This window comes from Piliocolobus tephrosceles, chromosome 21 (genome assembly GCF_002776525.5).
Source record: "Piliocolobus tephrosceles isolate RC106 chromosome 21, ASM277652v3, whole genome shotgun sequence".
Lineage (NCBI taxonomy): Eukaryota > Metazoa > Chordata > Mammalia > Primates > Cercopithecidae > Piliocolobus > Piliocolobus tephrosceles.
This window is the reverse complement of record NC_045454.1, coordinates 9,787,759-9,848,386: the sequence shown is the minus strand read 5'-3', so window position 1 is coordinate 9,848,386 and position 60,628 is coordinate 9,787,759. Positions and strand designations below refer to the sequence as shown.

The 60,628-nt window shown below is 51.5% G+C and overlaps 4 protein-coding genes across 21 annotated transcripts in view; 2 read left to right on the top strand and 2 right to left on the bottom strand.

Moving 5' to 3' along the window:
• ZNF114 (zinc finger protein 114) overlaps positions 1-13,120 on the top strand; it is an 18,996-nt gene extending 5,876 nt beyond the window's left edge. For 3 of the 4 annotated variants that reach the window (XM_031934918.1, XM_023182694.2, XM_031934919.1), the window contains exons 4-6: positions 4,366-4,443; positions 7,279-7,405; positions 11,532-13,120. In XM_031934918.1, the coding sequence (XP_031790778.1) occupies positions 4,435-4,443; positions 7,279-7,405; positions 11,532-12,649 (1,254 nt within the window). In that variant the 5' untranslated portion in view covers positions 4,366-4,434 and the 3' untranslated portion in view covers positions 12,650-13,120. Of the gene's footprint in view, positions 1-4,365; positions 4,444-6,461; positions 6,600-7,278; positions 7,406-11,531 lie in introns of all 4 variants that reach the window. The other variant, XM_023182693.1, reaches the window with a different exon arrangement.
• An 8,860-nt stretch (positions 13,121-21,980) lies between these two features.
• Positions 21,981-46,037, bottom strand: CCDC114 (coiled-coil domain containing 114). 10 transcript variants are annotated; one of them, XM_026457326.2, is made up of 16 exons: positions 45,947-46,037; positions 44,713-44,752; positions 44,240-44,332; positions 42,657-42,756; positions 42,322-42,511; positions 37,057-37,179; positions 36,616-36,729; positions 30,535-30,602; positions 29,669-29,856; positions 29,406-29,540; positions 28,768-28,850; positions 28,445-28,613; positions 23,725-23,888; positions 23,548-23,645; positions 23,135-23,213; positions 21,981-23,063 (listed from the first exon to the last, which is right to left on the bottom strand). In XM_026457326.2, the coding sequence occupies exons 3-16, from the start codon at positions 44,307-44,309 to the stop codon at positions 22,503-22,505; spliced, it is 2,142 nt and encodes a 713-aa protein (XP_026313111.1). In that variant the 5' UTR covers positions 44,310-44,332; positions 44,713-44,752; positions 45,947-46,037; the 3' UTR covers positions 21,981-22,502. The 10 variants fall into 10 exon arrangements, with proteins under 10 accessions (XP_026313111.1, XP_023038261.1, XP_023038262.1 ...); XM_023182493.3 differs by having other exon boundaries at positions 44,696-44,752; positions 45,947-46,036; XM_023182494.3 differs by having other exon boundaries at positions 21,990-23,063; positions 28,445-28,556; positions 44,696-44,752; positions 45,947-46,036.
• Positions 46,038-49,365: 3,328 nt separating this feature from the next.
• EMP3 (epithelial membrane protein 3) lies at positions 49,366-54,586 on the top strand. Of its 2 annotated transcripts, none has more exons than XM_023182497.2 (5): positions 49,366-49,725; positions 50,839-50,931; positions 51,523-51,625; positions 53,385-53,525; positions 54,332-54,586. In XM_023182497.2, the coding sequence occupies exons 2-5, from the start codon at positions 50,854-50,856 to the stop codon at positions 54,499-54,501; spliced, it is 492 nt and encodes a 163-aa protein (XP_023038265.1). In that variant the 5' UTR covers positions 49,366-49,725; positions 50,839-50,853; the 3' UTR covers positions 54,502-54,586. The 2 variants fall into 2 exon arrangements, with proteins under 2 accessions (XP_023038265.1, XP_023038264.1); XM_023182496.2 differs by having other exon boundaries at positions 49,367-49,610.
• Positions 54,587-56,376: 1,790 nt separating this feature from the next.
• TMEM143 (transmembrane protein 143) overlaps positions 56,377-60,628 on the bottom strand; it is a 25,443-nt gene continuing 21,191 nt past the window's right edge. For 3 of the 5 annotated variants that reach the window (XM_023182513.3, XM_023182516.3, XM_023182512.2), the window contains 2 exons: positions 58,028-58,217; positions 56,377-57,452 (listed from right to left, as the gene is read on the bottom strand). In XM_023182513.3, coding sequence (XP_023038281.1) covers positions 57,238-57,452; positions 58,028-58,217 — 405 coding nt within the window. In that variant the 3' untranslated portion in view covers positions 56,377-57,237. Of the gene's footprint in view, positions 57,945-58,027; positions 58,218-60,628 lie in introns of all 5 variants that reach the window. The other 2 variants (XR_002724553.1, XM_023182514.1) reach the window with 2 other exon arrangements.

Below are 60,628 nucleotides of genomic sequence, written 5' to 3'. Positions count from 1 at the left end.
AGAGAGGAAGGGAGGGAGGGAGATAGAAACATCCTAGGTAGGTCGGGCGTAGTGGCTCTAATCCCAGCACTTTGGGAGGCTGAGACAGGAGGATCACCTGAGGACAGGAGTTTGAGACCAGCCTGGCCAACATGGTGAAGCCCTGTCTCTACTAAAAATAAATACAAAAAAAAAAAAATAGCCAGGCATGGTGGTGGGCACCTGTAGTCCCAGCTACTCAGGAGGCTGAGGCAGAAGAATCCCTTGAACCCAGGAGGCAGAGGTTGCAGTGAGCTGAGATGTACCACTGCACTCCAGCCTGGGTGACAGAGCGAGACCTCGTCTCGAAAAACATATAATAACAAAGAAAAATTTAAACAAAATAAAAATGGAAGATACATCGTAGGTGGTGTGTTCATCACATCAGTGTAACTATAATGGCTGTTTGTCCCTGTACAAGTCAAGCTAACATCGGTGGGCAGTTTCTGGAGGTGAGAGAGCCTCTTACCTCTTTTTTTTTTTTTTTTTTGCTCTTGTTGCCCAGGCTGGAGTGCAGTGGCGCGATCTCAGCTCACCGCAACCTCTATCTCCCGGGTTCAAGCGATTCTCCTGCCTCAGCCTCCCGAGTAGCTGGGATTATAGGCGTGTGCCACCACTCCCGGCTAATTTTGTATTTTTAGTAGAGATGAGGTTTCTCCATGTTGGTCAGGCTGGTCTCGAACTCCCTACCCCAGGTGATCCGCCCACCTCAGCCTTCCAAATACTGGGATTACAGGCCTGAGCCACCGCACCCACAGAGCCTTACCTCTTAAAGTTGCATCCCTTTATGCCCAGCAAGTCTTGAGTGACGCCTTCGTACCCTGCTAATGACTGCCTCCCCTTTCTGTGTCCACCAAGTTGTCTTATTTCCTGAATCAGTTGTTTTATTAGGGTTGCAAAAGGATTTTTGTTTTTTGTTTTTATTTTGTTTTGTTTTTTTTGAGATAGGACCTCATTCTGTCACCCAAGCTGCAGTGCAGTAGTGCAATTATAGTTCACTGCAGCATCAGCCTCCTGAGCTCAAATGATCTTCCCACGGCAACCTCCTGAGTAGCTGAGACTAGAGGCGCACGCCAGCGTGCCCACTTAATTTGTAATTTTTTTGTAGAGACGGGGCCTTGCTACGTTGCCCAGGGCAGTATCAAAATCCTGGGCTTCAGTGATCCTCCTGCCTCAGCCTCCCAACATGCTGGGATTACAGGTGTGAACCACCAAACCCAGCCCAAATTGGTGATTTTATTTAAAACATTCAATTGTCCCATCTAAACATGTAGCTGGGTCTGGGCGCGTGGCTCACGCCTGTAATCCCAGCACTTTGGGAGGTCGAGGCAGGCGGATCATCTGAGGTCAGGAGTTTGAGATAAGGCTGACCAACATAGTGAAACCCCATCTCTACTAAAAACACAAAACTTAGCTGGGCATGGTAGCCCGAGCCTGTAGTCCCAGCTACTGGGAGGCTGAGGCAGAAGAATTGCTTGAACCCGAGAGGTGGAAGTTGCAGTGAGCTGAGATCGTGCCACTGCACTCCAGCCTGGGTGACAGAATGAGACCCTGTCTCAAAAAAAAAATTAAAAAATATATATATGCATATATATTAGCTGGGTGTAGTGGCAGGCGCTTGCGGTCCCAGCTACTTGGGAAGTTGAGGCAGCAGAATCACTTGCACTCGGGAGGCTGCTGTGAGCCGAGATCTCCCCACTGCACTCCACCCTGGATAACAGAATGAGACCTTGTCTCAAAAATAAATAAAAAATAAATATGTAGCTGGAATTCTGTACAGTTTTGTCATCAGTAAGGCTATTCCATTTCTTTTCTTATTGGAAAGGCAAAGTAAAGGCTTAATTTTTCCTCTTTATTAACCAAGGCTTGTGGTTTTCTTCCCCCTCTGGCTTTCTCTTTCTGGGTATCATTATGAACACAGGTATTTTTAGTGTTCAGTGTGTTTCCATCCATTGCAATGATTCACTTTGTAGTTCAAATCGGGCCGCTGGGAGACCTTTCCGGCCGCTGTGCATCCTCCTAACGCGGTCTCGAGCAGCTCCCCTGCCATCTGGCACCACAAGGCTCACACTGGAAATTTCCTGTTCCCGGACCAGCCATGTCTCCAAGGGTGTTCATCGCTTCCTGCTTGTTAATTCTACTAAGCATTTTCTATGAATAGACTGACCAGGGAGACATTGTGTGTGTGTGTGTGTGTGTGTGTGTGTGTGTGTGTGTGTGTGTGTGTTCATGATGATATAAAGCCTTTTCATCTTATATTTGAAACTTTTTCCTCTTACACTAAAAATCTGACTTCCCAGTAACATGAACACTTTTCATCTTATATTTGAAACTTTTTTTTTTTTTTTTTTGAGACAGAGTCTCGCTCTGTCACCCAGGCTGGGGTGTGCAGTGGTGCAATCTCAGCTCACTGCAACCTCCACCCCCCAGGTTCAACTGATTCTCCTACCTCAGTCTCCCAAGTAGCTAGGATTACAAGCACCTGACAACACGCCCAGCTAATTTTTGTATTTTTAGTAGAGATGGGGTTTCACCATGTTGGCCAGGATGGTCTCGAACTCCTGACCTCAAGTGATCCACCTGCCTCGGCCTCCCGGAGTCTTGGGTTACAGACGTGAGCCACCGCACCCGGCCCAATTCACCTTCTTAAAGGTGCAATTCAATGGTTTTTAGTATATTCACAGACGTGTACGTCCCGCAAATTTAGAACATTTCCATCACCCCCAAAAGAAGCCCTGTATCCTTCAGTGGTCGTCTCCCAGTCCCTCATCTCCCCCAGCCCTGGACAACCTCTGATCTACTTTCTGTCTGTGTAGATTAGCCTATGCTGGACATTTCGTTTTCAATGGAGTCATACACCGTGGTCTTCTGTGTCTGGCTTCGTTCACTTGGCATCCTGTTTTCAGAGCTCACCCGTGTTGTAATGTGTGTCAGTGCCTCAGTCCGTTTTATGGCTGGATAATATTCCATGGTGCGGATAGACCACGTTTGCTTTCTTTGTTCATCCATTGATCAATACTAGGTTGTTTCTACTTTGGACTATAATGAATACTGCTATGGGCCAGGTATGGTGCTCACACCCCTAATTCCAGCACTTTGGGAGGCTGAGGTGGGCAAATCACTGGAGGTCAGGAGTTCGAGACCCGCCTGGCCAACATGGTGAAATCCCATCTCTACTAAAAGTATAAAAAATTAGCCAGGTGTGATGGCAGGGGCCTGTAATGGCAGCTAATCAGGAGGCTGAGGCAGGAGAATTGCTTGAACCAGGGAGGCGGAGGCTGCAGTGAGCTGAGATCATGCCACTGCACTCCAGCCTCGGCAACAGAGGGAGACTCTGTCTCAAAAAAAAAAAAAATGCAATTAGATCAGCGGCTGCCAGGAGCTGTGTGAAGGGGAGAATGGGAAGTGACTGCTAAGGGGGATGGGGTTTTATTTTGTGGTGGCGAAAATTATTTGGAACTAGGCAGAGGTGACATTTGTACAACATTGCAAATGTACTAAATGCCACTGCATTGTTCACTTAAAATGGTTAACTTCATGACATGCAAATTTCACCTCAATAAAAAAAAAAATTGCTGCTTGAGGCCAGGAATTTGAGACCAGCCTGGGCAACATAGTGAGACTCCATTCCTATGAAAATAAATATGAAAAATCAGGGGGCATGGGGGCTCATGCCTGTACCTTCAGCTACTCAGGAGGCTGAGGCAGGAGGATCACTGGAGCCCAGAAGTTTGAGGTTGTAGTGAGCCGTGATTGCACTACCGCACTCCAGCCTGGGCAACAGGACAAGACTCTGTCTTTAAAACATTAAATTAAAATATAGGTGTGTGTGTGGGTGTGTGTGGGTGTGCGTGGGTGGGTGTGTGTGGGTGTGTGTGGGTGTGTGTGGGTGTGCGTGGGTGGGTGGGTGTGTGTGGGTGTGTGTGGGTGTGTGTGGGTGTGTGTGGGTGTGTGTGGGTGGGTGTGTGTGGGTGTGTGTGGGTGTGCGTGGGTGGGTGGGTGTGTGTGGGTGTGTGTGGGTGTGTGTGGGTGTGTGGGTGTGTGTGGGTGTGCGTGGGTGGGTGTGTGTGGGTGTGTGTGGGTGTGTGTGGGTGTGTGTGGGTGTGTGTGGGTGGGTGGGAGGGGTTTGGGAAGTGTGGGTGTGTGGGGGGTGTGTGGGGGGTGTGTGTGGGGTGTGTGTGTGTGTGGGTGTGTGGGTGTGAGGGGTTTAGGGAGTGTGGGTGTGTGGGGGGGGGGTGTGTGTGCACGCATGCATTTATATGCTGAGATTAATGTCAGGCAGGGTCCACATACGAGTGTGGGGAAGGCAGGGTGCCTGGATTCTCACAGCTCCATTCTTCTCCCAAGCTCTACCTCGCCTGCCTCCTTGAAGGAAACACGGGGAAGCCAGGACTGGCCGTCGCGTTGGTGACAAATATGTCCCAGGTGAGTTGGCAGCTCACCCTCTCCCAGGAGAGTGAATGTGCCTCTGCCTGTGGCTGGGAGTTAGGTAAAGCGCATGCAGCCGGGCAGGGCCCATCGCCAGCCGTGCTGTCCCAGGTCTCTGCACCTCTGCTTGGAGAGAGACGCTGCCCTGGGATTCTCATGGCACCACCCCCACCCCAGTACCGACCAGTCCTTCCCACGCCTCATCCTGGCTGCCTGTGGGCTTCACGTCCTGCTGCAAAGCACACTAAGAAAGGAGATGAAAGTGTCTTTGGTGGGGCGCAGTGGCTCAAGCCTGTAATCCCAGGACTTTGGGAGGCTGAGACAGGAGGATCATTTGAGGCCACGAGTTTGATACCAGCCTGGGCAACATAGCAAGACCCTCGTCTCTATAAATATATTTTAAAAATGCCTGGCATGGTGGTGCATGGCTGTCGTCCCAGCTACTTAAGAAGCTGAAGTGAGAGAATCGCTTGAGCCCAGGAGGGTGAGGCTACAGTGAGGGCTGATCACTCCAGCCTGGGGGACAGAGTAAGACTCTGTCTCTAAAAATAATAATAAAGTAAAATAAAAAGAAAGTGTCTTTGTCTTAAGGAACTCAGGGTCTTGCAGGGGACACTAGGCATTTATGCAGCGGGCAGTGCTCTCCTGGTGGCAGCATCCCCCGCAACTGTCGTGACCTGCAGATAACAAGGAGTGGACTGAGCCGTGCCCCACTCCAAATTTTTTTTTTTTTTTTTTTGGGGACGGAGTCTTGCTCAGTTGCCCAGGCTGAAGTGCAATGGTGTGATCTCGGCTCACTGCAACCTCCGCCTTCCAGGTTCAAGTGATTCTCCTGCCTCAGCCTCCCGAGTAGCTGGGATTACAGGTGCCTGCCATCACGCCCGGATAATTTTTATATTTTTAGTTGAGATGGGGTTTCTCCATGTTGGCCAGGCTGGTTTTGAACTCCTGACCTCAGGTGATCCGCCCGCCTCGACCTCCCAAAGTGCTGGGATCACAGACATGAGCCACCGCACCTGGCCAGGGTTTAAGGATTTTTAAGCCCCCGCTCTGTGATTGTTTGTTATGACAGCCTGAACAGGCTAATGCATCAGAAAGACACACAGTTGGTCAACTGGTGGAGACTGAAGTCCGGTCGCGGGACTCAGGTACTCTTTTTCCTGAGACAGGGCCACAAACGATGGTGTGTGCCGGTTGTCCCAGCCACTTGGGAGGCTGAAGTGGGAGGATCGCTTGAGCCCAGCAGTTAGGGGCTGCCGTGAGCTGTGTTTGCACCACTGCACTCCAGCCTGTGTGACAGCTCAAGACCCTGTCTCAGAAGAAAGAGCACCTGAGTCATACGACCAGATGTCAATCTCTACCAATCGAGTGTATGCTCTTCCTGTTGCATTAGGCTCTTCAGGCTGCTGTAACTAACACAGATGGGGTGGCTTAAGCAACAGACATTGATTTTCTCACAGTTCTGCAGGCTGGAAGTCCAAGATCAAAATGGCGGCAGGGTTGGTTCCTTCTGGAGGCTCCAAGAAAGAATTTGTTCCATGTTCTTTTTTTTTGAAACAGAGTCTTGCTCTGTCGCCCAAACTGGAGTGCAGTGGCCAGATCTCAGCTCACTGCAAGCTCCGCCTTTTGGGTTCACGCCATTCTCCTGCCTCAGCCTCCAAAGTAGCTGGGACTACAGTCGCCCACCACCTCACCCGGCTAGTTTTTTTGTATTTTTTAGTAGAGACGGGGTTTCACCGTGTTAGCCAGGATGGTCTCGATCTCCTGACCTTGTGATCCGCCCGTCTCGGCCTCCCAAAGTGCTGGGATTACAGGCTTGAGCCACCACGCCCAGCCTGTTCCACGTTCTTACCTAGCTGCTGGTAGTCACTGGCATCCTTGGCATTCCCTGGCTTGTGGACTCATCACTCCGGTCTCTGCCTCCCTCACCAAATGGCATTCTTCCCTCTGTGTCCCTCCCTCTGTCCACATTTCCCCTTCTTTTATATATATTTTGTTTGTTTGTTTTGAGACAGGGTCTTGCTCTGTTGCCCAGCCTGGACTGCAGTGGCAGGATCATAGCTCATTGCAACCTCCACCTCCCAGGCTCAGGCAGTCCTCCCTCCTCAGCCTCCTGGGTAGCTGGGACTACAGGCGCCCACCCACACTCATGGGTAATTGTTTTTATTTTTTGTAGAGACGGGTTATCACTTTGTTGCCCAGGCTGGATTTGAACTCCTGGCCTCAAGCAATCGTCCTGCCTCAACCTCCCAAAGTGCTGGGATTACAGGCGTAAGCCACCGCACCTGGCCAGATTTCCTCTTCTTATAAGGACACCAGTCATTGGATTAGGGCCCACCCAACCCCAGTACAATGTCACCTTTTTTTTTTTTTTTTTTTTTTTTTTTTTTTTTTTGAGACAGAGTCTCACTTTGTAGCCCAGGCTGGAGTGCAGTGGCATGATCTCGGCTCACTGCAACCTCCACCTCCTGGGTTCAAGCAGTTCTCTGCCTCAGCCCCCCGAGTAGCTGGGACTACAGGCACCTGCCACCATGCCCGGCTAACTTTTTGTATTTTTAGTAGAGATGGGGTTTCACCATGTTGAACTCCTGACCTTGTGATCCACCCACCTCAACCTCCCAAAGTGCTGGGATTACAGGTGTGAGCCACTGTGCCCGGCCACAGACTCATCTTAATTCATTGACACCTGCAAAGACTCTAGTTCTCAAATCAGGTCACCTTTGCAGGTACCAAGGGTTAAGACCTCAGCGTACCTTTTTTGTGGAGAACGGGGTCACAGTTCAAACCGATAACAGGACACCCCACTAAGCCAAACCGCATGTGCTGTTTTAGGACTCGGTGACCTTCGCAGATGTGGCTGTGAACTTCACCAAAGAGGAGTGGACCCTGCTGGACTCAGCTCAGAGGAGTCTCTACAGAGACGTGATGCTGGAAAACTCTAGGAACCTGGCATTCATAGGTAAGGAGGCCACCTTCCTGCACTTAGTGATGGGACCAGTGCTGGTTTGGAACCGTGTTCTGGGAAGTGCATTGGAAAATGGGAACTGGGTTAAATTCCAGAGACAGAACTGTTGCCCCCCAAGTAGTAGATGTAGGGTTCACCGTGAAACTGAAATCAGTTTGCTATTTTATTTTATTTTATTTTATTTTATTTTATTTTATTTTATTTATTTTATTTTTTGAGACAGGGTCTCACTCTATCTCCCAGGCTGGAGTGCAGTGGCATCATCTCAGCTCACTGCAACTTCTGCCTCCTAGGTTCATGCAATTCTCTTGCCTTAGCCTCCCTAGTAGCTGGAAATACAGGTGCACACCACCAACCTGGCTAATTTTTGTTTGTATTTTTAGTAGTGACAGATTTCACCACATTGGCTAGGCTGGTCTTGAACTCCTGACCTCAAGTGATCCTCCCACCTTGGCCTCCCGAAGTGCTGGGATTACAGGTGTGAGCCACCACACCCAGCCTTTATTTTTCTTTTCATGAAGATGGGGTCTCACCCTGTCACCCAGGCTGGAGTGACATGGCACCATCACGGCTCACTGCAACCTCCGCCTCCTGGGCTCAAGCAATTCTCCTGCTTCAGCCTCCTGAGTATCTGGGATTACAGGCGTGCTCTACCACGCCCAACTAATGCATTACATTTTTATTCTCTTGGTGATCGAACAGACTTTGGGGGATCCTTATGTAGGTGAACATGGTACACAGGAAAAGGGTCATTCTGAGCCCTTTTGGCAGCGTTTTAGTGCATTGATGAGAAAAGTAGAGGGACCACTGTTGCTCTTCTGTTCACACATTGTCAGCTTCGGAACCCCAGCAAACCAAAGCTTGTGTCCATTTCACAGAACGTCTTGGCATAGTTCCTTGACACCACGTGCTTGCCCAGTGAACAGGATCTCAGCTAGGCAAACCCAGTCTGCCCTCTCATTTGGAGGAAGAAGTGGTCTGAAAACAGTGCAGGGCAGTTTTGTCCAGGCATTCATGCATCTCAGTGCCAGGTAGATGTGAACATTACAGGACCAACAGGTTTGTAAGCCAGCAGCATGGTAACAGAGCCACAGGCTCACGCCACTGAGACAGCAAGGTTTGCAACAGAGAAAGTTTCATGATTATCTGGTGCTGACCGAGGAGATGGGAGGAGACGCTCAAATTCTTCTCCCTGAGGGGTTCTGGGGTTCTCGTTTTTTTGTTTTTTGAGACTGTGTTTCACTCTTGTTGCCCAGGCTGGAGTGCAATGGTGCGATCTCCGCTCACTGCAACCTCTGCCTCCTGGGTTCAAGCAATTGTCCTGCCTCAGCCTCCCGAGTAGCTGGGACTACAGGCACACACCACCATACCCGGCTAATTTTTGTATTTTTAGTAGAGACGGGGTTTCATCATGTTGGCAAGGCTGGTCTCGAACTCCTGACCTCAAGAGATCCGCCCACCTTGGCCTCCCAAAGTGTTGGCATTACAGGCGTGAGCCACTGCTCTCATTTTCAAGGGGATCAGGAAAGGCGAGGGACTGGAGAATTGGAGATGTTGATTGGTCAGAGGAAGGGGCATGAAATCGTCGGGATGAGGAAAGTACATTCTTTGGTGCGTCAGTTTCTCACAGCATTCCTCAGACCAGTTGGCGTAGTCATTTCATCAGAATGCAGGACCTGAAGGAATATCTCAAAGCGAAAACTTAATGCTTTGTAATTTTCAAGTTGTTATCTACAGAGCAGCTAAGGAGACCTATAGGCCAGGCACAGTGGTTCACACCTGTAATTCTAGCACTTTGGGAGGCGCAGGCAGGAGGAGGATTACTTGAGGCCAGGAGGTCGAGACCAGCCCAGCCAACATGACAAAACCCTGTTCTTTTTTGTCTTAAAAAAGTGTTTTTGCCGGGCGCGGTGGCTCAAGCCTGTAATCCCAGCACTTTGGGAGGCCGAGACGGGCGGATCACAAGGTCAGGAGATCGAGACCATCCTGGCTAACACGGTGAAACCCCGTCTCTACTAAAAAATACAAAAAAACTAGCCGGGCGAGGTGGCGGGCGCCTGTAATCCCAGCCACTTGGGAGGCTGAGGCAGGAGAATGGTGTGAACCCGGGAGGCAGAGCTTGCAGTGAGCTGAGATCCGGCCACTGCACTCCAGCCTGGGCGACAGAGCGAGACTCCGTCTCAAAAAAAAAAGTTTTTAATTTAAAAAGAAAAAAAAAAAAAAAAGAAAAAACAGGTACCCTCTTGCCCAGGCTGGAGTGCAGTGGTACAATCTCAGCTTACTGCAATCTCTGCCTCCTGGGTTCAAGCAATTCTCCTGCCTCAGCCTCCTGAGTAGCTGGGAATACAGGCACACACCACCATGCCCGGCTCATTTTTGTATTTTTAGTAGAGACGGAGCTTCAACACGTTGGTCGGGCTGATCTCAAACTCCTAACCTCCAGTGATCCACCCACCTCAGCCTCTCAAAGTGCTGGGATTACAGGCATGAGCCACTGCGCCTGGCTGAGCTTATGTTTTTTGACTTTTATCCATCCTCTCATACATTCATTTTTCCCAGAGAAAGGCCTGTTCCTTTTCTCCTTAAAATTGCACATGGAGGCCAGGCACGGTGGCTCAAGCCTGTAATCCCAACACTTTGGGAGGCCGAGACGGGCGGATCACGAAGTCAGGAGATCAAGACCATCCTGGCTAACACGGTGAAACCCCGTCTCTACTAAAAAATACAAAAAACTAGCCAGGAGTGGTGGTGGGCGCCTGTAGTCCCAGCTACTCGGGAGACTGAGGCAGGAGAATGGCATAAACCCGGGAGGCGGAGCTTGCAGTGAGCTGAGATCCGGCCACTGCACTCCAGCCTGGGTGACAGAGTGAGACTCCATCTCCAAAAAAAAAAATTGCACATGGAGCCAGTTACTCGGGAGACTGAGGCAAGAGGATCACTTGACCCCAAGAGCTCAAGGCTGCAGTGTGTTATGATTAAGCCTATGAATAGCCACTGCGCCCAGTGCCTGGGGAACCCACTGAGACCCTCAACTCAAAAAAATAAAAATTTCACATGGACTCTCTGTCCAATTCTCTTCCACTTAGAATTCCTGATCATTTCCTTGATCTCTGCAGAACCATTCCTCAGTAACATGATGCTCTCCGTGCTGAACCCCTGACCTTACCATCATCACATTCCTGACACTGTGGAATCCCTGAGGTCTTTCTCTGCTTCCTTCCTCTTGCTTTCTTCCCCTTCACATTTTTATCATATACAGTGAGGGAACATTTAGAAAGAAATCCACACAGAGGCTGGGTGCGTTGACTCACGCCTGTAATCCCAACACTTTGGGAGGCTGAGGCAGGTGGATCACATGAGGCCAGGAATTCAAGACCAGCCTGGTCAACATGGCAAAACCCCATCTCAACTGAAAATACAAAAACTAGCCAGGCGTGCTGGCACGCACCTGTAATCTCAGATACTCAGGAGGCTGAGGCCAGAGAATTGCTTGAACCTGGGAGGCAGAAGTTGTAATGAGCAAAGATCATGCCACTGCACTCCAGCCTGGACCACACAACAAGACTCTGTTGAAAGAAAAGAGAGAAAGACAGAAAGAGAGAATGAGAGAGAGAGAGAGAGACAGAGAGAGAGAGGAAGGAAGGAAGGAAGGAAGGAAGGAAGAAAGAAGGAAGGAAGGAGAAGGAAGAAAGAAGGAAGGAAGGAAGAGAAAGAAAGAAAAGGAAGGAAGGAAGGAAGGAAGAAAGAAAGAGAAAGAAAGAAAGAAAGAAAGAAAGAAAGAAAGAAAGAAAGAAAGAAAGAAAAGAAAGGAAGAAAAGAAGACAGAAAAAAGAAGTAAGGACAGGAAGGAAGGAAGGAATGAAGGAAGGGGAAGGAAGGAAGCAGAAGGAGGAAGGAAGGAAGGAAAGAAAGGAAAGGGAAGGAAGAAAGGAAGCAGAGGAAGGAAGAAGGAAAGAAGGAAGGAAGGAAGGGAGGGAGGGAAGAAAGGAAGGAAGGAAAGAAGGAAGGAAGAAAGGAAGGAAGGAAGGGAAATCCACATGGACATTGCCTATGTCATCATCATCTCTAACCCACCTTTACTTTCAAGAAAGAATTTAAATTTTGTGCCACTGTATTTCAGACTGGGCGACTCCGTGCGAAACCAAAGATGCAACCCCTCAGCCGGATATTCTTCCTAAAAGAACATTTCCTGAAGCCAACAGTGTGTGTCTCACAAGCATCAGTTCCCAGCTCTCCACCTTAAGAGAAGACTGGAGATGCCCCAAAAGAGAGGGACCACACAGGCAGGGGACGAATAATGTGAAGCCACCTGCAGTTGCCCCTGAGAAAGATGAATCTCCTGTCAGCGCCTGTGAAGATCATGAAATGAGGAACCACTCTAAACCTACCTGCAGGCATGTGCCTTCACAGGGAGATTCCACAAGACAAGGTATCCTAACATGTGACTCAAGTATTTTCAAGTATAATCCTTTCTTAAACAATAGTCAAAAAACACATGAAAACAACGGACACGATGAAGTCTTGAGGCAGAACATTCAGTGGGTTCCGTGTGGGAGAAAAACAGAGCTGAAATCAAGCACATGGACTGGCAGTCAGAACACTGTGCATCATATACGTGATGAAATTGAGACGGGAGCAAACAGGCACCAACAGAATCCATTTGGAAAAGCTCTCCATGAAGACGGATCCCTTAGGGCACACAACACTCATGTTCGCGAGAAAATGTATGATTTGACTCAGTGCAAGAACACTTCCAGAAATAACTCAATTCATGCCATGCAGATGCAGTCGTATACTGCAGAGACAAATGAGAAGGATTGTCAAACTGGAGCAACCTCTGCCAATGCTCCAAATTCCGGTTCACACAAGAGTCATTGCACTGGAGAGAAAACCCATAAATGTCCCGAATGTGGCAGAGCCTTTTTTTATCAGTCATTCCTTATGAGACATATGAAAATTCACACCGGAGAGAAACCATATGAATGTGGGAAATGTGGAAAAGCCTTTAGATATTCCATACACCTTAATAAGCATTTAAGAAAGCACATCGTGCAGAAGAAGCCCTATGAATGTGAAGAATGTGGGAAAGTCATCAGGGAGTCCTCAAAATATACACATATAAGGAGCCACACTGGAGAGAAACCCTATAAATGTAAGACATGTGGAAAAGACTTCACAAAGTCGTCAGGACTTAAAAAACATCTGAAGACTCACAATGATGAGAAGTGCTATGAATGAAAGGAAGGTGGGAAAATCTTCATTAATTTTCTAACGGTACTGAACATGTGAGGAGGACATATTGGAAGGGAGCTCAAGCAGCTAGCATGCATGAGAACATCTTCCCTGAACTCTCCTATCTTACAGAAATGTGAAAAAAAAAAAAAAACAAAACCCTGCACAGGTAAAGTCTAGGGAAAGCCTTTCCTCTTCATTCATCTTGAGTAGACATTTGTTCTCACCCTGGAGAGAAACTGTGAATCTAAAAGGAATATGACAAAACCTTCAGTGTGGTCTCAAATTCATGGTTCATACAAGAACTCACACTGCAGAGACTCCTTACGGAAGTAAAAAATGTAGGAAAGACCTGCTGGGTGCGGTGGCTCACACCTGTAATCCCAGCACTTTGGGAGGCCGAGGCGGGTGGATCATGAGGTCAGGAGATCAAGACCATCCTGACTAATATGGTGAAACCCCGTCTCTACTAAAAATGCAAAAAATTAGCCAGGCGTGCTGGCGGGAGCCTGTAGTCCCAGCTACGCCGAAGGCTGAGGCAGGAGAATGGTGTGAACCTGGGAGGCAGAGCTTGCAGTGAGCTGAGATTGCACCACTGCACTCCAGCCTGAGCGACAGAGCGAGACTCCATCTCAAAAAAAAAAATGTGGGAAAGTCCTCTTTAAACACTTACCACTCATGTTACCTGTGAATCCACATCCTGGAGGGAGGCTACAATTGGAATAAAAATAAGAAAGCTTTCAAGGCCGGATGCGGTGACTCACACCTGTAATCCTAGCACTTTGGGAGGCCAAGGTGGGAGGATTGCTTGAGTCCAGGAGTTTGAGACCAGCCTGGGCAACATGGAGAAACCCCATCTCAACAACAACAACAACAAAATGCAAAAATTAACCAGGCGTGGTAGCACATGCCTGTAGTCCCAGCTACCTGGGGAGCTGAGGCAGGAGGATCGTTTGCGCCTGGGAGCCTGAGGCAGCAGTGAGCTGTGTTTGCACCACTGCACTCCGGCCTGGGTGACAAAGTGAAGGAAAGTAGGAAGGAAGGAAGGAAGGAAAGAAGGGAGGGAGGGAGGGAGAAAAGAAGAAAAAAAGGAAAGGGGAAGGGAAAGGAAAGGCGAAAGGCAAGGCGAGGCAGCTTTCGGGTCCAGCTCTTCACTTAGGCACAATGAGTGCACAGTAGGACTGAAACACTATAAATGTTAATGATTTTCCAGTTTTTCCTTTCTAAAAAAAAAATGCTACAAGATGAAGGATATCCCTCTTTGCACCCTCCCAGCTCTGCCACATAAATGTTGATATATAGCAGGTTCATTACAACTCACTCACATACACATGGTCTCATTTTCAATGTGAAGCCTTCTTTGAGCCTCATTCAGTTTCGACTTGGGATTCATATGCTCCATGAGACCATTTTTGTCTTATCGGTCACTGTGCAACTGCATTATGGTCAGAGTATGTAGTCTTTTTGATACCAACTTGGGGTACTTGTTATGACTTTGTCAGTCTGATGTGTCCTATTCGGTCAGTTTCCCTGCCATCTCCATTCTTCTCATCTTCTTTACTAAGGACACATAGATTCACTTTCCACAATGAGCACTGTTTAATGTCTTCTTTTTATTTTTACTTTATTTATTTATGTATTTATTTTGAGACAGAGTCTTGCTCTGTCATCCAGGCTGGAGAGCAGTGGTGCGATCTCGGCTCACTGCAACCTCCGCCTCCCAGGCTCAAGTGATTCTCCTGCCTTACCCTCCCGAGTAGCTGGGATTACAGACATCCACCACCACACCCAGCTAATTTTTGTATTTTTAGTAGAGATGAGATTTCACCATGTTGGCCAGGCTGGTCGCAAACTCCTGACCTCAAGTGACCTGCCTGCCTTGGCCTCCCAAAGTGCCAGGATTACAGGCATGAGCCACTGTGCCCGGCCTCTTTTTAATTTTTTAAAAGTTGGGAAATGACCAGGCATGGTGGCTTACGCCTGTAACCCCAGCAGTTCGGGAGGCCAAGGTGGGCAGAACGCCTGAGGTCAGGAGTTCAAGACCAGCCTGACCAACATGGAGAAACCCTGTCACTACTAAAAATATATAATTAGGTAAGGTGGCTCATGCCTATAATCCCAACTACTCAGGAGGCTGAGGCAGGAGAATTGCTTGAATCCGGGAGGCGGAGGTTGCGGTGAGCGGAAATTGTGCCATTGCACGCCAGCCTGGGCAACAAGAGTGAAACTCCACCTCAAAAGACAAATAAAAATAAATAAAAATTGGGAAATAAGACTACCTGAAAATGTATGAAAATGTACACATACATTTTTTTTTTTTTTTTCCCGAGATGGAGTTTTGCTCTTGTTGCCTGGGTTGGAGTGCAGTGGTGCAATCTCGGCTCACTACAACCTCTGCCTCCAGGGTTCAAGTGATTCTCCTACCTCAGCCTCCTGAGTAGCTGGGATTACAGGCACATGACACCACGACATTTCAAAGTTAATAAAGTGATTACCCTTATACCCACAATCCAAGCCCATAAACAGCTCATCATTAAACGCCAGGCAATTCACGTCTGTGCCTCATGGAGGATATCTCCAGCCCCCAGAGGAAACCACCGTGGTTCATTTTGTTATCATTCGCCCCCCTCCCTCATCTTTACATTTGCACCTATGCAGAAATCCCCAAATACCCTGTTTTCTAGTTTTGATGATGTTTATGCTACATATGATGGCATGGCATAGAATATTTCTTTGTGCCTTCTTTCAGGAAAAGAATGGCTAAGCAGGTAGGGTGCAGGTGGCATTCATTCTTTCTTAGTTATATTCATTCCAGAGACCTTGGTTCTGTATCTCACTTTAGAGATTATAAACACGGCTGCTAATACCAATTTTGCAAAGCCCTCCCAATGAGCATTTTACAAAAGTCATTGTTGGCTGAGCGCGGTGGCTCACGCCTATAATCCCAGCACTTTGGGAGGCCGAGGAGGGTAAATCACTTGAGGTCAGGAGTTCAAGACCAGCCTGGCCAACGTGGTGAAACCCTGTCTCTACTAAAAATACAAAAATTAGTCAGGCATGGTGGCACGCACCTGTAGTCCCAGCTACTCGGGAGGCTGAGGCAGGAGAATTACTTGAGCCCAGGAGGTGGAGGTTGCAGTGAGCTGAGATGGCACCACTGCACTCCAGTCTGGGCGACAGAGCAAGACTCTGTCTCAAAACAAAAACAAAAACAAAAACAAAAACAAAAAAAAAAACGGGAGAGAGAAAAGAGAAATGCCACTGGTAAGAACAGAGGTCCTCCTAGGCGCCCATTCTGCATGACCCAGCACTGCTAAGTTCAGCTTTCAGTGTTTGGGGAGGGCCTGCAGGTCGGGGACCCCCACTGTGACTGAGCGGGCTCAAGCTTGGCACTTTCTCCCGGACCCCTGCTGCCTGCAATTCCCAGGAATCTGCCGCTTTATCATAGAATCTGGATGACTCGTGGCCCTCCCCATCCTGGAAGGAATGAAGAGGAGGAGGGGAGGCTGCTTCGCCAGGGCAGCCCCAGACCTTGCCAAGGGGCCTGGGTGCACTCCCACCCCCAGGGAGCGCTGTCCGGAGGAGAAGGACCATGGCTGAAATCAGAATGCCTGGATTCAGCTGGGGGTGGAGGGGCCGGCGCGGGAGGCGGGGAAATGTCTGTAGGTGAGGGAACACGCCTCCCGCCTCCAGTCGCTGAGGCTGAACTTAGCCGACTTTCGGGGTTCCCCACCCCTACCCCTAACTGGTCCTCAGTTGTCACAGATGTAAATTGAGAATTTTCAACAATCGGTTTAGCAAACATACGCCAGGCCCCCTTCTGAGCGCTTTGCGTCTATTAACTCACGCAAAGCCTGCAACCCTATGAAGTGGCTGCTGTTATCACTATCACTACAGTGGGGGAAACCAAGGCAGAGCGAGGCCAAGCACGAAGCCCAAGATCCCACAGCCAGCAGGTGGCCGGGAGGGGCTCGACCCCGTGCTGTCAGGCACGAGAGACTCGGCTCTTCAGCCCCAGGCCGGAGCCTCCCTGCACTGACGGGGTCGCGAATGGGGGCAGGAGGGTTCGTGTGTGTCCTTACCCCTGGGACGCCAGCTCCGGGGACGGGGACCTCGCCGGCGTGGGAGGCATTTAATGAGCGCCGTGGACCGAAGCCAGGACGGTCTTAGGAGAGCCACTTCCCTTCTTGGCCGCCTGAAACGCCCTGCAGGGTTCTGCTTCTGGAACTGCATTCGAGGTCAGAGCTTCTAGTACGAGTAAAGCGGATCCTCGGGAAGAGACCCGAACAGAAGGAAATCACTGTCTTGGAAGATGTAAGTCCGGGATGGGACAAAACCCACTCCGGGCGGGGGGCGCGCGCCACCTGGCGGCGGATCCTGCTAAGGCGGCGCCGCCGGGAGACCAGAAATGTTCGATTTTGGCAGTGGGGCGAGGTGGTTGGAATTGACGAATGGGCAGTTGTCTGAAAATCATTGTGTGAAACTAAGGACTGTCTACCAGTGGCTTCCAAAATTCTGACACACAGTAAGAAATCATTTTGCATCAGCATTTTTTTTTTTTTTTTTTTTTTTTGAGACAAGGTCTTGCTCTGTTGCCGGGGTTGGAATGCAGTGGCACCATCTGGGCTCACAGAAACCTCCGCTTCCAGGATTCAAGCAATTCTCCTGCCTCAGCCTCCTGAGTAGCTGAGATTACAGGCGCCCGCCACCGCGCCTGGCTAATTTTTTATTTTTAGTAGAGATGGGGTTTTACCATGTTAGCCAGGCTGGTCTCGATTTCCCGGCCTCAAGTGATCCGCCTGCCTCGGTCTCCCAAAGTGCTGGGGTTGCAGGCATGAGCCACCGCGCTCGGTCGTATCAGCATACTGTTACAAAAGAATATCACCCTCTATAGTCAACAATAATGGATTGTATACTTCAAAATAGCTAGAACACTTTGCATGTTCTCACCACAAAGATATAACAAGCGTCTGGGATGATGGATTTGCTAATAACCTTGATTTGATCACTACACAATTTATATATGTATCGAAACATCACACTGCATCCCATAAATATATACAATTAAAAACAAAATTTAGGCCGGCCACAGTGGCTCACGCCTGTAATCCCAGCACTTTGGGAGGCCGAGGCGGGTAGATCACAAGGTCAGGAGTTCCAGAACAGCCTGGCCAAGATGGTGAACCCCATCTCTACTAAATATACAAAAAAAAAAAGCCGGGTGTGGTGGTGGGCACCTGTAATCCAAGCTACTAAGGAGGCTGAGGCAGAGAATTGCTTTAACCCGGGAGGCAGAGGTTACAGTGAGCTGAGATCACACCACTGCACTCCAGCCCGAGTAACAGGGTGAGACTCCATCTAAAAAAAAAAAAAAAGGTTTTAAAAATACCACCCTGTATTACACGATGCTTTATATTCCACTCTATTTCTTCTTCTTTTTCTTTTTTTTTAAGACAGAGTGTCGCTGTCACCCAGGCATGATTGATCTTGGCTCACTGCAACCTCTCTCCCCCAGGTTCAAGCGATCCCCCTGCCTCAGCCTCCTGAGTAGCTGGGATTACAGTCATGCACCACCACGCCCAGCTAATTTTTGTATTTTTAGTAAAGATGGGGTTTCATCATGTTGGCCAGTCTGGTCTTGAACTCCTGACCTCAGGTGATCCACCCGCCTCGGCCCCCCAAGGTGCTGCGATTACAGGCGTGAGCCACCTTTCCTGGCTCACTCCTAATTTTAAATGCTGGTCAGTTTCCCTTAAAATGGTTTCCTAACTCTCTAAGGATCTGGGATACGGTTTTCCACTGTTCTAGACTATCCCCATGTGTTTTCACTTGCCAGAGATGATGATGAAGAGCAGGTTCACACCCGCACTGCCTCCCAGTGGGCCTTCCCCACCACACAAAGCTGCCTCTGGGATTCGCTGCTAGCTCTGATTTCAGGATGTCACAGCTCAGAGTGCCAAAGACACTGGCCCAAGACCACACAGCCCAGATGTGGCAGTACCCATTTCTGCCTCACTCCCGGAGGAGGAAAATGATTAAATATCCCTAATTTCACTGCTATTGAGTACAATTTAATTCAGTCCTTCCTCCACTTTTGCTGATAAGATTGAGCTGCACTCACCTGCTATTTCTTAGACTATACCACGTAAATTAAAGGCATTCCAGAGGTCAAACTTTAAAACATCTTTTTCACTTTGGGAGGCCAAGGCAGGAGGATCACTTGAGGCCAGGAGTTCAAGACCAGCCTGGCCAACATGGGGAAACCTCCATCTCTACGAAAAATACAAAAATTAGCCAGGCGTGGTGGCACACAGCTGTAGTCCCAGCTGCTCAGGAGGCTGAGGCATGAGAATCACTTGAACCTGGGAGGTGGAGGCTGGAGCAAGCCGAGATTGCACCATTGCACTCCAGCCTGGGCAACGAAGCAAGACCCTGTCCCAAAAAACCAAAAACTAAAAAATCTAGGTTGAATTCTCAGGCGTCTCTGAAGTGGCCTTCGATGTATTCTGAGCTGGGTGCTGCAGGGTTGACCATCTATAAGTGGCGAGCCCAGCCCCGGTCCAGGGGAAGATAGAGGAGGTGAACCTGCTCGGTGTGGGACTAGGATCCTTGAGATGACAGACAGCTGTGGTTAGCCTGAGTCCATCAAACTGTGGTGGTCTATGAGGCCGTTTTGCATGGGGAGCAAATCAGAAGCCTCGGTCTGCTGTGTTTGCTCTGCTGTCTTTGGAAGAGGAGGAAATCGCTCCGAAATGGTAGTTAGGGCTGGTGGTCACGGACTCAGCTCCACACCAAGATGAGATTTCCTGGGCCCCCAGGGAGGAAGAACAGCAGCTGCACTGCCAGGAGCCACGCCTCAGAGGAGCTGCCTTTCCACCTCCCTCCTGAAATGCCATTTTCAACTTTCTCCTTTACTCTCCCATCCCCAGAACCTAGTACGATATATGGCACACAGTACATGCTCAATAAATATTTATCAAATGAATGAGGAAAGCTGTGTGGATGTCCCATCCTGTGCAGCTGTAAGGGGAGAAATCGAGTCTTTTTTTTTTTTTTTTTTTTTTTTTTAACTTTCCTACACCAGTTTTACTTAAAACACAAAAATAAGTATTTCTCTTTCTGTAAGGAAAACTGGCTCAAATATTGCTGAACCAGGCCAGACTCAGTGGCTCACGCCTGTATTCCCAGCACTTTGAGAGGCTGAGATGGGAGCATCACTTGAGGTCAGGGGTTCGAGACCAGCCTGGCCAACATGGTAAAACCCTGTCTTAAATACAAAAAAAAAAAAATTAGCCAGGCATAGTGGCAGGCACCTGTAATCCCAGCTACTTGGGAGGCTTAGGCAGGAGAATTGTTTGAACCTGGGAGGTGGAGGTTACAGTGAACCGAGATTACGCCACTGCCCTCCAGCCTGGGTGACAGAGTGAGACGCAAAAATGAATGAATGAATGAATAAATAAATAGAAAACACTACGCTCCTTTCATCTTTATCGCTGTTCTACTAATAGTCACATATATTTCTGAGCTTTTACTACATGCCAGGTACTGCTCTAAGGCTGTGTATCAGTTCATTTTATTCTCACACAAAACAGTATGTACTATTATCAAGACATTTTATTTTTATTTATTGATTTATTTATTTTTTGAGATGGAGTTTTATTCTTGTCGCCTAGGCTGGAGTGCAATATCACGGTCTCGGCTCCCTGCAACCTCTGCCTCCCGGGTTCAAGTGATTCTCCTGCCTCAGCCTCCCAAGTAGTTGAGGTTACAGGCATGCACCACCACACCCGGCTAATTTTTATATTTTCAGTAGAGACAGGGTTTCACCATGTTGGCCAGGCTGATCTCGAACTCCTGACCTCAGATGATCTGCCCACCTCGGCCTCCCAAAGTGCTGGGATTCCAGGCGTGAGCCACTGCGCCCAGCCACTGTTCTAAGGCTGTGTGTATAAATTCATCGTATTCTCACACAAAAAAGGATGTACTATTATCAAGCCATTTTAAGGGGAGGCTCAGGGTGCTACATTCCTGGATTAGGAAGGCAGATGATGGATTATCTGTTTGGATTTGAACTTTTTTTTTTTTTGAGACAGTCTCACTCTATTACCCAGGCTGGAGTGCATGCAGTACTGTGATCTCGGCTCACTGCAACCTCCGCTTCCCAGATTCAAGCAATTCTCATGCCTCAGCCTCTGGAGTAGTTGGGAAGACAGGTGCACATCACCATGCTCTGCTAATTTTTGTATTTTCAGTCAAGGCAGGGTTTCGCATGCTCACCAGGCTGGTCTTGAACTCCTGGGCTCGAGTGATCCACCCGCCTCAGCCTCCCAAAGTGCTGGGATTACAGGCGTGAGCCACCGCGCCCAGCCTGATTTTTTAAAAAGTTTTTATATAGCTTTGACACCAACGGATTAAATTTTGACGGGGAATTTGGCATGACTCAACTACAGGAAAGCGTTATCGTGGTGTTCTAAGCCCTCTCACTCCTGCACCCACCCCCGCTGCAGGAAAGGGTCAAGGTCAGCTTTTTTTCTGTGCCCCTGCAACTGGAGTTAGGGCTGTCCATAAATAATCCTTCCTTTCTCTCCTTCCAGACACATGAAAAGACTACGCTTCCCGGTGCCCCTTTGAAGTTCGGGGTGACCAGGTGACCCACTCTGGCTGAGTGTAAGCTAAGAAGACAGGTGTCATATCAGGTCCAAGCCTCGCAAGTCACTGCCTGCTGTGCCATCGTCTCTTCTTCCCGTGCCAAAGGACTGGCAGCATTCCAGATGATGGCTGTGCCATGGGCCTGGGGTACACGGGTGATATGGAGGACAGCACTTGGCTGGCCCACAAAGGAGAGAAACCTCTGCTGCCTGAGGACCACGGAGAATCTGCAGCTGTGACTGCCCTGACCAACACGGCTCCAGGAGAGGTCTCAGAAAAATGGATGAATAGGCCCGGCGTGGTGGCTCAAGCCTGTAATCCCAGCATTTTGGGAGGCTGAGGTGGGCAGATCACCTGAGGTCAGGAGTTCAAGACCAGCCTGCCCAACATGGTGAAACCCCATCTCTACTAAAAATACAAAAATTAGCCAGGCGTGGTGGTGGGCACCTGTAATCCCAGCTACTTAGGAGGCTGAGGCAGGAGAATGGCGTGAACCTGGGAGGCAGAGGTTGCAGTGAGCTGAGATCGTGACACTGCACTCCAGCCTGGGCAACAAGAGGGAAACTTCATCTCTATAAATAAATAAGAATGCTGAATGAGTGAGTGAGTGAATGAACGAATGGCAGGGAATCAGGACAGGGTCACAGATGACCCCCAGGCCGGAGGTAGAGGAAGCAGCCATGCCTGTAGCCGGCTCTCCACACATAGGCTTTATTTCCACAGTCCCATTTTCCCATGCTGAACCTGGCATCTTCGCCCTGACTTTTCCCATGCCTGTCAGCACTAGAGGGCTCTTGGGGAGTGAGGAGCTGCAGAGAGAGGGACACAGGATGTATGGAGAGCCTGGGAGATGGAGACGAGGAGAGTGAGCCAGCAACAGAAGGTGGGGAATCAACAGGGGGTCAGGGCTCAGCAGACACGGAAGGGGCAGATATGGAGACAAGAAGGACGGACACTGACTGGGAAGCCGAGAGAACAGGAGATCGGGAGGCAGAGGGAAAAGCAGGGTCAGGAGCGGAGAGAAAGGAACTAGGAGACAGAGGTGAGGTGGTGATGAAAGGCAGATGAAAACAGTTAAGAGCAGCAAAAAGACAGAGGCCTGGGACTGGGAGAAAAAGACAGGGACCCACAAGGCAAACAGGGAAGTAGAGACACAAAAAAAGACCCCTACAGAGAGCCAGGGCAGGCTGGGGGCTGCGTGCCCCTCGTGTCAGCCCTGGGAGTCTTTGCTGGTGGAGGAGCCGGGGCCAGTGCTGGAGGCAGGGCCGGTGCTGGAGACGTGGTCTCTGCTGGACCCGGGGCCTCCGCTGGACCTGGGGCCTCCGCTGGAATCAGACGCTGTGCCTCCGCTCTCCACGCCACCCTCTGTGTTTTCTCCACCCCTGCTGGACCCCGCGTATCCAGTGGAGCCCAGGTAGCTGCTGGTGCTGACAGGTCTGAAGGTCATGTGGCCCCCACTCGAGGTACTGGTGGAGCCGAAGGTCATGTGGCCAGTGTTGGGGTCACCGTGCGTGACGTGGCTGGGCAAATGCCCCGGGCTGGATTTGAGGGGGCCAAAAGTGACGCGGCCAAGAGAGCCACGGTCTCTGCTAGTCTTGTGGCTCAAGATGGACCCGGGGATGGCACGGGGTTGCCTGGTGGGCACCAGGACGGTACTGGAGCCGGCCCTCTGGGTGCTGGCCAGGTCCGCGCTCAGGGTGCCGTCCAGCTTCGCGGCGGCATCGGCCAGGTCCTTCTGGCGCTGCGCCTCTGCTTGCTCCTGGAGCTCCACCTGCAGGGAAGGTGAGCTGGGCCGGGACGCACACTGAGGCCTGGCCCCACCCCCGAGAGCCCCAATCTCACCAGCTTCTCCACTTGGCTCAGCAGCTCCTCCCTGCTCATGGGGTAGTCATCGCTGGCCTCAAACCCTGGGGGGTCTTCTCTGGGGAGGGGAAGGAAAACCGGAAAAGACTAGACTCTCAGCCCTCAAAAAGGCCAGTGGCCCTTCCTGCGAAACCCCGGGAACCTCAGTCATTCTCCCACCAGCCCTGAGTGCCCTCCCCTTCTGGGGTACCCAGGGCCCCATCTTCCCACACAAAGGTGCCAAGCCCCTACTCCTTCTGGCTGCCTCGAAGCACACACCTCATATTCTAAACCCCCAGGGCCACATCCACCAGCCAGTCCCCAAAAGCCCCCCAAAACCCTCTATCCTGTGTGTTCCCTCTGCCCCCATGGAAGCCCCGTCCCCTCTGCGTCCCTCCTGCCCTGCGCCTCACAGATTGTCAGGGGGCTGAAGTGGGGCCATCTTCTTCGGAAGGTCCTCCAGGTTCCGGCCCAGCGCCAGGAGGGCAGCGTCGGCCAGGGAGGTGAGGCTCTGGAGAGTGTGGAAGCCTGTAGTCGGCTGGGCCACCCCTGAGACCTGCCTCCCGTCCCGGCTCCCTGCCGCCTCCCACCTGGGCATCCAGGAAGGCCTGCACTGTCAGGAGCTCCACCAGCCGCTTCTCGATGAGGCTCAGGAAGAGACCCACGTCCCGGTCTGCCATGCCGGTCTTGACCCCAAGGAGGTCATCGATCATGCTGCCGTCGCAACGGGCCTTGGTGAAGAGGAGCTGGATATCTGCGTCATGGAGGGCCAGCTGTCAGGGATCTGGCACCGCCAGCTGGGTGCTAGCCCTCTCCCCACTCAGGTCCTCACTGCCCCATTCTACAGAGACTGCAATCAAGGCTCAGAGACCAAAAGGGAGTCACCTGAGCTCAGCCAGCCAGGCAGGGGGAGGGCACTGCTGTGCAATCCCTCTCTCCCTGGCTTGTCCTTCAAAGTCAGCCTCAAGTATCACTGCCTCCAGGAAGCCTTCCCAGTGACCCCAGCAGAGCTGGCTTGGTGAGTGTGAGACCCAGGTGGTGGCGAGGGGCCTGCACTTGGCTTGACACGCTGCTGCTCTTCCTATCTTGAAAGTCTCGGCAATTTTTATTTATTTATTTATTTTTTATTTTTTATTTTTTTTGAGACGGAGTCTCGCTCTGTCTCCCGGGCTGGAGTGCAGTGGCCGGATCTCAGCTCACTGCAAGCTCCGCCTCCCGGGTTTACGCCATTCTCCTGCCTCAGCCTCCCGAGTAGCTGGGACTACAGGCGCCCGCCACCTCGCCCGGCTAGATTTTTGTATTTTTTTTTTAGTAGAGACGGGGTTTCACCATGTTAGCCAGGATGGTCTCGATCTCCTGACCTCGTGATCCGCCCGTCTCGGCCTCCCAAAGTGCTGGGATTACAGGCTTGAGCCACTGCGCCCGGCCCTAGTCTCGGCAATTTTTAAATAAGACTTCTGCACTGGGCCCCACAAATTACGGTCTTGCACCGCAGACCAAGTTAGGGCCTCCTCTCGCCCCCAGAGCCTGGGCGTCCTCCATCCTAGCCCCTGAGTGATGCCCAGTGCTCAGGTCAGTCCCCTCCAGGGCCTCTCCCCACTGTGCCCACATCACCTAGCACAGGGCTGGGCTCAGCCGTCACGACAGCGGGAAGGAGGACCTGCCCATATTTGAGCTCCTACGGTGTGCCCCGAGGGGGCTCTCCAGCTTGCCCCCCACCACCCCCCACCTTTCTCTCCATCTGTCATCCCTTCTAATTCTCATGACAACCCTGCAAAGAAGCCACTGCCATCCCCATTCCCAGAGGGGCCCAGAAGGAGGAAGCCACACACCAAGGTTCATAATTGGTGGAGCTGAGATTCAAACCCAGGACAGGCTGGGCGCGGGGGCTCACACCTGTCATCCCAGCATTTTGGGAAGCCAAGGCAGGCAGATCATTTGAGGTCAGGAGTTTGAGACCAGCCTGGCCACCATGGTGAAACCCTGTTTCTACTAAAAATACAAAAAAACTAGCCGGGCGTGGTAGTGCATGCCTGTAATCCCAGTCACTGGAGAGGCTGAGGCAGGAGAATCGCTTGAACCCGAGAGACGGACATTGCAGTGAGCCGAGATCACACCACTGCACTCCAGCCTGGCTGACAGAGTGAGATTCCGTCTTAAATAAATAAATAAATAAATAAATAAATAAATAAATAAATAAATAAATGCTAACAATAAATGTAAAAAAAAGAAAAACAAAAAACAAAAAACAGGACAGCCTGACTCCTGAGTGTTCTGCATGGCTACTTCCTGAAAAATAAGAAAGATGAGGCCAGGTGTGGTGGCTCACGCCTATAATCCCAGCACTTTGGGAGACCGAGGCAGGTGGATCACCTGAAGTCAGGAGTTTGAGACCAGCCTGGCCAACATGGCAAATCCTGCTCTCCACTAAAAATACAAAAATTAGCTGGGCATGGTGGTGTGTGCCTGTAATCCCAGCTACTAGGAGGCTAAGGCAGGAGAATCACTTGAACCCAGCAGGGGGAGGCTGCAGTGAGTGGAGATCGTGCCACTGCACTCCAACCTGGGGGACAGAGCAAGACTATCTCTCAAATTAAATAATAATAATAATAATGATAATAATAGAAATAAAAGAGAACGATGGGAGGCTGCACAGGTGGATGCAACTGATACCCACGGAAAGGATAAAAAAAAAAGAAACTCGGCCAGGTATGGTGGCTCATGCCTGTAATCCCAGCACTTTGGGAGTCCAAGACAGGAGGATCACTTGAGTCCAGGAGTTCAAGACTAGCCTGGACAACATAGTAAGATTCCCATCTCTAAAAAAAAAAAAAAAGGGAGGGGCCAGGCGCAGTGGCTCATACATGTAATCCCAGCACTTTGGAAGGCCAAGGCAGGTGGATCACCTGAGGTCAGGAGTTTGAGACCAGCCTGGCCAACATGGCGAAACCCCGTCTCTACTAAAAATACCAAAATTAGCTGGGTGTGGTGGCGGGTACCTATAATCCCAGCTACTCGGGAGGCTGAGGCAGAATTGCTTGAGCCTGGGTGGCAGAGGTTGCAGTGAGCCAAGATTGCGCCACTGCACTCCAGCCTGGGCAAAAGAGCAAAATTCCTCTCAAAAAAATAAATAAATGAAAAAAATCTAAAAATGTTTTTAAAAAGGAAACTCTAGACCCCTTCCTCATACCATACATGCAAATCAATTTGGCATAAGTCACAGACTTCAATGTGGGAGCTCAAACAATGAAACTTCTAGGAGAAAACACAGCACAATGCCTTTGTAAACTCAGGACAGGCGAAAATTTCTTAGGCAGGCCATAAAGTCACTAACTACAAAAAGAAAATTTCATAAATTAGATCTCAAAACTAAGAAACTTCAGTTCATCACCGAAAAAGTGAAAAGACAAGCTACAGTATAAGAGAAAATATTTACCAAAAGTCTAGTGTCTAGAATATACAAAGAACTCCTACAACTCAGTTATAGCAAGAAAACCCAACTTTTAAAAAAACAAGTGCACAAGATTGAACAGGAACTTCACAAAGATATCCGAATGGCCAATACGATGCTCAATATTATTAGTCACTAGGGAAATGCCAATTAAATTAATAGAGATAGTACTGCACAAACGTTAGATGGCTAATATTAAAATGGCTGATGGCCGGGCGCGGTGGCTCACGCCTGTAATCCCAGCATTTTGGGAGGCTGAGGCGGGCAGATCACGAGGTCAAGAGATCGAGACCCTCCTAGCCAACATGGTGAAACCCTGACTCTACTAAAAATACAAAAATTAGCTGGGCATGGTGGCACACACCTGTAGTCTCAGCTACTCGAGAGGCTGAGGCAAGAGAATTGCTTAAACCCAGGAGGTGAAGGTTGCAGTGAGCCGAGATCACACCATTGCACTCCAGCCTGGTGACAGAGCAAGACTCCATCTCAAAAATAAAATAAAATAAAAAATGGCTGCCACTAGGAAGCAGTGGAGAGGGTGTGGGACATCTGCGACCCCCATATGCTCACATAGGTGAGGGCATAAAATCTTGCGACCAGTTTGGAAAACTGTTTGGCATTTTCCAATAAATATCAACATATACCTAAGACCCATCAATCCCACTGCTAGGCATTCATAGACAGACAGATGTACATGGATGATCCATAGATGAACACTGGATAGATGAATGGATGGGTGGATGATGATATGGGACAGTTGGAGGGACAGCATCTGTTTTTCAGTGTTTTGTGAAACAAGTGGAATAATGCCTAAGTGCCTAGCAGAGTGACACATAATAAACATTGCTATTATATTTTATCATCATTTTCTTTATAAATAATAACATTTTTGGTAACTAAGACTAAGAAGAAATTTGGTAACTAAGACTAAGACTAGGAACACAAAAGTCAAATGTCATTGCAGATAAATGGATGAACAGATGGATGTGGGGCTGTTGGAGGCAGACGGACGGATAGACAATAGATGGATGGATGGATGGATGGATGGATGGATGGATGGATGGATGAATGGATAGATGGACATGGGACAGTTGGAGGGATAGACCCTGGATGGGATGGACGGACAGATGGATGGACGGACAGATGGAGGGGTAGACCCTAGATGGACAGATAGATATGGGACAGATGAAGGAATAGACCCTGGATAGATAGATGGATATGGGACAGATGGAGGGATAGACCCTGGATGGAGAGAGAGATATAGGACAGATGAAGGAATAGATCCTGGATGAATGATGGATACAGGACAGTTGGAGGGATAGACCCTGGATGGATGGATGGATGGATGGATGGATGGATGGATAGATATAGGACAGATGGAGAGGTAGATCCTGGATGGATAGATAGATATAGAACAGATGAAGGAACAGACCCTGGATAGATAGATGGATATAGGACAGATGAAGGGATAGACCCTGGATGGAGAGATAGACATAGAATTATGAGGGAATAAATCCCGGATGGATGATGGATATAGGACAGTTGGAGGGATAGTCTCTAGATGGATGGATGGATGGATGGATGGATGGATATGGGACAGTTGGAGAGATCAACCCTAGATGGATGGATGGATGGATGGATGGATGGGTGTAGGACAGCTGGAGGGACAGATGCTGGATGGATAGATGGACATGAGACAGTTGGAGGGATAGACCCTGGTTGGAAAGATGGACAGATATGGAGCAACTGATAAGCAAGTGAACCAAGTTGTCCATGCAATGCCTCCAAGCCCCACAGGCTAATGGTGTCCTTCCAAGTGGAGAAGCCAGGCTTTGGAGGGGGTGCCTGTGGGTGCTCACCAGCCTTGAGCTTCTCCAGCTGTCCCCGCACATCTTGGAAGCGGGCCTCAAGTCGCTCAGCCTCCGAGCGCACCTTGTCCATGCGCTGCTGCAACGCATTCTGCTGCTGCTCCTGCAGCAAATGCCGGTCATCCTTGCTGGCACGTGCACTCACCAAAGCCTCCTGCATCTGCGGGGACAGGGCTGAATGCTGGGCCAGATGGCAGCCTCGGGAGTTGGGGGGTATGGAGCTGGGAAGAAGAGGCAGGAGGGGGGCTGAGGGAGGGGAGGGGGCAGGGAGGCAGGGAGAAGAGGAGGAGATGGAGAGGGCAGGCCTCACTCACCTCCTTGATCTCTTCCTGCACATGCTCCAGCTCCAAGTTCTGCTCATTGATGAAGTTGAACTCAGCAAAGTTGCGCTCCTCGACTGGGAAAGTTGGGCAAGGCGGGTCCCAGAGAGAGGGAGACAGAGACACAGATACAGAGAGAACAGAGACAGACAGGCACACAGAAGGCCAGAGAAAGTGAGGAAGAGGAAGGCCACACAGAGACCAAGGCAGAGAGATGAACAGAGAGGAATCACAGAGACCAAGAGGCGTGGGAAGATACGACGGGGAAACACAGAAATACATAGCAAGGCAGAGAGGGAAAGCCAGAGAGACTCGGTAATAGCAAGGGAGATGGGGAGATGCAGGCATGGAGAACGGTAGATATGGGTAAGGAGAGACACAGAGAGGGACGGGGTTGAGGGAAGGATGTGGAGAGTGACCCCAGGCCCAGGAGTGAGGAGGGGATGGGGAGGGGCAGAGACAGGGCCACAGTAAGACGCCAGTGGACATGGGTGGCGGGTCCCAGGCCTGACACCTTGTTCCTCCAGTGCAGGTGGAGGAGTCCCCAGAGCCAGAGCCGAAGCCAGCCTGCACTGGACTCAGGGGGTGCCGGGGCCCCTGGGCCTCCTCCCTCCACCCAGGGCCCCACTCACTCTCCAGATACTTCTGCACCAACAGGTCGGGGTCGCTCTCCCCCATCAGCTGGGACAGTTTATTCAGGGCGTCCTCGTAGCGAAGCACCAGCCTCTCCTGGGAGGTCTTCCGGACGCCCTCGGCCACCTCCCGGGCTGGGGGAAGAGAGAACAGCAGGTCGGCCTCCTGGGTGGCCTCCAGCACAGAGACCTCCTGGGTGCGCTGCAGGTGTCCCAGGGGCGGCCAGGCCCTCGAGATGCAAAGGCAGCAGCCCCTGCCTCACCCTGCTTTTCACGCTTCTCCAGGACATCGGAATCCGGCTGCCGGTCGTTGTTTTTGAGCTTGAGGAAGCGGTGCAGCTGCTCCAGGTGTGATATCTGCCGCCGCAGGACCTGCGCCTCCGTCTCACTCTGGGCCTCCTCCTTCTCCGCGCGCTCCCGCAGCAAGCCCATCTTGGCCTTCGCCTCCTCCCTGGGGGGGTCAGCTGGGGTCAGGATGACTGGAGGCTGGGCTGGGGTCCACCTGGGGCCCTGGGGATGGGCAGGGTCAGCCAGAGGTTGTGGGGGTGGGGTGGAGTCAGCTGGTGTCCCAGATGAGCAGGGCCAGCCTGGGGTCACAGGAATGGGGCTGAATCAGGTTGCAGTTATCCTGTGGTCACAAAAAGCAGAGAACTGGCTGGGCACGGTGACTCCGTCTGTAATCCCAGCACTCTGGGAGGCAGGAGGATCACCTGCGGTCAGGAGTTTGAGACCAGCCTGGCCAACATGGTGAAACCCCATCTCTACTAAAAATACAAAAATTAGCCAGACCTGGTGGTGCATGCCTGTAATCCCAGCTACTCGGGAGGCTGAGGCAGGAGAATCGCTTGAACCCGGGAGGTGGAGGTTGCAGTGAGCCGAGATCACACCACTGCACTATAGCCTGGGTGACAGAGCCAGACTCTGTCTCAAAAAAAAAAAAGAAAAGAACAGGACCTTGAGAGTGGAGGTGGGGAACTGGTGGGAGAGAGAGAAAAGGGGGAAATTATGGGGGAAAAAATAGCTTCTGATGTCTGTTTCATGAGCCCTGAACCTTCCCACCACTGCCTTATGGAAAGGTATGTCCTGAGTCATCTGGGTCCCACAACCCCGGGATGCCCGCAGTCCCCACCTGACGGCGTAGGCAGCGGTAGAGGAGAGGATAAGGGTGCTGACCAGGTGCCGCAGGCGGTGGATCTCCTGTAGGGGGAGGAGAAGAAAATCAGTGCCACTTCTTACAAACTCATTGCTCCAAGTCTTTCCTTTTGGCCCCATGCTTCTCCAATAAGGAGTAAAGCTCCTGAACCTTCCAAATGTGGACCCTCCTCATTAGTGACTGCCCATGAAAGGGATTTTAAAGAGGTATGAGACAAACTGATAAGCTGGATCAAAAGGCTCTTTCTGTAGATAACCACAAACTAAGAAAATACTTAGTAACCTACGGGGGCTGGGTGGAAATGAGGTGGGGGAGATGGACAGGAAATGACATTTCTCTAGAAGACCTTTTAGAATAGTTTTGATTTGAGAACCTTGTTAATGTTTTACATATTCATAAAGGAAATTAAATCAATAAAGAGAGGAGAGAAAACTAAAAGTGAATGCAAATGGAAGCAAGTGAAGTTAACTGTATTTAAAAATACTAACAGGGCCGGGCGCGGTGGCTCACGCCCATAATCCCAGCACTTTGGGAGGACGAGGCGGGCGGATCACCTGAGGTCGGGAGTTCGAGACCAGCCCGGCCAACATAGAGAAACTCCATCTCTATTAAAAATACAAAAGTAATCGGGCGTGGTGGCGGCGCCTGTAATCCCAGATTCTCGGGAGGCTGAGGCAGGAGAATCGCTTGAACTCTGGAGGCGGAGGTTGCAGTGAGCCAAGATCACGCCATCGCACTCCAGCCTGGGCAACAAGAGCGAAACTCCAACTCAAAAAATAATAATTATTATTATTATTATACTAATAACCACACAGGTCAAAATAAAAGGAACTAATCCAAATAACTTCTGAATAGAATAATTTGAAAAGATAGGCTGACGCTCATGCCTGTAATCCCAGCACTTTGGGGGGCTGAGGCAGGCGGATCACCTGAGGCCATTTTAAGGCCAGCATGGGCAACATGGTGAAACTCCGTCTCTACTAAAAATACAAAAATTAGCTGGGTGTGGTTATGCACGCCTGTAATCCCAGCTCCTTGGGAGGCTCAGGCAGGAGAATCACTTGAACCCGGGAGACAGAGGTTGCAGTGAGCCAAGATCATGGCCACTGCCCTCCAGCCTGGACGACAGAAAGAGACTCCATCTCAAAAAAAAAAAAAAGAAAAAAAGAAAAGATATATAAATACTCATATTCTCAGAGGACAAAACAAACTGCAAACAAATCCTGAACACTATTTATCAGGTTTGGGGGTGGTGGTATGGCTGCGGCAATTCTGTAATTCTTATGTATGTATCATATGACTCAGCAAATGAGTAAGTATGTTGATGTGGTTGGGAACTGGGGTTCCCGCTGTGGGAGAAGAGAGCCAGAAAGATGAAATGAAGAGGCCAGGTGCAGTGGCTCATGCGTGTAATCCCAGCACTTTGGGAGGCCAACGCAGGCGGATCACCTGAGGTTGGGAGTTCGAGACCAGCCTCAACAACATGGAGAAACCCCATCTCTACTAAAAATCCAAAAACTTAGCCAGGCGTGGTGGCGCATGCCTGTAATCCCAGCTACTCGGAAGGCTGAGGCAGGAGAATCGCTTGAACTCAGTAGGCGGAGGTTACAGTGAGCCAAGATCACGCCATTGCACTCCAGCCTGGGCAACAAGAGCGAGACTCCGTCTCAAAAAAGAAAGATGAAATGAGGAATGCTCAGGAAAAACCTGGTGGTACTGGAACGGAATCAGAGGTATCAACGTGAACTCACTATTGTAAAATATGTCAGCCAGGCACGGTGGCTCACGCCTGTAATCCCAACACTTTGTGAGGCCAAGGCAGGAGAATCACTTGAGCCCAAGAGTTTGGGAGCAGCCTGGACAACACAGTAAGACCCCATCTCTACAAAAAATAAATAGAATTTTAAAACATATAAAATATGTGTGCTTCCTAGCTCTCTCCAGAGAAAGGGCCTCAAAGCAATGACACCCAAGTAGCAACGAAGTCTCTTAGTGCCTCAACACCTACTCTTCCCTAGAAAGAATCGGGACTCCTCAGAACAATGGCCAACCCCAGGGATGGGGCAGAACAAGGTCCAGATCACCTAGGCTATCTTCCTGTGCCAGAAAGTGAGGAAGTACTCCCGAAAAGTGATGGGGTGTGTCCAAAGGCCACAGAAGTCAGCTTGAAGGGGCACCCCCAACCAAATCTGGGGCAATTTGAACATTAAAACGAATGGCAGTTACGGATTATCATCTATAAAGTCAGAATACACTCATGCTCACCGACAAGGAGAAACAGAAGTTTTTCCTTTTTTTTTTTTTTTTTTTTTTTTGAGACAGAGTTTCACTCTTATTGCCCAGGCTGGAGTGCAGTGGCGCAATCTTGGCTCGCTGCAACCTCCGGCTCCCTGGTTCAAGTGATTCTCCTGCCTCAGCCTCCCAAGTAGCTGGGATTACAGGTGCCTGCTACCACACCCGGCTACTTTTTGGTATTTTTAGTAGAAATGGGGTTTCACCATGTTAGCCAGACTGGTCTCAAACTCCTGACTTCAGGTGATCTGCCTGCCTCAGCCTCCAAAAGTGCTGGAATTACAGGCATGAGCCACCGCACCTGGCTGAGAAGTGTTTCCTTAAGGAAAATGCCATCTTATAAATGTGGGAGAAATTACAGAGTTTTTTTAAATCACCCTTTTGCAGCCATTACAGTAATAACCGTTCAGGGAAGAATCATTCATGGATGCTAAAATTGATGGCAGTAGCTGCTGGCTGGGGTTGCACACTCCATGCAGCCGGTGGGAGCCCTGCCCCTTCTAAGTTGGAGTGGGAGCTCCCTGGATGCAGCTGCAGCCATCCGAACCACAGTTGCAGACCCAGGCCTTCTGCTCCACTGAGCAGGCAGGATCCCCGCCCTCCTGGACGGGGCGACAGCTGCCCAAACTGCTGCTGTGGATCTGAGCCTCTCTGTGCTCCTGCAGGGGGTCAGGAGCAGGCAGGGTCTGCCCTCCTAGGTGCAGTTGCAGCCACCCAACCCACAGCTACAGACCCGGGCCTCCCACTCCAGGGAGCAGGCAGCAGCCGGGGACAAGCGAGGGTCCTGCCCCTTCCGAGTTGGCAGGGTGGGAGCTCCCAGAGCGCCGCTGCGGCCACCCTCCCAACCACAGGACCTAGGCATCTCTGAAGTTCTCTGCAGCCTGCACCCTCAGGGGCCCAGGAAAGCACCCCCGATCCCTGCAGGCTCAGGGGTGTCTGCTCCTGCTGCTTGGCCTCTCTCCTCTCTTGCACCCACTCTGATCTCAGAGAAGGCTTGGGGTCCAGCCCAGTGCCATGAATGGCAGCAGGAGGCAGACACATTCCTGGGCAGAAGAGGGCAGGTCCCCGGTAAGGTCCCTCCTTTAGGCCAGGGAGGGCCTGACAGCTGGGGGCCAGGTTGCCAGTACTGCAAAACGAGTGGGGACTTGCAGCGTCTCCTCCAGGCCTGCCCATGGCCGCCCATGGAGCTACCCTCTCTGCTGAGAGCTTCAGAGGCCTGCAGACATCTGAACAACCTGACTGCAGAGAGACCACCCTCTCCAGGGCCTCCTCATGGCTGACAGCTGAACACTGGGCAAGACCACCTGCCTACAGAGGAGCTGCTCCCTGCAGGTCTCCTCTGAGCTGTCTTAATACTCCATAAAGCTCCTCTTCATCTTGCTCCTCTCCACTTGTCTGCCTTCCTCCTTCTTCCTGGACGCAGGACAAGAACTTGGGCAAAGGCACCACTGGCCGAGGAGGTTTCCAGCCAGAAAAGTGATGCCCTAAAGATCCCGTAACAAAATGATTGAGTGAAGGTGTGTCAGGGGACAAGATATTTACACACTCTCAGAGAATCTCCCCACGGACCACATAAGAAAGGGAAAACTCTCCATTGCAAAAACCTGGCTAGCCAAGTGACCAAAGACAACATCACTAGTCATGGGACAAGCTGACATCAGGTGCCTCCTGAGATCCTGCACAGGAAGGACACACTATCACTGCTGTGACATTCCCCCAAAGTGCAGACACCAAGTCTAATCATGGAGAAAGATCAGAGAAACCGGCTGGGCGCGGTGACTCACACCTGTAATCCCAGAACTCTGGGAGGCTGAGGCAGGCGGATCACCTGAGGTCAGGGTTCGAGACCAGCCTGACCAACATGGAGAAATCCTGTCTCTACTGAAAATACAAAATTAACCAGGCATGGTGGTGCATGCCTGTAATTCCAGCTACTCAGGAGGCTGAGGCAGGAGAATCACTTGAACCCAGGAGGTGGAGGTCGCAGTGAGCCAAGATCGCACCATTGCACTCCAGCCTGGGCGACAAGAGTAAAAAACTTCATCTAAAAAAAAAAAAAAAAGACCAGATAAACCCGTGTCAGGGGACATTGCACAACACAACTGGCCTGGATGCTTCCAAAATGTCAACGTCATGGAGAACAAAAAAGCCCAAGGGACTGACCCAGATGAACAGAGCCAGAACAACCAAATGCAACGTGGGATTCTGGACCAGAGCCTAGAGTAGGAAAATCAAGTTCACTGTAAAGGACATCATTGGGACAATCAGTGCCTTGAAATATGGACTATTTAGAATTCTAACAATGCTAATGTCCCTGACTTGGATAACAGCACTAAGTAGATGGCGTTGTTCTTGGGAAATGCTCACTAAAGTACTTAGGAACATAATGTCTACAACATATTGTCAAACAGTTCAGCAATCAGGATAATAAATTATTTTCAGCAAAACAATAATTACACACACAAATAGTAAGAGTGGGGAAGAAAGAGAATAAATGTGGCAAATTATCAAACTTGGTGAAAGATATATAGGAGTTATTTGTACAATTCTCGCACCTTTTCTGTAACTTGAAATTATTTCAAAATGAAAGTCAAGACCAGATGCAGTGGCTCACGCCTCTAATCCCAGCACTTTGGGAGGCTGAGGCGGGCAAACTGCCTGAGCTCCAGAGTTCAAGACCAGCCTGGGCAACATGGTAAAACCCTGTCCCTACCAAAAAAAAAAATCGGCCAGGCGCGGTGGCTCACACCTGTAATCCCAGCACTTTGGGAGGCCGAGGCAGGTAGGTCACGAGGTCAGGAGATCGAGACCATCCTGGCTAACACGGTGAAACCCTGTCTCTACTAAAAATACAAAAAATTAGCCAGGCATGGTGGCGGGCACCTGTAGTCCCAGCTACTCGGGAGGTTGAGGCAGGAGAATGGCGTGAACCCGGGAGGCAGAGCTTGCAGTGAGCCGAGATCGCACCACTGCGCTCCAGCCTGCGCGACACAGCGAGACTTCGTCTCAAAAAAAAAAAAAGAAAAATCATTTTAATTAGCTAGGCGTGGTGGTGCACGCCTGTAGTCCCAGGTCCTCAGGAGGCTGGTGCAGGAGAATTGCTTGAATCTGGGAGGCACAGGCTGCAGTGAGCCCAGATCACCTCACAGTGCTCCAGTCTGGGTGACAGAGTAAGACTCCATCAAAAAGAAAGAAAAGAGAAGAGAAGAGAAAGAGAAAGAGAAAGAGAAAGAGAAAGAGAAAGAGAAAGAGAGAGAATGTGAGAGAGAGAGAAAGAGAGAAAGAGAAAGAAAGAAAGAAAAGAAAGAAAGAAAGAAAGAAAAGAAAGAAAGAAAGAAAGAAAGAGAAAGAAAGAAAGAAAGAAAAAGAAAGAAAGAAAGAGAAAGAAAAGAAAAGAAAGAGAAAGAGAAAGAGAGAGAGAGAAAGAGAGAAAGAAAGTCAAAAGAGAGGGGACAGGGCTGGTTCTTCAAAGATCCCTGTGGAATGTATAATAAATGGCCTTGCAATAGTCAGGCAATAGATTGCCCTGGGTGATACTATTCAGAATGACACTCTGCTTTCTACAGCTATAAATGAAGCCACTTTTTTGTTGGAAGTGTCCTCCAACATTTCCCAGGCCTCCATGCCTTCTGGACTAAAGCAAGCCTACAGCTCTAGTCAATTCCATACTTGAGGCCTGAGTGCTAGAGCAGGAAGGGCAAACAGCTGTGGGGAGGACCTGGGCAGGGGTCCCTCTCTCCTCCCCTGGATTTCAGGGCCGCTGACCTTCTTCAGCTTGCGGTCCACGTTCAGATAGCGGTTCCTGTCGATCCGCAGCAGATCCAGCTCCTCCCGCAGGGCAGCGTTCCGCACCAGCTGGTTGTCAAAGTGACAGGTGACCTGGGAGTAGAAAGGCGGATGGAAGAGTGGGTCTGAGGCCAGGCCTGCCTGCCTCCTCCAAGCTCAGCCAAGGAGGAGACGCTTATCAGAGGTGGGGCCGGCCTGTTTCCTGAGAAACATCGGTTCTTTGGGGTTCCTGAAATCAATGTCCACTCCCCTCTAAGGACCCATCCGTCTCCTTTCCTTGGGAACCTCCATCCCTCCAGAATCCTGTGTCCTGACACACATGTGCACACACTGTCCACCATTTCCAGAACCCAACAACCATGCCCCGTTCTTCCCATAACCCCACAATTCAGGTCGAGGGACCAGGAGGCTGACCCTCACCCTGTCCAACTGGTCTTCTAGGATCCTGATCCTTCGCCCGATCTTGACCTTCTGATTCAGGATGAATCCTGGGGACCTGACATTCTTACTGTGCGTAAAGATCCGTGTCTCCCACTCCTGGATCTAGAAGAAAGAGGATGGTACCCATTTATGGTTGCCTGAATGTGGGAGAGATTGAATGGCCGAGGGAAAATGAGTCACTAAGCATGGCAGACATCTGCTGTGCCTGTTGCCCCAGAATAACATCTACCCTTCTGCTGACACTATCCAGCCCTCCATGTGGTTCTGGTGGGTGATACCACAGTGTATCACCCGATCAGCCACACGACCCAGGTCTGGACACTCACAGGGATTGGCCTACAGATGGGAATGCGACCCCATGGAGCCAGCCTGACTCGTTCCCTTTTTGGTTGTTGTTGAGACAGAGTCTTGCTCTGTCGCCCAGGCTGGAGTGCAGTGGTATGATCTTGGCTCACTGCAACCTCCACCTCCCAGGCTCAAGCAATTCTCGTGCCTCAACCTCCCGAGTAGCTGAGATTACAGGCATGTATGTACCACCACACCTGGCTAATTTTTGTATTTTTAGTAGAGCTGGGGTTTCGCCATGTTGGCCGGGCTGGTCTCAAACTCCTGACCTCAAGTGATCCACCCACCTTGGCCTCCCAAAGTGCTGGGATTACAGGCAAGAGCCACCACACCCAGCTCTGACTCGTTTCCTGATAGTCTGGGGGAAGCACATGAGATGGAAGGATGGGATTCCAGGACTTCTGCTGTCACAGCCCCACCACAGGGAGGATCCTGGGAGAATGAGGCCAGTGGACAGAAGTGGAGATGAGAGTTGGAGAGACGGTGAGAATGAACCTGATGACATTAGTATCCCTGGGTCTGCTTATGCCTAAAACCAGCTTCCAATCTGTCCTCATTTCTGTATTCATCTGTACTTATTGGGGTGTGCTGTGTGTCTCCAAGCAAACTGGGGGTTCCATGAGGACAGAGAGTCTTGTGTTTTCTCCGTGTCTGAGACAAAGAAGGTATTCAACATAACATGCGGACTAAACAGACAAATGAATTGCTTAACACTTCAATTTGTGCTCTGCTATGGGTTTAATCGTGTCCGTAAAAACTCGTATGTTGGCCAGGCACGGTGGCTCACGCCTGTAATCCCAGCACTTTGGGAGGCCGAGGCGAGTGGATCACCTGAAGTCAGGAGTTCAAGACCAGTCTGGCCAACATGGTGAAACCTCGTCTCTACTAAAAATACAAAACTTAGCTGGGCGTAACGGCATGTGCCTATAATCCCAGCTACTCGGGTGGCTGAGGCACGATAATCACTTGAGCCTGGTCTGGGAAGTGGAGACTGCAAAGAGACGAGATCACACCACTGCACTCCAGCTTGGGTGACTGAGCGAGACTCCACTTCAATAAAGAAAAGAAAAAGAAATACCCAAAATGTTGACACTGGGGGAAAATGCAGCAAAGTGTACAAGGGATATCTCTGCATTTTTTCAACTGCACATGAATCCCAACAAAATTTTCTTCCTTTTTTTTTTCTTTTTTTTTTTTTAGAGACAGGGTCTCACTCTGTCACCCAGGCTGAGTGCAGTGGTGCCACCATAGCTCACTGCAGCCTCCACCTCCCAGGCCAGACTCAAGCAATTCTCCTGCCTCAATAATTGCTTTATTAAAGAATAGATGACATACGGTAAAACTGCACATATTTAGTGTACAATTTGGGCTGGGCATGGTGGCTCACACCTGTAATCCCAGCACTTTGGGAGGCCGAGGTGGGCAGATCACCTGAGGTCAGGAGTTCAAGACCAGCCTGGCCAACATGGCAAAACCCCGTCTCTACTAAAAATATGAAACCAGCCAGGCACGGTGGCAGGCACCTGTAGTCCCAACTACCCGGGAGGCTGAGGCAGAAGAATTGCTTGAACCTGGGAGGTGGAGATTGCAGCGAGCTGAGATTGCGCCACTGCACTCCAGCCTGGGTGACAGAGTGAGACTCCATCTCTAAATAAATAAATAAACAAACAAACAAACAAACAAACTGTATAATTTGATATGTTTTGACATAAAATAGTGAAAATATCCATCACCCCTAAAAGTTTCCTCATGCCCTTTTGTAGTTCCTCACCTCATTCTCTTCCTGCAGTCGAGTCTCCCCACAGCAATCACTCATCTGTTTTCCATCACTATAGATTGGTTTGCATTTTCCAGAATTTTTTTTTTTGAGACGAAGTCTCACTCTGTCGCCCAGGCTGCAGTGTAGTGGCGCGATCTCAGCTCACTGCAAGCTCCGCCTCCCGGGTTCATGCCATTCTCCTGCCTCAGCCTCCTGGCTGGGCAGTAGCTGGAACTACAGGCACCCGCCACCATGCCCGGCTAATATATATATATATTTATATATATATATATATATTTGTATTTTTAGTAGAGACGGGGTTTCACTGTGTTAGCCAGGATGGTCTCGATCTCCCAACCTCGTGATCTGCCCACCTCGGCCTCCCAAAGTGCTGGGATTACAGGCGTGAGCCACCGCACCTGGCCTAGAATTTTATCTCAATGGAATTGTATAGTATGGACTCTTTTAGGGATCAAAGGGGTATCTGGTTTCTTTCACTCAGAATAGTTATTTTGAGATCCACCCATGTTCTGTGTATCAATAGCCGGGTTCCTTTTATTCATGAGTCACATTCCATTGCACGTATAGACCACAATTTGCTCGTCCACTCGCCCACCAACGGACATTTGGGTTGTTTCAGTTTTCGATTTCACAAATCAAGTTGGGTTATTACGAATATTCATGTACAATTCGTTACATGGACATGGGCTTTCTTTCCTCTTGGGTAAACATCTGAATGTGGAATGTCTGAATCATATTGTCTAGTATACGTTTTGGTTTTTGGCAACTGCCAAACTGGGCCAGGCGTGGTGCCCCACGTCTGTAATCTCAGCACTTTGGAAGGCCGAGGTGGGTGGATCACTTGAGGTCAGGAGTTCAAGACCAGCCTGGCTGACATGGTGAAACCCCCCGCTCTCTACTAAAAATATAAAGCCGGGCGTGGTGGCTCACGCCTGTAATCCCAGCACTTTGGGAAGCCGAGGTGGGCGGATCACGAGGTCAGGAGATCGAGACCTTTCTGGCTAACACGGTGAAACCCCATCTCTACTAAAAATACAAAATAAATTAGCCAGGCGTCATGGCGGGCGCCTGTAGTCCCAGCTACTTGGGAGGCTGAGGCAGGAGAACGGCCTGAACCCGGGAGGCAGAGCTTGCAGTGAGCCAGGATCTCGCCACTGCACTCTAGCCTGGGCGACAGAGCGAGACTCAGTCTCAAAACAAAAAAAAAAAATAAATGAAATGAAAAAAATAAAAATAAAAATGTAACAATTAGCTGGGAGTGGTGGCACACACCTGTAATCCCAGCTACTCGGGAGGCTGAGACAGGAAAATGTTTGAACCCAGGAGACAGAGGTTGTAGTGAGTTGACATTGTGCCATTGCATTCCAGCCTGAGTGGCAGAGTAAGACTTCGTCTAAAAAAAAACAAAAAAACAAAAAAAACCTGCCAAACTGTGTACCAAGAGTAGTGTGCCATTCCACATTCCCACCAGTGGAGTATGAGAGTTCTACTTCCTCCTCATCCTTACCAACACTTGGTATGGTCCGTCTTTTTAATGGAGTTTGGGCAAGTTCTTAATATATTCTGGACACAAGTTCTCTATCAGATGCATGCTTTGCAGACATTTTCTCCCAGTCTGGAACTTGTCTTTCCATTCCCTGTCTTTGCCAGTTTCTGCAGGTGGGATTCCTTGACTTGCGGATGCCTTACCTGTGGCCGCATCACTGTTTTTTGTTTTTGAAAGGGGGTCCGGGCCAGGCACTATGGCTCACGCTTATAATCCCAGCACTTTGGGAGGCCAAGGTGAGTGGATCACCTGAGGCCACGAATTTGAAACCAGCCTGGCCAACATGGCGAAACCCCGTCTCTACCAAAGATACAAAAATTAGCTGAGCTTGGTGGCACGTGCCTGTAGTCCCAGCTACTCAGGAGGCTGAGGCAGGAGGATCGCTCGACCTGGGAGGCGGAGGTTGCAGTGAGCCAAGATCCTGCCACTGCACTCCAGCCTGGGTGACACAGCAAGACTTTGTCTCAAAATAAAATAAAAGTAAAAGAAAAAGAAAGTGGGTCTCTCTCTGTTGCCCAGGCTGGAGTGCAGTGGGGCAATCATAACTCATTGAAGCCTCAAACTCCTGGGCTCAAGTAGTCCTGCCCCCTCAGCCTCAAGACACGCACCACTGTGCCCAACTGACAAATTGGTTTTTTAAATGAAGGGTAGACCAGAATTTAGCAGAATGAATCCCACATTAAAAAATATATATATATATATATATATATATATATATATAATTTGCTGAAACTTCTGTTTCAGATATATTAATATAGGTGTGTGTGTTTACATCTGTATGCAACTTGGTGTGTATGAACTACACCTCATGAGTCATGGTCTTAAAAACTTGACAGATCACTGGCCTAGAAAAATCACATTGTTTGCAAGGTCAAATAGCAAGGTCCTGAAACAGATGGGATTCGCAACCTGTCTAGACTGCGGCATTACCACCATCCTCGTTTGCAGATGAAGAAACTAGGCCCCAGAGAGGTGAAAACCTGCCTGCCCGTGGTCACAGAGCTCCGATGGCAGGGCCAGGACTCTAATGCAGGTTTTGGGGACTCTACCATACGAATCTTTCCTGCTTAACCTCACCAGTCCTATTTTCGAATGCCTGGGACTGTGCTAAACCAGCAAACATCTGTATTTCCACTGAACACAACTCTACCAGATGGATGCTTTCAATAGCCCTTTTATTTATTTATTTATTTATTTTTTAGACAGTCTTGCTCTGTTGCCCAGGCTGGAGTGCAGTGGCACAATCTTGGTTCACTGAAACCTCTGCCCCCCGGGTTTAAGCGATTCTCTTGCCTCAGCCTCCCTAGTAGCTGGGATTACAGGCATGTGCCACCACGTCTGGCTAATTTTTGTATTTTTTATAGAGACGGGGTTTCACCACGTTTGCCAGGCTGGTCTCGAACTCTTGACATCAAGTGATCTGCCTGCCTCAGCCTCCCAAAGTGCTGGGATTACAGGCATGAGCCACTACGCCTGGCCCAATAACCCCAATTTCCCATGAGGACGCTAAGGCTCAGAGAGGTTACAACACTTGCCCGTGAGCAGGATCTGCAGAACCCCATCTCAAACCCACCTGCTTGTCCAGGGCCCTGGTCTGCTCCTGCAGCTCCTCGATCTCTGCCTGAACCTGGGCCCGGCCCTTCAACAGGCGGTCCATGTTCTCCAGCCGCTCACTGTCCCGAAGCCGCTTGACCTGGTTCTGGGCTGCGCTGATCTGCACCTGAAGATCGCCCCGTACCTCCTCCAAGCGCCGGATCTCCTCGCTACCCAGGCCAGTAAGGGGGTAGAACTCAGCATTGCTAAAGGCAGGACGGGCTGCTCCTGCGCTCCCCTCTCAGACCCAGGAGTCTAGCTTCCAGCCCCTCTGACCCCCTCCTCCCCAGCTCAGGGCCCAGGCGCCCAGCTCACAGTTGCTTGTTGATGCGCTGGTGGACTTCCTTGCTGTAGGCCCGCCTCTCCCCTTCCATCACCTTGCATTGTCGCTGCAGCCTACTCAGCTCCCAATCCACTGAGAACAGGGCCGGCCAAGGCACTCAACAGGGATCCTGGCCACCAGCTCCTTCCAACCCAGGACCTAGGAATTCTGCTCTCTTTGGGGTCTCATAAACTGCAACTGAACTGCAGATCCAGCCCCCAACATCCCTCTAGGAATGCACCTCAGTTCCAGGATCCCTCGAGCTTCCTCATCCCTCCATACCCAAAACCGAACTCAGGGTTTTTTCCCCTAAAACCCACTCCCATCCCACCAGGGGCACTTCTGGAAGGCCTCTGGGTCTTCTGGGGCCTGGGCACACCACCTGGAACTGGGAAGGCTCTTGCTCCCTCCCTCCTTTTCTCCCCACCATCAGCAGCCCTCAGCCCCATCCTCTTGCCTCCTCCCTCTCTCAACCCATCCCTGGGCTTGGCCTCATCCTCTCCTACCTGGACGATCACCTCAACCTTTCTCTCAATTTCCAGCCTTCCCGCACAGTCCCAGAGGGTCTCTCTACACCCACAGCCGGCCCTACCCCACCCACAGCAGACCCTACCCGTCACAGGCCTCCCATGATGCCCCAGTACCTGCAGGACAAAGTCTCAGCACCTCAGCCTGGGATCCGAGACCCCAAATGACCTGACCTTACCCACCTCTCCAGTCTTGCCCACACGCTCCCCACCTCCAAAGGCCCAGTAATTTTCAATCCGGGGTGATTCTGCCTTCCAAAAACATTTGCAGTGTCTGGAGACTTATTTTTTCTAGACAGGGTCTTGCTCTGTCCCCCAGGCTGGAGCGCAGTGACACAGTCTCAGCTCACTGCAGCGTCTACCTCGCAGGCTCAAGCGATCCTCCCACCTCAGCCTCCCGGGTAGCTGGGATTACGGGTGCACACCATCAGACCTGGCTAATTTTATTTATTTATTTATTTGTAGAGATAAGGTCTCACTGTATTGCTCAGGTTGGTCTTGAACGCCTGGGCTCAAGTGATCCTCCTTCTTCAGCTTCCCAAAGTGCTGGGATTATAGGCATGAGCCAGCACGCCCAGCCTAGAGACATTTGTCATTGCCATGACTTGTGGGGAAGGGAGGGGGATACTGGTGTCCAGTGAGTAGAGGCCATGGACACTGCTTGGCATCCTACAACACACAGGACTGCCGCCACAACAAAGAATGATCCCACCCAAGAGTCAACAGCACTGAGGATGAGAAAGTCTACTCTAGCCACATTCTATCAGCTCTGCAGAAACACCCTTCCTTCCTTCTCCCCTTGGCAATTCCTACGGGGAGTTCTGGGCCCCACTCAAACTTCTGCTGCCTGAAGTCTCCAGCCTGCCCCACTGCCGAGGCTTGGCCCACCCACGGTGGTGCCCGCCCCACCTCCCTTAGGGCGCATGTCTCTTCCCACCAGAGGGCGCTCCTGGACAGACACGCTCTCTCCCTCCCTACAGGACGTGGAACTGGGGAAAGCTGGGGGCTGGAAAAGAATGGGTGAATGATATAAACAATGAATGAATTACCCATTCCCTCCAGAAAGGCCTCGCTTCCCTCCTCGGAGCGGAAGCTCCCTGCCAAGCGTCCCAAAGGCATCCTGGCCAAAGAAGGTGGGGCTCCTGTAGGCATGGACGTATAAGACCCTTCAGACAGCAGGCGGGCCAGAGTCCAGAGGAGGGTGGGCAATGAACTGAGAGCGACTGGGAATTGGAAAGGGGTGACCCTAGAACCACGCCGGCCTCATTCCTCCAAGAGGGGTTGGAGGGGGACCTCTCTCAGGCCTCTCCCACACCTCTCCCGCCCTCCCACTTCTCACACTCTGGGTCTTGCGTCTCGGCTCTGATTCTGGTGCGGGTTTGGCAGGGGATAGGTCTCCTGGGCTCTCAGGATATCCGAGGCCAGGCTGTTTGGTCGCAGGGGGGTGGGAAACCCCGGCCTGCTGGAGGGGGATTGGGCAGGGTCGGGGGAGTCCTGGGCCCTACCTGCCGACGGGCCTGACCTGTTCTTGGTGCTCCAAGCTCAGTGTTGTGGTCTGGTTACTGGGGAGATAAGGGACCAATGAGGACTGAGGACAGTGGCCAGGGAGGGACCGAGGCCGCGGGAGAAACTATGGGAAGAAGGGCAGAGAAGGATGCGAGGCGTAGACCTGCAGGGTTCCCATGGACTTAGAACTGATGGGCGAGGCCAGGCGCGGTGGTTCACGTCTGTAATCCCAGCACTTTGGGAGGCCGAGGCGGGTGCGTGACTTGAGGTCAGGAGTTCGAGACCAGCCTGGCCAACATGGTGAAACCCGTCTCTACTAAAAGTACAAAAAATTAGCCGGACGTGGCGGCTCGTGCCTGTAGTCCCAGCTAGCTACTCGGGAGACTGAGGCAGGAGAATCGCTTGAACCCGGGAGGCGGAGGTTGCAGTGAGCCGAGATCGCGCCACTGCACTCCAGCCTGGCCGACAGAGCGAGACTCCGTCTCCAAAAACAAACAAACAAACAAAATTGATGGGCGGGGAGGTCTTGCGAGGGGCGGAGCCTGGAGGGCCTGTGGACCCGGGCTGCGGAGCCCTGCGCCGTGCAGGGCTGAGAGGCCTGAGAGGGGCTTGCCGTAGGGCGCTGTGATGGGTGGGGCTGAGACCGGTGAAGAGAGTGGGAGGAACTTCGAGGGGCGGGGCTTCAGAGCCTGCGAGGGGAAGGGCACAGCCACCTGTACAGGACGGGCTTCGGCGACGGCGAGGGAAGGGGCACGAACACTGTACAGGGCCGGGCTTCGGAGCTGGCGAGGGGAGGGGCACGAACACCTGTACAGGGCGGGGCTTCGAAGCCGGAGAGGGGAGGGGCACGGGCACCCGTAAAGGGCGGGACCACGGGGCTGGCGAGGGGAGGGGCTTCCCCGTAAGGGGCGGGCTGCGAGGGTCGCGTTTGGAAGGCCTAACGAGTGGCCTGGTGGGAGGGAGGTGAAGGGCGGGCTAATCGGGAGGCGCTCAGGCCTGCAAGGCCTGCGGGAGGTCGGAACGGCCCTGGGGAGCTCGAGGCTGAGGTCTCGGTAGTACCGCGGGCCTGGAAGCGGCGGGAGCTGAAAGAGCCTGCGGGGACCTGTATGGAACCCCTCCAGGCCAGGCCGAGGTCCTACAAGACGGAGCCGAAGAGGTGCGTGTCTTAAGCTATGACCACGTTAAATTAAGGATTCAATGGAAGGAAGGCGGTTCCGAAGCCGCCAGTTGCTGGGAGAAGGAGCGCTCACCACAGCCTCAGCGGTTCACTACGCAAGCGCGACCAACGGCTTCCCGGGAATCCGCCAAAAACCCTTGGCCGCCTACCACGTCCGCGCGCTGGAAGGCGGAAGCGGGCGGGGCCTCGGGCACTCCTTATCGCCCCCGCTCTCCGGCCACGCCCCCTCTTGGTTACACCCACTCGCTCTGTAAGGCACGCCCCCTCCGCGGCGGCTGCTGCCCACGTGGGCCTCCCCCGGCGGGCGGGCAGTGGGCGCCTCTCCCTGTAGGCTGGGTGTGCCCGACGCCTGCGGTTTCCTGTGGGAGGAAGCGGCCTGCATACGCTCAGCTCAGCTCAAAATCTCGGAGGCCCAGGATGGGGAGATCCCGCCGCCACCTTCAGATCCCCTGATTCTTGCCCTTCTACATAGCCGTAGTGTGGGGACCCCCCTAATATCCCCATGGTACCCAAGCCTGGCGCCGATTCCACTCAGAGAACTTGATTCTGAGCCCTAGACTCGTATTTTTCACCTCCCCGGCTCAAGTTTCCATCTTCCTAGCCCCTAGCTCCCCCTTGTCCTCTCAAGATGGAGCCCTCTTTTCCTGTACCCCAAAAGGAACACGTCTCCCCAGCCTCTAATTTTTCCTTCAGTGACCCAGACTTTGCAAATTCCTTAGGGATCTGAGTGCAGACCCCAGTTTCTGTCCCTCTCAGGCACTTAAGTTTGAAACTATTTATTCTCCGCCCCCAGGGACCCTCATTTTTGATTCCCAACTTTAGCCTTGAGACCCAGTGGACCCAAGAATTTGCCCCTTCCCCAACTCCTAGAGACCCTGAATCAGGGTCCCCCAGTACTGACTCCACTCAGAGCCCCAACGCCTGATATGACTAGCACTACCCTAAGAACTGCCCTATAATGTATTTACTATTATCTATTTTTCAGATGAAGAAACTAAGGCATAGAGAAGTTATTAGTAACTTGCCAAAAATTACACAGCCAAGTAGTAAAACAGCTTGGATTTTTAGTCCAACCAGTGTGGCCCTACAGTCTGTACTATACTGGTATCCCAGCTTCCAGGTCTCGGGGTACCCAGCCAGGCACTGAACTGTCCATCCCTCAAATCACCAACAGCTATCCCAAACCCAGCTCTGGCCCATCAGATACCCAGACATCCCATCATCCAGTTCCTTTCCCTGAATCCAGGATTTGAATTCCCCTGCTCTCAATTTATCAGAGTCTTGGACACCTGGTCCCCTCCCAAGAGACTCGTGTACATAGTAATCATCACCCCCGGTCCTAATTTAATATCCCTAAAATGAATAATAATAATTAACATTAAACCTTTGGGGCTGGGCACGATGGCTCACATTTGTAATCCCATCACGTTGGGAGGCCAAGGCGGGCAGATCATGAGGTCAGGAGTTTAAGGCCAGCCTGGCCAACATGGAGAAACCCCGTCTCTACTAAAAATACAAAAATTGGCCAGGCATGGTGGCGGGCACCTGCAATCCCAGCTACTCAGGAGGCTGAGGCAGGAGAATTGCTTGAACCCGGGAGGTGGAGGTTCCAGTGCGCTGAGATCATGCCACTGTACTCCAGCCTAAATGACAGAGCGAGACTTCATTTCAAAAAAAAAAAAAAAAAAAAAATCTTTGGTACTACACTCTGTTAAAACCTAATGGCTTCCCACTGCACTTAGAATGAAATCCAAGCCCCTCCCCTAATCTTCAAGGGCACCCTTTGATTTCCCTTCTTACCACTCCCTCTGTCTCCCTATGTGCCAGCCACACTGGCCCTTCTGTCTGCTCCCTAAACAACCTGAGCTTGTTCTCAAAAGCTTTAAGAGCTTTTGCACTTCCTCTTCCCGCCACTCCCCGACCCCAGCGTTCAAATGACTCCTATCTTCAGCTCAAATTTTACCTCCTCCAAGATGCCTTCCCTGATTCTCCTGTTTCAGGTAGTCTCTCCTCTACTCCATCATTATCTCTATCACTCTGTTTGACTTATTATTTTATTTCTTTTTCTTTCTTTTTTTGAGATGGAGTCTTGCTCTGTCACCCAGGCTGGAGTGCAGTAGCATGATTTCAGCTCACTGCAACCTCCGCCTCCCAGGTTCAAGCAATTCTCCTGTCTCAGCCTCCCGAGTAGCTGGGATTACAGGCGCCCACTACCACGCCCAGCTAGTTTTTGTATTTTTAGTAGAGACAGGGTTTCACCATGTTGGCCAGGCTGGTCTTGAACTCCCGACCTCAGGTGATCCTCCAGCCTTGGCCTCCCAAAGTGCTGAGATTAAAGGCATGAGCCACCGCGTCCAGCCTATTGTATTTGTTTTTCAAGGCAGTTATCCCTATCTGAGATTTATCTTCATCATTGATGTTTTCTCTTGTCTGTCTTCCTCTACTAGAAGACAAGCTCCATGATACCAGCAGGGGTCGTGTCTGTTTTCATTATTAACTCCTAGATCAGAGTACATGTTCAATAAATGTTTGATGAAGGAAGGAACAGCTTAGGTGTGTGAGTGTACCAGTATTACCTTATTCATTCAGCATAACTATCAGAATTATTATTATCAGTATTAGTATCTTGTCAGTATTATTATACTTTTGACATAGACTAAGATACTGGAGCCCAGGTGGGTGAAATAATTGGCTCAAAGTCACTGAGCCAGGAAATGATGGCGCTGGGATTCTTAACTTCTGTCTCCTCCTCACCTTCCAGAGTTTCACACATTTCTTTTTTTTTTTTTTTTTTTTTTTTTTTTTTGGCCACAGACTCTCACTTTGTCACCCAGGCTGGAGGGCAGTGGTGCAAACTCAGCTCACTGCAACCTCCACCTCAAGCGATTCTTGTGGCTCAGCCTCCCGAGTAGCTGGGATTACAGTCGGCCGCCACCACACCCGGCTCATTTTTGTATTTTTGATACAGACGGGTTTCCACCATGTTGGCCAGGCTGGTCTCGAGTTCCTGACCTCAGATGATCTGCCCGTCTCGGCCTCCCAAAGTGCTGCGATTACAGGCGTGAGCCACAATGCCCTGCCGAGTTTCACAAACTTCATCTCCCATCCTCTGACCCCCACCACGGGGCCAACTTCACCAGCCCAATCTCAATGCATGCCACAGAAATCTGGCCTTCTTTCCCAGACTCCTATCCAGCCCCAAGCTCCATCAGGGAACGCAGACATCCGGTCCCAAGACAAGACCTCAAAACCAGAGGGTCCTGAGAATCGGGCCCTCCCACCCCTGACGCTTGCCCCTCCCCAGAGCCCCATTCCAAGAGTTTCTCCTCTCAACCCTGGGAGGGAGCCCCAGATGCTGTCTGTCTGAGGGGATTGGGTGGGGGCCCAAAGAAAGAGGAACCGGAGTGCCTGGGCCCTCCCACTGGCGGCGGACCTCAGCTGGGCGCGGTGAGGGTGGGTTTATAAAAGGGTCAGTATATATTGCGAGGAGGAGAGAAAGAGAAACGGGAGCAAGAGAGAAGGAGGCCCAGACAGTGAGGGCAGGAGGAAGAGAGGAGAGGGAGAAGGAGAGCGAGCGAGAGAGAAAGGGTTCCGGATTGGAGGGGAGAGCAAGGGAGGAAGGCGGTGAGAGAGGCGGGGGCCTCGGGAGGGTGAAAGGAGGGAGGAGAAGGGCGGGGCACGGAGGCCCGAGCGAGGGACGAGACTGACTCCAGCTCTGACTTTTTTCGCGGCTCTCGGTAAGTTTCCAGTCCGTTATTCAGAGCTGGGACTTCTTAATTTCCTTGGGAATGTAGCAGTTTGGGAAGGACACCCCCAGGCTGGGAGAGACGCCCCTTACTCTTGGAAATCCTTGTAAGTTAATAAGTGATCTCTTAGCACTTGAGGTGGGGATATGGGAAGGGGTGGGGCCCAGCAAAGTTTTGGGGTCCCAGCAGAGCCCTCCACCGAAAACTTCCTGCAGTTTTTCCCTCAGCGGTGTCCACTGTCCTCTGAGGGCCCTGAGATCAGGGCATTGCATGAGAACACCCCAAATCTGGGAGACCTCTAGGTCCCCTGTTCCTGGACACCAAAGGGTCCTGGGAGGCTAACTCCTTCTCAGGCCTCTCTTCCCCGCAACGCCAATCCCATCCATTTCCTCCAGAAGATGTCCAGCAGTCACCAGTCTGCCAGCAGGGTGGGGTGAGGACCTCGTGGACATAGCCAGGGGCTGGGGTTTCCCTGGTGCTTAGAGATGGGGGGGGAGCGGGAATGAGTCACCAGATGACTCACCAGGTCCCCCTCCTCCCCTCACCCCAGGAGAGGAGTGGTGTGAGTCAAGGATGCCCGTCGCTGGGGACAGCTCCTCGATCCTGATACATCAGGGTTTGGGGCGGGGGTCTCAACTTGAATTTTCACCATCTGGCCTGTATGTAACCCAGAGACAGGGTTCTGGGGAGAAAGGAGCCACACTGCGAGTCCTCCTCATTCAAGGACCCCAAGAATCCATCTCTGGCCCTCTCCACCCCTGAAGCCAATGGGGAACTCAGGAATCCAGGCCCCAGCGGCCTCCTCCCTGAGAGACCCAGGAGTCTGCACCCAAGCCCTTCCTCCATCAGGAGACATCTCACCTGCCTTTGTGCCAATTTTTTTTTTTTTTTTTTGAGACAGAGTCTTGCTCTGTCACCCAGGCTGGCGTGCAATGGCGCGATCTCGGCTCACTGCAACCTTCGCCTCCCAGGTTCCAGTGATTCTCCTGCCTCAGCCTCCCGAGTAGCTGGGATTACAGGCGTGCACTACCACACCCAGCTAATTTTGTATTTTTAGTAGAGATGGGGTTTCACCGTGTTGGCCAGGCTGGTCTCGATCTCCTGACCTCAAGTGATCCGCCCGCCTCGGCCTCCCAAAGTGCTGGGATTATAGGCGTGAGCCACTGTGCCTAGGCTGTGCCAACCTGTTGAGACTCCGTCCCCTGCTCCCCCTCCCCAGGCTTCCACCGCAGCCATGTCACTCCTCTTGCTGGTGGTCTCAGCCCTTCACATCCTTATTCTCATCCTGCTTTTTGTGGCCACTTTGGACAAGGTAAGCCTACTTGGAGCTCAGGGCTCTTCTACTCCCCTTTGGCATCTTGCCACGCCCCCTCCTCTAAAGGCACTCTGGCCCCGCCCCCTTTACCTAGTATTTATTTTATATTTTATTTTATTTATTTTGAGACAGGGTCTCACTCTGTCCCCCAGGCTGGAGTGCAGTGGTGCGATCTCGGCTCACTGCAACCTTAGCCTCCCGGTTCAAGCGATTCTCCAGCCCCACGAGCACTGAGATTAGGGGCACCTGCCACCAAGCCCGGCTAATTTTTTTTATTTTGGTAGAGACGGGGTTTCACCATGTTGCCCAGGCTGGTCTCGAACCCCTGGCCTCAAGTGATCCGTCTGCCTCAGCCTCCCACAGTGCTGGGATTACAGGCGTGAACCACCAGGTTAACCCTTTCAGCTCTACCTCCGATGCCTCCTCCCTATCCTGACCCTACCCCCTCTCATATTAAATCCTAGCTCTCCCCAGTTCTGCCCCATCCCAGATACCCTGCCCTTTTCCCAGCCCTTCCCACAGCCTCCCTGACCCTGTCCCCTCCCCTTTCCTAACCCTGCCCCTTGTTTCCTTCTCTGTCCATCTCAGTCCTGGTGGACTCTCCCCGGGAAAGAGTCCCTGAATCTCTGGTACGACTGCACGTGGAACAATGACACCAAAACGTGGGCCTGCAGTAACGTCAGCGAGAATGGTGAGGGGTGAGGGCGACGGGACTGGTCTTCAAAGGGGAAGGGAAAACCCTTAGTGTCCTCAGGGAACCAAGAATTGGGAACCCTCCCCCCACAAAGTTGGAGTGGGCGGGGTCCAGGCCTGAGTGGCTGAGTGCCTAGGGCTAATGCATGTCCTGCCTATCTGGATGTACCTACATCTTGGTTTTTTTTCTTTCTTTTTTTTTTTTTTTTTGAGACTGAGTTTTCCTCTTGCTGCCCAGGCTGGAGTGCAGTGGCGCAATCTCGGCTCACTGCAACCTCTGCCTCCCAGGTCCGAGCAATTCTTCTGCCTCAGCCTCCCGAGTAGCTGGGACTGCAAGTGTGTGCCACCGCGCCTGACTAATTTTGTATTTTTAGTAGAGACAGGGTTTCACCATGTTGGCCAGGCTGGTCTTAAACTTCTGACTTCAGGTGATCCACCTGCCTCGGCCTTCCAAAGTGCTGAGATTACAGACGTGAGCCACCACGTCCAGCCAGTACCTCCTGTTCTGAAGAGGCCATATAGATAAAAGCCTCCTCCTCTGACTCAGAAAGGGTGAGACGGCATGCTATAGGTTTAAAGAATAGAGAGGGGAGGCCAAGGCGGGTGGATCATGAGACCAGGAGTTTGAGACCAGCCTGGCCAAGATGATGAATCCCTGTCTCTACTAAAAATACAAAAAAATTAGCCGGGCATGGTGTCATGTGCCTGTAGTCCCAGCTACTCGGGAGGCTGAGGCAGAAGAATCGCTTGAACCGGGAGGTGGAAGTTGCAGTGAGCTGAGATTGCACTACTGCACTCCAGCCTGGGCGACAGAGTAAGACTCCATCTTAAAAAAAGAAGAATAGAGAAAAATCTCCCAAGATTCTGAGAAGACAAGAGTATTTTTCCAAAGCCTTAAGGAGATGGGGCTGGTGCTCTGAATGGATACCTGGGACCATTTCATCCAAGTTCCAAGGGAATGGGGCTGAAACCACTTAAGGTGCTAAAGGGGTGGGGCCAGGTGCACTGGAGTTCTAAAGGAATAGAGCTGCATCTATCTAAAGTTTTGTGTAAAAGATTTAATGCAAAACTAAGATTAAAGGAAGTGGTCTGCTCTCACCACTTCTATTCAGCATTTTACTGGAGTAGCCAATGCAAGAAGGCAAGAAAAATAAATAAAAGGCATGGGAAATAAATCAGGAAAAAGTGTCTCTATTCCCAGTAAACATGTTGTAGAAAATCTGTTAAAATTCTGCAAAGTGGACAGGCACAGTGGCTCACACCTATAATCCCAGCACCTTGGGAGGCTGAGGAGGAAGGATCACTTGAGCTCAGGAGTTCAAGACCAGCCTGGACAACATAGGAAAACGCTGTCTCTACAAAAAATTTAAAAATTACCCAGGTGTGGTGGCTTGTGCCTGTGACCCCAGCTACTCAGGAGGCAGGGGTAAGAGAATTTCTTGAACCCTGGAGTACGAGGCTGCAGTAAGCCATGATTGCACCACTGAACTCCAGCTTGGGCAACAGAACAAGACCTGGTCTCAAAAAAAAAAAAACAAAAAAAAAAACATCTGCAAAGCAACTACTAGAACTGAGACAGGAATTTAGCAAGGTAACAGGGCTCAAGGTCAACATAAGCAATAATCTAAGTATCTAAGCTTGTATGGGTCTAAACAGGAGCAGGGATGGGGCACAGAAGGGTCACGTGGTGAGCAATCAGGTGGAGCTGGAACTCTGGACCCACCGTGATGTCCCCTTCTGTGTCCTCCTTACTGCAGGCTGGCTGAAGGCGGTGCAGGTCCTCATGGTGCTCTCCCTCATTCTCTGCTGTCTGTCCTTCATCCTGTTCATGTTCCAGCTCTACACAATGCGACGAGGAGGTCTCTTCTATGCCACCGGCCTCTGCCAGCTTTGCACCAGTGAGCACTGCCCCTCCCGACCCCAATCCCCCAAGAATTGAGAAGGGAAGTGGGGTGCGTCAAGATGCTGGGGGCCCTGAGAATGGGCCTCTCGCAGAAGAAAACAATTTTCAACACCCCAAAAGCCACGAGAGGTGCCTCTGTGGGCTACCTCTCTGCCCCCAGGGATTGCTGGGACTTGTAGTTTTCAGTGGCTAATGATAGTTGTGGCTTGTGCCTATGAGTCATCAGGGAACTTAGAGCTTCAGGGAACCGGGGCTGGGGAAGGAGGTATAGGTAAATAGTGTTGGTCCCAGAAATTGGGGGTGACGTTGGGGGATAAGCGAATTAGTACCTCAGTAGTGAGCTCTGAATCATAATAGTAATGGGATTTATGTCAGCCAACTGCTGTTTCTCGCGTGCCTATTGTGCATCAGACACTTCAAGGAGTTTTGCTTACTTTTTAATTTTTTGACTTAAGGTGCAAAGGGCTAACTTAATCATAGTCCTCAGTTTGGGGAACATTATTTTTCTAGGTTCTTGCAAAGCCTCTCTCTTGCTTTATTAATTTACTACTGCATGTTTGTCTTATAGACAACTCAAAAGTATTCCTTGGATGGATAGAGAGATAATTATCGGACCTAGAGAGATTAAATCGGTTACCTAAGGCCGCGCTGCAGTTGCACGGCGCTGGGGAGAGAACCACAACTCCCAGCAGGCAACGGCGCTGCCCACTCGCCCTCGGCGTTTCTTTGCCCCCCTGGGATATTGGGAAATGTAGTCTTCTTGAGGGGCACTGCGTGACGCGTGGTTTTCGTCTTCCGCAGGCGTGGCGGTGTTTACTGGGGCCTTGATCTATGCCATTCACGCCGAGGAGATCCTGGCGAAGCACCCGCGAGGCGGCAGCTTCGGATACTGCTTTGCCCTGGCCTGGGTGGCCTTCCCCCTCGCCCTGGTCAGCGGCATCATCTACATCCACCTGCGGAAGCGGGAGTGAGCGCCCCGCCTCGCCCGGCGGCCCCCGCCCGCTCCCGGCCCCCCTCGCCGCGCGTCCTCCAGAAAATAAAACTGTTTAACCGCGGGCTCTGCCTTGATCTCCTTCCTTCCTTCCTTCCGCCTCCAGGGACCCAGGCTGCGCACGCTTGACCTCTCCTGAACCTAACAGGGTTCCCACCACCAGCTGCTCAGCCCTCAGAATGCCCATCTCCCAGCCCCCAATCCCTTCCTCCCGAGGACACAGGAGCCAGGACCCCAGTCACCTTTTCCCTCCCACAGGCCCAACAGCCTGGGCCTTCCCCTCTCAAGGCCCAAGAGACCTCTGAGAGGCACCTGAATCTAGACCTTCAGACACTTCTGGGAAGAACCCGGATTCTGGGTCCCAGCAAACCCTCTTAGGATAGGAAGCCTGCAGTGACCAGTCAGTCCTGTCTCTTTGCCCAAGCTTCTGTTACTCTGTTGCTCTCTCTCAGAGTCCCAGGCATAGTGTGTGTTTCTAGATTGTTGGACTCTTTTCATTTTGTCCAGGCTGGAGTGCAGTGGCGCGATCTCGGCTCACTGCAACCTCCGCCTCCCGGGTTCAAGCGATTCTCCTGCCTCAGCCTCCCGAGTAGCTGGCACGAGCCACCACACCTGGCTAATTTTGGACTCTTTATTCTTTCTACTAACTTTCCATTTGGGAAGACAGCTTTCTTTTTCCTTCTAGAAACCAGTCCCTCTCTCTCTCTCTTTTTTTTCAGACAGAGTTCTCGCTCTGTCACCCAGGCTGGAGTGCAGTGGTGCGATCTTCACTCACTGCTACCTCCGCCTCCCCGGTTCAAGCAATTCTCCTGCCTCAGCCTCCTGAGCAGCTGGGATTACAGGCGCCTACCACCATGCCTGGCTAATTTTTGTATCTTTAGTAGAGACAGAGTTTCACCATGTTGGCCAGGCTGGTCTTGAACTCCTGACCTCAGGTGATCCACCCACCTCAGCCTCCCAAAGTGCTGGGATTACAGGCGTGAGCCACTGAGCCTGGCCCAGTCTCCCTCTCTAGGGACTGAACATTTGGGGTCCTAGAGAAGGAGACTTCCCCTCTCCCCAAAGGCTGCCTCTAGCCCATATGACACGTTAGCAAAAATTAGAAGGCACCCCTTCTTCTCGCTGACCCAGCCCCACACCAGGACACATGCAGGGGTATGAACTGGATCTTACAGCCACCCACCCATGGCTGTGTGCCTTTGTGCAGTTAACAATCTGCACAGGCCAGGTTTTGTGGCTCACGCCTGTAATCCCAGCACTTTGGGAGGCTGAGGTGGGTGGATCACCTGAGGTCAGGAGTTTGAGAGCAGCCTGGCCAACATGGTGAAACCCCGTCTCTACTGAAAATACAAAAAATTAGCCAGGCATGGTGGCAGGCGCCTGTAATCCCAGCTACTCGGGAGGCTGAGGCAGGAGAATCACTTGAACCCAGGAGACGGAGGTTGCAGTGAGCCAAGATCACGCCATTGCATTCCAGCCTGGGCAACAAGAGCGAAACTCTGTCTCAAAAATAAAAAAAAAAATCTGCAAATCTGCATAATCGCACATGGCTATCCTATCTCCTCTGTTCATCAGGCCCTGGGACTCCTCAGAAATCAGATCCTTCTAAGATCCTCTTCTATGACTGTCTTTGTTTCACCAACCATGAACCCAGCCTCTTTTTAGGACTACAGCTTTCTCTGTCTGGGACCCCAAGATCTAGCTAGAGTCCCTCCCTTCTTTTCAGGATTCAAATGCTTTCCTTCCCTCCAACTCCTGCAGCCATTCTACTCATCCAGATTTCTTAAAATAATTTTTTAACTGCTCCTACACAGCAAGGTTACCCTAAAGGCAGTGTGTTGAGAGTAGCCTCATCCAGACTTATTAAACATGATTTATTACTTTGGGACAGGAGACAGGGGAGAAATTGATAGACCAATAAATATTGCACAGGCTGCTGGTGCTGGGGAGATCCAGACCGAGGTAGTTTCTGTAGAAAGGGTGAAGGACCTGGGCGAGGAAGGCACCTGAGATTGCCGGGAGCCAGGTTGGGAGCGAGTCTTGGTGGCGAGGGTGGTTTCTGGTTCACCTACCTAGCACAAGGTCTCCAACTCCTTCAGCCTAGACACCCTGATCAGCAGCTGACCAGCTGGCCTGCCATTTAAGCAGCAGCAATTGATAGCAAGATCAGGTTTCCTTTCGAAATTCTTATTGGTGGCTTCCCTGCAGCGACAACCGGCTGCCCAAGGTTGATGGAACCCAGCAGCTGTCACTGGCCGTTTGCCAGGAGGCAGGGCTAAACGGCCTTGGTGCACATGATGGGCAGTTTGCCTGGAGCGGGCTAAAAGAGACAATGATATATAGTCTCGGGAGGGCGCAGCTTTAACTCTACCTGGCGGTTTACAGAAGCCAGAGCTGAGCAGCTGTGATTGACAGACACCCCCAGCTCCTCAGTCAAACCACACTTGGATGTTTATGGTGAGGGTGGGACTAAGAAATGGAATAGAAACGGAGCTAAATCGCTTTGATTGGCTGTTCATAGAAGAGGCGGGGGGGGGGGACTCAGCAACTGCTGGCTACTCTGATTGGCTGCTTTGCTTAAGCATGCAGTGTAGCAAAAATAATTACCTGTCATTGGAAGTTGGAGTGAAAAAGTATAACAGCAACTGACAGCCTGTCGTGAACAAAGCGGGGCTTAGTTCCTAGTCTGCTGACTGGGCAGGAAGGTGGGTTCTACTCAGGGGGTGTTACTGCTGGGCGTGGCCTGCGGGAGCTCGGAAGTGGTTGGAGTCATTGGGTCTAGTTTGGGGAAACCCGGGGGTGGGTACAATCCCATGCTGGGGGTCAGGGCCTGCAGATGCGCCAGGGCCCGAGTTCCGTTGAAGGCCACCTCACAGCCTGACTTGGCTAGGAGCCAGTTCTCCACCTCCAACCGGAGCCACCTGGAGGTCTCTGCAAGGGGAGAGGCAGGTGTTCTGAGGTCACACTGAGATCGGGGAAGATTCGGGGGACCAGCAAGGAGGGGCGTAGGGCAAAGAACAGGAAGGGTCTGGGTTTGGGAGAAGCGTAGGAGTGATCTTGAGGCTTGGAAGGGAAGGGAACAAGGCCGAGGAGGCTCGAGAGGGCCAGAAGGCCCAGCTCTGGGACTCTCGTCTGGGGATCAGTCAGGGGCTCCTGGGCAGGGAAGGTGGGGGCTCCTGTAGGGAAGGGGACCACCTGGGGCCCACACAAGGAGCGCATAGGGTCTCTTGTAGGGAGAGTGTCAGCTCAGGTAGAGGAAAAGAGTGACAGGAGGGGTCCGTGCCATGGAGCCAAGACTCCCAACCAGGCTGAGGTTAGGAAAGGGCGGTCACATCAGGGACCAAGATCGGAGGCTGGATTCGGAGGTCCTGTCTGCTGAGGGTCGGGGTCTCTTCGCAAATCCGTCAGGTCCACCCGTGGGAACTGGGGGTGGGGACATGTCTCGCTGGGGCGGGGCCTCGCGGGGGTGTGGCCCCCGAGGGCAGGGTCCCGGGGTCACGTCCTACCTTCTGGCGAGCCTTGAGTGCCCCCTGGCCGCCGGGCCAGGAAGCTGCGAGCCAGCAGCGCCTCCTTGGTGTGCTCGTCCTGCGCGCGCAGGGCCAGGGCGCTGAGCAGCTCCGAGTTGTTGGACGTACTGCGGTAGTAGAGCATGTGCGCCAGTTCCAGCGACTGCGCGCTGCGCCGCTGCTCGAACATCTGCAGGCGGGACAGCGCCCCGTGGGCTCAGTTCGGGGTGCGCCCCCACCCATACACAGCCACCGGGGTCACCCACGCTGGGTGTTTTGTTTTTTTTTTTGACACGGTCTCACTCTATAGCCCAGTCTGGAGTTCAGTGGCTATTCACAGGCGAACTCATAACGCACCGAAGCCTTGAACTCCGAGGCTCAAGCCATCCTCCCGCCTTGGCCTCCTAAGTAGCTGGGACTACAGTTGTGTGCCACCAAGCCCGGTATTTTTTGTAGAGACGGGCTTCTCCCTGTGTTGCCCAGGCTGGTCTCAAACTCCCAGCCTGGAGCGATCCTCGCTCCTCAGCCTCCCATGGTGCTGGGGTTTCACCATGTTGGTCAGGCTGATTTTGAACTCCTGACCTCAAGTGATCTGCCCATCTTGGCCTCCCAAAGTGCTAGAATTACAGGCATGAGCCACCGTGCCAGGTCTAATTTTTGCATTTTTAGTAGAGATGGGATTTCACCATGTTGCCTAGGCTGGTCTCGAACTCCTAACTTTAAGTGATCACCATCTTAGCCAGTCTGGTCTTGAACTCCTGACCTCGTGATCTACCCGCCTCGGCCTCCCAAAGTGCTGGGATTACAGGTGTGAGCCACCACACCCGGCTGGGCTTTTTTGTTATTTTTTGATTTGGGGTTTCACTATGTTGCCCAGGCTGGACTCCAACACCAGGGCTCAAGTGATCCTCCCACCTTGGCCTCCTGAGTAGCTAAGGCTACAGGCATGTGCCACCATGCCTGGTATGAATTGGGTTTGAAATAGGGTCTTTCAGAGCCTGACAGGCTCCACAGCCCCCCTGAGGCTAGAGAGGGGTAGGGCGGATGGTCACCGTGGGCTGGGACTCAGAGTCTTCTCCCCAGAGGCATCAGCCTCCCCGACTGTCATCTCACCCCTCCCCTCTGCCCTCCAGGGTCGCAGCTGTCCCTCCGTGCTTACAACCCTTCCACAGCTCCCTGCAACTCTCAGGATAAGACCTAGGGTGCCACTCTGGGTATTCAAGGCCCTCACCACCCTCTGGGGCCTCCTCTCTCTACCCTGCTCACTGGATCCTGCCCCATGAGATATGCCAGGCTGAGCTCATGGGCTCTTTCTCCACCAGGCTCAATCCCCATCTTCCAGAGCTTTCTTCAGATCCCACTTGAGCCCTGGTCCCAAGCAGAAATTGCTCCCTCCCCAGCCCTTCTGTTGGCCCGAGTATCCCAGCACCCTCTCAGGCGGCGCAGCCTGGCTATTATCTGTGGGATTTATTACCAGCCTTCCTAAAAGCCTGTCAGCATGGCTGAAAACAGCTTGAAAACCAATGAGCCATCAGGTGAATGATCGGGTACGACAGATGCTTCACACCAGTCTACACTCCTGGGGCCGGTGCCAACCCTGGGGAGAATCAGTAAAAGGCAGCTCCCCTCTGGGCTGACTCAGCCTCGAGACAGGACATGCATTTTGGCAAGTGGAGCACACGTTGGGAGTCAGCCTCCACCTGGCCCCTGGGCCACGAATCCTTGGATGGTGAACAACCTGTGCAACTGTTCAAGGCAGCCCAGCACTCACATGGAGCAGAATCAAAAGGGAGCTTGTTAAAAATATAGTTCCCTGGGCCCCAGTCCCAGAGTTTCCAATTCAGTCCACTAGGACTGGAGCCCAGGAGGCTGCATTTGTCAGCCAGCTCCCCCAATGATAATGATCTCCAGTCAGGATGGGGACTTGGAACAAACAGCCCAATTAGTGATGCTAACAACCATCATCCTGGCACTAGGAACTCTCACATAGTACTTCCTGTGCCATGTGGGAGGCTCTGTTCTCCGCACTGTGCATGTTAATTCATTTAATCCCCACAACGTCCCTCTGAGTTAGGTCCCACCATCATCCCCACTTTGCAGATTTTGGAGCTGAGGCACAGAGAGGTTCAAGATCACACAGTGAGAAGACAGTAGAGTCAGATTCAAATCCAGGAAGTCCGGTTCCAGAACACACCCCCTTCGCCGCATCACTAAAGCGCCCATAAAGCCAGCGCTCAGTGAGCGGCTGTCAACTCTTATGTAGCCCCTACCATGAGCCGAGCACTGCCCAGTGCTTCTCACAGACTCACTCATTTCATGCTCACAACCCTACAAGGCAGATCTCAGTATCATCCCCATTTTCCAGATGAGAAAACTGAGGCTCAGAGAGATTAAGAAACCCACCCAAGGGGTGTTGAGTAAATGAAGTAGGGAAGGGAAGGGGAAGGGAGGGGAGCGGAGAAGAGGGCAGGAAGGGAGGGAGGGAGGAGGGAGGTGGGGAGAGGGAGGGAAGGGAAGGAAAAGGAACAGGAAGGAAGGAAGGGAGGAAGGGGAAGGGAAAGGGGGAAGGGGAGGGGAGAGGAGGGGGGGGAAGGAAGGGGA

Coding starts and splice junctions, on each gene's coding strand:
- CCDC114 (XM_023182485.2), bottom strand. CDS start 44,309: ATGCCTTTGGGACGCTTGGCAGGGAGCTTCCGCTCCGAGGAGGGAAGC. Junction 36,730..37,056: donor TAGAAGACCAGTTGGACAGG/GTGAGGGTCAGC, acceptor TTCTACTCCCAG/GTCACCTGTCACTTTGACAA. Junction 28,614..28,767: donor TGCAGGAAGAGATCAAGGAG/GTGAGTGAGGCC, acceptor CTGTCCCCGCAG/ATGCAGGAGGCTTTGGTGAG.
- EMP3 (XM_023182497.2), top strand. CDS start 50,854: ATGTCACTCCTCTTGCTGGTGGTCTCAGCCCTTCACATCCTTATTCTC. Junction 51,626..53,384: donor CAGTAACGTCAGCGAGAATG/GTGAGGGGTGAG, acceptor TCCTTACTGCAG/GCTGGCTGAAGGCGGTGCAG. Junction 53,526..54,331: donor CCTCTGCCAGCTTTGCACCA/GTGAGCACTGCC, acceptor CGTCTTCCGCAG/GCGTGGCGGTGTTTACTGGG.